The sequence below is a fragment of the Abramis brama genome (genome assembly GCF_963993115.1).
Source record: "Abramis brama genome assembly, contig: SCAFFOLD_47, whole genome shotgun sequence".
In the NCBI taxonomy this organism is placed as follows: Eukaryota; Metazoa; Chordata; class Actinopteri; order Cypriniformes; family Leuciscidae; genus Abramis; species Abramis brama.
In genome coordinates this window covers 116,859-188,947 of record NW_028155925.1, presented here as the reverse complement: position 1 = coordinate 188,947, position 72,089 = coordinate 116,859, and the positions used below count along the sequence as shown (strand labels likewise).

Sequence of the window (72,089 nt, the reverse complement as noted above, 5' to 3'; positions counted from 1 at the left end):
AACTTTAGTGACATTTGAAAAATAAACTTCATATGGGATTTTAGAAACTGTCAATAGACAGAAAAAATGATCTGTCACCAGTTTCATTACCACATAATGTGAACCCTGATGGAAAAACCCTATGGCCTCTGATATCATATAACGGGGAAACAAAAACTATAAAATTTGCGTTAATAATCAAATCACAATTCAGAAATCATATTTTTGGTTCAAAATGAACTACACTGTAAAACCTAACAGTAATTTGTACTTAATACAGTTGAGTTCACAGCACTCAAATATTACCGAAACTTGAGTGACTGAAACAGAACTCAAACTGAATGAATTATAGAACATTTCTAGATCCCAGAATGATAATTGTATAATTAAGTGATTAATTAAGTGACGATTGAGCATTAGTGATGAGCACCTGCTGTTAACAAGCAGAATAACTGAAGGAAAGAGAAACACAAGAACTACAACTGACCTCCAGCCACAGCAAAATCAACTGGAGATAAAATACGACATTCAAGATCTCAAGAGGATTAAACAACTCCACAAACAGCATTACAAGCTTCACTTATTATTACCACTTTGACTTTATTACTGCCATTCGTCTACAGAAGTTCTTATTAGAATTAACAAAGGTTTAGAAGTTGATGATTTGAGTTTCATTTAAGGTCATCATGATGGAGATCGGCGTTTGCTTTAGTTGGGCTCTTGAGATTCTACAGCATAATAGCTAGCCATGTTGTGACCATCAGACAATATGAAGGATTTTACAAATAGTTGTGCACAAAAAGTTTCACAGAAAAGGTATTGCATTACTAAGACTCACACAGACATCAAGACAATTCTTGATTACTGTGTAAGTCAGCATGATACCATAGAGGTTTTTAAAATCTGATTGTCACAACAATGGGCCTTACAGCAGAATCAGTTCTATTATAATGAATAATACAAGTAATACATCACCTGTCTAATCAGAGATTAGGCTCTGGAAAAGATCAGCGAATCAAGTCACTAAATGATTATTTTTATCATTTAAACACAACCACATGCTCATATTTTCTTTTGGCGTATGTGCATTAACAAATGTGTTTTTTTATAAACACTCAGTTACAGCAGCCAGAGGAAAAACTGGTGTTATAAAGTCAAGGGTCAAGAGCCCAACTAAAGCAAACACTGATCACTATCATGGTGTCTTTAAATGAAACTCAATAAATCATTATCATCTAACCCTCTGTTCACTCTCAATAACAACTTCTGTAGACATGACAAAAGTCAAACTGTTTAGTAATAAGTGAAGCTGGTAATGCTGTTTGTGTAGTGGTTTAATCCTCCTCTGCTGAGATCTTGAGAGATTTAAACGTCTCTTATATTGAAGGCTGTGGCTGGAAGTCAGTTGTAGTTCTTGTGTTTCTCTTTCCTTCATTGATTCTGCTTGTTAACAGCAGGTGTTAATCACTAATGCTCAATCACTTAATTAATCACTTAATTTCTTGACTGCAATGTATATCTACTTTTAGTAAACTCAACTGAAATAATTGCAGAGTACTCATATTGGTTTTTGTAAAATTAAAAGAATTAAGGCAATCGGTGTCCTCAAATGTAATAAGTTAGCTTAACTTATTGAATTTGACTTTGTGTGTGACATTGTGAGCTAACAGTAACTGCAAGTGCTCTGAGTTCATTTAAAGTTTGTCATTTCACTGTTTTTACTCAATAAAGCGAAGTTTCAGCTCTATAAAGTATTTAAAGGAACACTTCAACTTTTTGGGACTTTAGCTTATTCACCGTATCCCCCAGAGTTAGATAAGTCCATACCTTTTTCATCTCTGTGCGTGCTGTAACTCTGTTTGACGCACCCACCGCTAGCCTAGCTTAGCACAAAGCCTGGATGTAAATGGCTACAGCTAGCATACTAATCCCAATAAGTGACAAAATAACGGCAACATTTTCCTATTTACATGTTGTGATTTGTATAGTCACGGTGTGTACAAATAACAAGGTCACATGAGACACAGCCATTTTTTAAACGTTTAAATGCTGGGAACTATTTTCTCAGAAGGCGAAGCACTGCTACTTGGGCGGAGTGATTACCGCAGCACCCGAGAAGCGCCGTTCCGTCAACAAAACCAACGTGACTAACTAGCTAGTAGCGAACGTGATTCGTGATCATGGCTGACTTTGAGGAATTGTCAGAGGATTTTTATTTGGTATCAAACCAAGATCCAGAACCATATCGTTTTGAGCCAGAATACACAGACGAGGAGTTACACACTTTGGAAGCTGATAGACAAGATGCCGAACAGACTGAGGTCGAGGGGAGAATCAGAACGGGAATAGCCTACTATTTCACAAACAAGGTCACTGTTTCTCAAAAATAAAAACTGCCCATCCCCCCTCCACATCATTAGCAAGTTGAAGGCTACAGTGCTGAAATTTACCTTTAGCGCCGCTTATTTGTTACTGGGGCGATAGAGCGTGTTTATGACAACACAATACTAACATTACGGGGGATACATGGAGCCCGGGAACAACTATAATAGTAGTGAGCACCCTATTCATGTATTAGTGTCACTAAGGTTACATTACATATAGCTAATAGCACTGTAACGTTAGGCTAGTCATCTAAAAACATAACGGAACACTTACCGCGGCCGCAGGTGATCCACTTTGTCCTGTCTTTACTATCGATGGGATGGCCGTATCCTTCAGCACACGTTTCATAGTCCGTGTGGCAAATTCCATTTTTTCAAAATAGTCGTCCTCAGTGAAATGTTCTGAGCAAACGCGATAATCCTTGATGATGTTTACAGGTGTGTTTGGATCTATATCCAGAGCAAGTAGCCATTGATTCATCAGGTCAGCGTTTTTGGTTGGAATTTTATGAAACATCATGGTATCTCCCCTTTTTATTGTCGCAGCTCTTTACAATATAACGAACACCCATGATTGTAAACTTTGCATTTACTATCTAGTAATTGCTGACACTATTACTCCAACTCTGAGCGAACTCTCTGCTCCTCACCACAGCGCTTCTCGGGTGCTGCGCTAATCACTCCGCCCAAGTAGCAGTGCTTCGCCTTCTGAGAAAATAGTTCCCAGCATTTAAACGTTTAAAAAATGGCTGTGTCTCATATGACCTTGTTATTTGTACACACTGTGACTATACAAATCACAACATGTAAATAGAAAAATGTTGGCATTATTTTGTCACTTACTGGGATTAGTATGCTAGCTGAAGCCATTTAGATTCAGTCTTTGTGCTAAGCTAGGCTAGAGGTGGGTGCGTCAAACAGACTTACAGCACGCACAGAGATGAAAAAGGTATGGACTTATCTAACTCTGGGGGATACGGTGAATAAGCTAAAGTCCCAAAAAGTCGACGTGTTCCTTTAAATGCAGTGTAAAGTTTAATTATGTATTAAGAAATATTATTGTTTTAGAGGACTTGATTAAAATAAGTTCAGAGTACTCATAACTATTGTTTTTATAAACTTAATTGAATTGAGGCAATCGGTTTCCTCAAATGAAATGAGTTAGCTTAACTTGTTGGGTTTTACAGTGTATTTAAATAATGAGTCAATACATCATCAATCCTTCTTCCGAAACATGTTTTATCTTACCCTGATTCACTGTGGTAAGCACATTATACATGTAAGTGTTGATATGTGTGACCTGACGGGATGGTTTTCACTGGGGAATTGTGTATAGCCTTCGTCACTCGCCCGTGTGTGTCTCGTCATATTCATAAATAAAGATGCTCCAGATGATGTGTCTGATAACCAGACTCCGTATAGGACTCAAACCATTCCCTGCACATTATAAATGTGAGTCTTATAAGTCTTCTTAATGTGAGAATAACAGAAACAGTTGAACACGTGCTCTTACACTGAGGCATTAAAAAGAGAAATCAGCTTATGAAAAAATAAGAGATATGGAAATTAATGCCATTACAGTTAAGACTATATTTCAGAATATACAGAGTTACAGTTAAGCGTGTCTGATATTCTTCTAAAATATTGGAGGGATACAGATTTGATCAGGAGGATTTAGTTTTTTTCTCATTTAATTTAATTTACTTATCATATGCATACATGCGGAAATTCCGGATCCGATTTGAGCTTCTATAGTTCATATATAGTATACATAGATCAATATCTGAACTTCTGCGGCTAGACCGTATTCGACCGGATGTGATGTATTCTAATCCAAACTATATGCATTGAGGGTCAGTTGTTTTGTGTGGATATATTCATGCATGCATTACATTCATTAAAATCATTCAAAATACACTCATAAAAAACATCAGTCCATTATCCAGTATAAAACATTTAAAATATGCTGATAAAAAGATAACAACTCCGTTATGGATTATCACACCACTGTCATGAACTTCAGTGGTGTGAGGATAACCGCCTGATCTTAATATTAGCAAGACAAAAGAGCTGATAGTTAGCCCCCTTCCCCCCAGCATCTATTGTTATTCATAATCAAACAGATGAAATAGTGGACAGTTTCAAATATCTTGGAGTAACATTGGAAAACACACTTACCTTTGATCAGCACATTATGGACATTCCGAACAGAAGTCACCAAAGATTGTCAGTCATTCGAAAACTCCTCGATTATTATTTTTGCTACTTTATCTAAGCATCATTCAGCCAATTTTATTGTATTGTTCTGTTTCCCTTTCAAGGGAACTCGCGTTGTGTCGAGATTGACGCTATGGGAACGCATTGTGTGATTGCATCATGAAGCACTTGTAAAATCAGTCCAATGGTGTATAGTCGGGTGACATCATGGCAGGAAGCTATAAAGCGCACCCAGACCAAACATTGTCAACTTCTGTGTCTTCAGCAAGTGCTCTCTGTGAAATCTGTCTCTGTCTATTTATTTTTGTTTGTCCACTAGGATATTATATATCTCAGAAATATAATGGCGAGCAAACAGCATTTTGGATTGTGTGTTCCTCCCCGCTCTCGCTTCATTACGAGTGGGGATACACGCGATTTATGTGTTGTTTGTTTGTGAGCCTTTATCTCACTGTCCGCCCGGAAGCATAGTGGTCGTGGGATGCTTGCCCCCTCCAAGGAGAGTCCTAGAGCAGTCAGTTCAGTTGTTCTAAATCCAGAAGCCAGTCTCGAGAGGCTGGTACCTCTACTAGAATTTTTGACAGTGTGGAAGATGCTGCCAAATATTTCTTGTTGGGTCCTGCAGACCATAGAAAAGGGTTATCATCGGGTCTCGCCTGCAGGTTTATGGGGGTCCTATCCACCGTGGTGAGCCCCAAGCAGGTTCTGGTATTGTAACAAGTGAAAACCCTGTTGGAGAAAGGGGCCATAGAACATGTACCTCCCTCCAGTAGAGACACCGGGTTTTACAGTCGGTATTTCATCGTTCCAAAGAAGGATGGGGGGTTGAGTCCCATTTTGGATCTGACGGGTCACCATCTCACCTGGCACTTAATCACCTGGTGATGATGGCTCAGGCTCTACATCTCTGGGCACCAGATTCAGGGAGCAGACATCCTGTCGAGGCAGGGGCTGAGGCCCAGGGAAGGGCATGGCAGTACTGCATCTGTACATGGTTTCCCTGATTGTTCTACTTCCGGGAGTTCTGGAGAATAGAGTTATGGAAGTGTGGGTTTGGCCTCTGAGGGGGCCCAACTCATAGACTCTGGTCTCTCAACTGAGGTTGTTGAGGCCACAATCTCTCTAGAGCTCCCTGCACAGGAAACAAACCGTTTTCCTCCATGGTGCGTTGGAGCAGGAGCAGAATGGCGGCTTTGTAGCCTTGTATTAGGGGTATCCCTACAAGAGGTGCGTGATGCGGCGGGCGGTTCCTTTCCGCACACACTCATCAGGTTTACAACCTACTTTTGGGCTTCACTCCTGTGTCCCAGGTTATTCTGTCTTTTGTTGTGCTCGCCTGATTTCACACAAGACAGGCACTGCCTGGTCACTATGGTGGCGTTGGTATAGACGTTCCCATAGCGCCAATCTCTACGCAAAGTGAGTTCCCTTGAAAGGGAACGCCTCAGTTACAACTGTAACCTCGGTTCCCTGAAGAGGGAAGGAGCGCTGCGTCACCTTGCCATACTTCCGGCTCGCCTGTGATCGACTTGCTTCGACCAATCAGAAGTTGACAATGTTTGGTCTGGGTGCGCTTTATAGCTTCCTGCTATGACGTCACCCGCCTATACGCCGTTGGACTGATTTTACAAGTCTCGACGCAACGCTCGTTCCCTCTTCAGGGAACCGAGGTTACAGTCATAACCGAGGCATTTTTCAACATGCTTTCTGTTAAAAACCGGACCAAACTTACAAATGTGTCTAATATTGCTGCTAAAGTTATAAGTCTTCCAACACTCAACCTCATAGGACTTAATAACAGAGCTATCAAACGCATTGCTCTTTCAATAGAACAGGACTCCACACACACACTTATAGGGGCTTTCGCACCGGAGGAACCTTCCTAGAACTATTGCCGGAAGTTCCCGGATTTTGGCGCATTCGCACAGCAGGAACTACGAACGATTTTAGCCACTTCACCCTCTGATAATGGCAGAGCAAATTTAGATCTCAAATCATCAAACAAATGGAAAAAAACGGACACCAACAATTTTCAGAGTACATTTTGTTAGAGTGTTTAGATGTTAGAACTATGATTAGTTTAAAATACAGTTTACTATCTTATTTATTATAAAAAATCCATCACAGTTATTTTTTTCATCTTTGTTTTTTGTGTTATATAAAATTAGACAAATCTAATATTATTGTAATCTTATATCTGCTACTTAACAGTTGAGAAAGTTCTTTAAAGCTGATCTGGGGCAGTTATTGCTGAGGTGGGGCATGTTGTCACACTGTGTTACGATGAGCTCCTATTAGAACTAGGATATTCTATTCTACTTTTATGAATGCCATTGAGAAACCATGAGAAAAAGGTGAATGAACACTGAGAGTCAATGTTCAGAAATGTTAATCATTGTATTGATAAAATATTTTAGTTTATCTGGTATGTTTTTTTATTAGATCAGATATCATTTTAAAGGGGTGGTATAATGCCCTTTTCACAAGATAAGAAAATTCTCAAAATAAGTATCTGATGCCGAGAGAGCTCAACGCACTGCAACTGAAGAAAGCACATGCAAATAGAAAAAAACACATGCAAATTAAGAAAACATCTTCACCAGTTTCACAACAATGAGCTGAAAACTAAAATAAATAAAAAATATATTAATCTATACATCAGTTACACTGTACAAATTTTTTCATGTTATGTTTAAATTTTCATAAAGAAAAGTTTCATATGAAATGTTGGGTATTAGGGTCCAAAGTTTTAAAGTTGAGACACTCACACACAGATATATAATGCAGTTACAGCTTTTAAAAGCTTTTTTGTAAAAAATAATATATTTATTTGCAACCGTTATGTTAACAGCATTATATTTCTGTCGTAAGAACAGATATTCACGTTGTCATGGGAACATCCCAGGTGAAAATAATGAGGAAATTACGTTGTCTTTCGTTGCTCCCTTCATCAAGTGCGTTCCAAACGGCTACATAATGGCAATTCTTAATTTGAGGGTGTTTTTTTCTCTTTGCATGTGTTTTTTTCTATTTGCATGTGTTTTCTTCAGTTGCTGCACGTTGAGCTCTCTCGGTCACTGTACAAAATACCCCACAGATATTTTTATAGAGCATGAACACACCGTTTTTGTGTCTGTCCATTTAAATGCAAATAAGCTGCTGCTCCTGGCACAGGGGGCGGAGCTTCAAGAGCTTGTGTGTGTGTTTGTTTGTTAGCAGGTCTGATTACCTCACACACAAAAATTTCAAAAACTTTCAGCCTTTTATGTTCAAACCGGAGTCAGACAATGATGGAGAGACTCAAGAAGAAGAGACAACATGTAGAAGCAACAGGACATTTCTGAATGCTAGTTGATGAATTTATGAAGCTGATGTAGAGTTAACTGTCTTCTAGTCATTGATTAGCATATTCTGCCATGATAATCTATAAATCGTGTTCCAGGGGGCGGGGTTTATGTAAATTTTAGGGTTGGTGATGTCACTAACCCTGGGAGGAATGTTGTGTAGTCTCTACCAGCCGTTTGTTGTAGTCCTTAAAAAACTATTTCTGTAAAAGCAAATATCTCCCTTTGCTTTGAACTTTGAGCATCATAACTTTGCTTGTTTATGCTCAAACAGCAACATTACACACTAACTAAAGTTAGAAAAGTCAAATCATAATCAACCACCCCTTTAATGGACAGAAAAACTAAACCCTCTGATCAACTAAATGAAATGTTCTCATTAATTTATGTAGAACGACAGAAATAGACTTGTTCAGTGTAGACATAATCACTCATTTAATCATTTCGCACGCATCAGATGTAGAAAAAATTTAAAAAGCAACATGGCAGAGCTTTCAGCTTATAGCCAGATTCCCTTATCCTAGAGAGTGGAGTGCTACTAGTGCTAATGTGGATTTCTGTCTAGATATGTAATAAACATTTTGCAAAAGTAAACCTCCAAAAGGTTAATTATAGATACAGTAAGACAAAAACTCATCTGTTCACAGCTCATTTTCTGCTCATTTTCAGCTCAGCTGTGGAAAAAGGCAAGTGCGTTTCACACCAGCTTCTCCCGTTATGGAGATATTCTTGTGCCAATAAAAATGAACGTAGCTTTTCAAGAAACTAATGAAAATATAAATTGAAACTAAATAAATTATCTCTAAAACTGAAAAAGAATAAATCGCAGGCAAATTTTTTGACTTCGTTTTTAATACACTGCATGTTTTGCTAACTATTTCTCATATTTCAATCGCTGATCTGAACTTACAAATACGCTTCCAGAGTTTTCATTTACGCTTCTGAAGTTTTCGTTTTCACTCCCAGAGTTTTCGTTCGCCGTTCTGACACATTTCTCTCGTGGGGGCGGGGCTAGTAGCAGTGTGTTCTCATTGGTTACTGAGCTTTTGATTGATAGCTTCGTGACCTGGAAGTGAAGACGTCAGTGGTGTGTTTATGTGTGGATGTGAGCTCTGTAATCGCAGCTTTCTATTTCATTTTAGCGATATTAAGTTTATATCTGTATTTATTTGCTGCTACACTATATTGTTGAGATGATCTCTTATAGAAGGAATAGTACAGACGAATGATATTCATCATTAGTCATCGTCGCTATATCAGGAGGATAACGTTACTGGATAAGCCTACTCGTGGTAAGTCTGATTTTTTTTTTTTTGTTATACTATACTAATACTATTTATAATACAGTACTGGCTTTTTTCAGGTGGAGAGGCATTAGAGCTCAGTGAGAGCCCATAACATTATACAGCTGAGCTGTGTTGTCTTGATTTAACTGTTAGCCCAATCATTACATGACTTGTTTATCTACATTCGGTTACAGTCTTCGATTAGATCATATTTGCTTCGATTAGATCATATTTCCCCCCAGCCACCCCAAACAGCATTGGGCTAGAGTACTGTACAGTAGCCTATCTGTACTGTATCAGTCAATGACCGATGCCATAGGACCAGAGCGCTGTCAATCACTGCCTGATTCAACTTTGGCAATGTAAAGCCTTTTTTACCATGCCAATAAAGCTATTTAAACCTGAATTCCTAAATTTCTGATTAATTTGCGATGCAGAGTTTTTGAAAGAGGAGAGACACGACTTGACCACAGACCACGTCTCTGTTCGTAATATGTAAACACTCAATTATTTTGAAGTATCGCCCTGGTTGCAATATTTATTCTGATTACTTTTGTGTGATAAAGATGACTAATAAAGCTATTATATGTAGCTAGTATGAGTAACAAAATGCTTTTTCTGTGTCCATATTTGACTAATAATAATGAAAAAAAGTGCACTTCAAATGAACATTTATTTGACAAATGTTAAATCTTTAATAGTCTTTAAAAATAAATATATGTCCACATTAAAAACTTAATACATGCAAGTAATTATGACTGAAAACATCCAGCTACTAGGGAATACACATCCATATGTTTATATATAGGGCAATACAGCCATCTACTGGTTACACAACAGTATTACAGATGATAAATGCTGCTTGACTCCTAGGTAAATATCTAGTACTGTAAAATCCCTTAAATATACTGTATATATAATAAATATTTTAAGTCTGCAAATTGTTACTGTATGGGGAGTTCAAAGCAGTTTGTATTGTTAGATTATAATACATTTCTTCTCTCATTTTCCAGGGAGTGGAGCAACTTTTCCATAAAACTGATGCTGACACAGAGTGATGCTGATGGAGTGATAGTACCAGAGATCCACTGTCCCTGTCAGACAATAATCTTACTTTGTTCAGACACATCACCTTTGAATAACTGGGATCTTGATCTTCAGTCACCTGATTTATTTTAATATAGCAAATATTTCAATTTCCTCTAGATTAAAACAAACATAGTTCGCAAGTACACAAGAGGTTTCACTTTATTCTTATTAAACTATGCTAATCTTGGATTAGCATACCAATAGCATATGAATGTTGAGGGGATAGTTCACCCAAAAATACAATTCTCTCTTATTTTACTCACCCTCACGCTGTCCCAGATGCATTTTACTTTCTTTCTACAGATAAACACGAATTAAGATTGTAAGGAAAGTAATCCATCTCTGCGAGTCCTAAAGACGCTTTAAAAATCACACACAGTGAGCGTGACGGTAATCCATGCGACCTCAGTGGATGAATCAATGCCTTCTGAAGTCAAACAATACGCTAGATAAAATAATAATAATAATGTAAACTGTTTTAACTATTAAAAATCATACGTACATTGGTTACAATCCACTTGTATTATGGACTCACAGAGATGGATTATTTCCTTAAATATCTTTGTCTATGTTTATGTGAAGAAGAAAGTCATATACATCTGGGATGGCATGAAGGAGAGTAAATGATGAGAGAATGCTCATGTTTTGGGTGGACTATCCTTGTTCTGCTTGTGTCCAGTCACTGCTTTGTTACTTGTACTGCAACAGGAACTGTTTAAAGAATCATTGCAACATTTAAAATGTATATTAATTTTTAAAATGTGTATTTGTAATTGTGCATTTTGTATAGTAATGTATATCATGAGAATACTGTGCATTGCATGTATATTATGCAGTTAATGTTTTGTGGATTCTGGTCTTTCCGGTCACAACATAATTGCATCTAAGACCTTCACTCTGATACTTGTGTATATGCTTTAGTGACAATAAAGAATGTACATTTATTTGAATTCATATTTTCAATTACATTCATTTAACTGGTTGTATAAGTCACGATTGAAACGGTTGATGATTGTTAAAATATATTTAAATTAAATGAAAATGTTAATTAAATGAAATAACTAAATATAATTATCAATTAAAAAAAATGGCAATAAGAACATTCTTTGTGTGACAATGCCCTTTGAGGTCTGTATCTGACAGCAGGCCACGACTGTAATTTTCATTTTGTTTAAATTCCTCTTATTTAAGTGATCATTAATTTTGATGGTGTAAACGTATATCATGCTAACAGTGAGTAGTGTGCTGGCCATGGCTGCCAAATGCCAACCTTGATTACCTGGTTGAAGTTTGACTTTCTTGACGGCTGAATATATCACACACGTTTGCTAATATTCTCTTTAAATTGTAACAGCTCAACCTAATCAGAGCCTAACATGCAAAATAATCATCAGGAATAAACAAATATTCTCCGAAAACATTGGACACTACAATATTTTAAGTATTATATACAGACAGTACTTTAAAGCAACAACATGGAACTTTTCCTCTGCGGTCGCCCTACAGGTTGGAAGCGGAATTGTCCATTACCGCTGTCGTAAAACGATTTACAGTTACTGTATATGAAGCATGCAGGTTTTTTTCATATGGGCAATGATAATATTATTAATCTTCCCCCTTTCATAATTTATACATGTTTAGTAGACTAAACATTTTAACTCAAACATTTGCGATTTGCATGTCGATTGCAATGCTCAAATCTGAACGAGAATGATAGCGATAGCATCCTAACCATCTAAAACTACCATGTTAGTGTTTACTAGCTACCAGATTGATAATTCGCTCATCTACTAGCTGATTCATGAAGATAAATAAATGGAGGACCAGATAGTTTCCATAACGTAGCCAGGCAGACAACAGATTAGAAAAACTAAAGATAGTATGCAAGCAATTTACAGTTACTTACTAGTTCAACAGCATGACGGCCAAGTCAGCATCGGTCTGGTAACTCTCCTCCTCCATAAGCTAACGCCAGCGTGCAAACGCTCGACCAATATTGATCCTCTTCCTGCCTTTCAGTTTATCACTCTCCCTTTTCCTCTTCCGACTCTACTCCGACAAAACCTTGGACTTCTTACGTTTCGCTGCTGCTTCAGCCATGACGAAAACAGACGTACGAAAACAAACGCGCTGGTTGGCCACATTTGAGGAAGTGGTGGGCAAAGTGACGTATGCCGTAAAGCAGTCGAATTTTGTAGTTCTTTTTGAGCGCTGGTTACTACCCGCACCCCGAAGTTACATAGTGCCAGTAAAAGCGATACAGACCCCGTCAGGCTCTGGCAGACGTCTCATTCAACCTATTGTAAGTCGATGTACCATCACAAGGGTCTTGGAAATATATTATGAAGGTTGAAAAGTTACATGTTGTTACTTTAATGTGCAATTACACCTGAATAGACTGAATAGATCTCTTGTGAGTAGTAGTAACTAAGTAGTAGCAGCAGGTAAATACAGATAAAATAAAAAAACAAACATAACTTATCTAGGGTGACCATATTCCAGGTCATGTCCGGCCGGGATTTCGAGATCGCCCAAAATATCCGCGATTCGGCTTTTGCTTTCTCGTCGCCATTCATTTTGTTTACATGTACACCTTTTGATTCAGTAGTACTGAATTAATTCCGATTGGTTAATCTGAATGTAGTGTTTACATGAACGCTAAACAAGTGATCGGTTGATGTGCGTGTAAGCATTGCTAAGAAAATTCCTGTGTTTTCGTCTCGATCGGGATCCGTGTGAATCAGAATGCATGACCTGCAAAGCTGGCACGTACGTGTCAGTGTCAAATAACGTAATAATGTAAACATAATGAATGGTGACTGTAGAAAGCAAAAGACGAATCCCGAGCATTTTGGGCGATCTCGAAATCCTGGCCAGATATGTCCGGGTAAAACAGGACGTATGGTCACCCTAACTTATCACTAAAATGAAATAGAAAGCTGCGATTACAGAAGCTCACATCCACACATAAACACACCACTGACGTCTTCACTTCCAGGTCACGAAGCTATCAATCAAAAGCTCAGTAACCAATGAGAACACACTGCTACTAGCCCCGCCCCCACGAGAGAAATGTGTCAGAACGGCGAACGAAAACTCTGGGAGTGAAAACGAAAACTTCAGAAGCGTAAATGAAAACTCTGGAAGCGCATTTGTAAGTTCAGATCAGCGATTGAAATATGAGAAATAGTTAGCAAAACATGCAGTGTATTAAAAACGAAGTCAAAAAATTTGCCTGCGATTTATTCTTTTTCAGTTTTAGAGATAATTTATTTAGTTTCAATTTATATTTTCATTAGTTTATTGAAAAGCTACGTTCATTTTTATTGGCACAAGAATAGCTCCATACTCCCGGGAGATTAGAGTTAAACTGATCCCTCATCTTAGCGCCATCTACTGTACATTAGAGAGAAAATCGAGCCGAGAGATTTCATAAAAAGCCAAGTCCCCTGTAGCTGACGCTAAGTCCAGTGTGAACTCGTTTCCATGACTACACAGGAAGTTGTCCATGCGCGACCCATATGACGATAAAGTTGTTTGGTAATGCAATTATAATGTGTTTTGTTTACTGTAATCCTGAGTAATAGTGTGATTAAATCTGTTTGTTACGTTGCTCTTGTTAAATTTATGAAGAAGAGAAAAGTTGGTTATTGCTAGTCACATGTTTAACCCCGGAAGTATTGAGAGTAGCGCGAGAGAGGAGAGAGAGTGGCGGGTGAGAACAGCGAACTTTTAAGCTCCCGCCTATTATTCTACAGCTGGTCTTCTAGGCGAACACAGTAATAATTATTGAGCTATCTTAATAACTTATTAAACACTGTTAAATTTTGTCTACAAAAATGTGAGACATTGTTGTATTGTTCTGCATAAGAAATAAGAGTATATGAATGTTGCTCTGGGTGCTTTGTGCTTGAAACTGTTTTGTTTATCTTCTAGTTTTCACGGTGTTTCATGATACTTCAGAGAAGAATAAATGTGAATGTGAACATCAGTAAGAAGCGTGGACTCATTTATGACCAGTGTAGCTACAGTGAAAACGTGGCCTAACTCATTCATCCAGAGGTCTTCAGTGTGCGGCTCTGCTTCATATCCTGTGGCGAACTTCAGGTCTTCAGTGTACGGCTCTGCTTCATATCCTGTGGCGAACTTCAGGTCTTCAGTGTACGGCTCTGCTTCATATCCTGTGGCGAACTTCAGGTCTTCAGTGTGCGGCTCTGCTTCATATCCTGTGGCGAACTTCAGGTCTTCAGTGTACGGCTCTGCTTCATATCCTGTGGCGAACTTCAGGTCTTCAGTGTACGGCTCTGCTTCATATCCTGTGGCGAACTTCAGGTCTTCAGTGTGCGGCTCTGCTTCATATCCTGTGGCGAACTTCAGGTCTTCAGTGTACGGCTCTGCTTCATATCCTGTGGCGAACTTCAGGTCTTCAGTGTGCGGCTCTGCTTCATATCCTGTGGCGAACTTCAGGTCTTCAGTGTACGGCTCTGCTTCATATCCTGTGGCGAACTTCAGGTCTTCAGTGTGCGGCTCTGCTTCATATCCTGTGGCGAACTTCAGGTCTTCAGTGTGCGGCTCTGCTTCATATCCTGTGGCGAACTTCAGGTCTTCAGTGTGCGGCTCTGCTTCATATCCTGTGGCGAACTTCAGGTCTTCAGTGTACGGCTCTGCTTCATATCCTGTGGCGAACTTCAGGTCTTCATTGTGCGGCTCTGCTTCATATCCTGTGGCGAACTTCAGGTCTTCAGTGTACGGCTCTGCTTCATATCCTGTGGCGAACTTCAGGTCTTCAGTGTGCGGCTCTGCTTCATATCCTGTGGCGAACTTCAGGTCTTCAGTGTGCGGCTCTGCTTCATATCCTGTGGCGAACTTCAGGTCTTCAGTGTGCGGCTCTGCTTCATATCCTGTGGCGAACTTCAGGTCTTCAGTGTACGGCTCTGCTTCATATCCTGTGGCGAACTTCAGGTCTTCAGTGTGCGGCTCTGCTTCATATCCTGTGGCGAACTTCAGGTCTTCAGTGTGCGGCTCTGCTTCATATCCTGTGGCGAACTTCAGGTCTTCAGTGTGCGGCTCTGCTTCATATCCTGTGGCGAACTTCAGGTCTTCAGTGTGCGGCTCTGCTTCATCTCCTGTGGCGAACTTCAGGTCTTCAGTGTGCGGCTCTGCTTCATATCCTGTGGCGAACTTCAGGTCTTCAGTGTACGGCTCTGCTTCATATCCTGTGGCGAACTTCAGGTCTTCATTGTGCGGCTCTGCTTCATATCCTGTGGCGAACTTCAGGTCTTCAGTGTGCGGCTCTGCTTCATATCCTGTGGCGAACTTCAGGTCTTCAGTGTGCGGCTCTGCTTCATATCCTGTGGCGAACTTCAGGTCTTCAGTGTACGGCTCTGCTTCATATCCTGTGGCGAACTTCAGGTCTTCATTGTGCGGCTCTGCTTCATATCCTGTGGCGAACTTCAGGTCTTCAGTGTGCGGCTCTGCTTCATATCCTGTGGCGAACTTCAGGTCTTCAGTGTACGGCTCTGCTTCATATCCTGTGGCGAACTTCAGGTCTTCAGTGTACGGCTCTGCTTCATATCCTGTGGCGAACTTCAGGTCTTCAGTGTACGGCTCTGCTTCATATCCTGTGGCGAACTTCAGGTCTTCAGTGTACGGCTCTGCTTCATATCCTGTGGCGAACTTCAGGTCTTCAGTGTGCGGCTCTGCTTCATATCCTGTGGCAAACTTCAGGTCTTCAGTGTACGGCTCTGCTTCATATCCTGTGGCGAACTTCAGGTCTTCAGTGTACGGCTCTGCTTCATATCCTGTGGCGAACTTCAGGTCTTCAGTGTGCGGCTCTGCTTCATATCCTGTGGCGAACTTCAGGTCTTCAGTGTGCGGCTCTGCTTCATATCCTGTGGCGAACTTCAGGTCTTCAGTGTGCGGCTCTGCTTCATATCCTGTGGCGAACTTCAGGTCTTCAGTGTACGGCTCTGCTTCATATCCTGTGGCGAACTTCAGGTCTTCAGTGTGCGGCTCTGCTTCATATCCTGTGGCGAACTTCAGGTCTTCATTGTGCGGCTCTGCTTCATATCCTGTGGCGAACTTCAGGTCTTCAGTGTGCGGCTCTGCTTCATATCCTGTGGCGAACTTCAGGTCTTCAGTGTGCGGCTCTGCTTCATATCCTGTGGCGAACTTCAGGTCTTCAGTGTGCGGCTCTGCTTCATATCCTGTGGCGAACTTCAGGTCTTCAGTGTGCGGCTCTGCTTCATATCCTGTGGCGAACTTCAGGTCTTCAGTGTACGGCTCTGCTTCATATCCTGTGGCGAACTTCAGGTCTTCAGTGTGCGGCTCTGCTTCATATCCTGTGGCGAACTTCAGGTCTTCAGTGTGCGGCTCTGCTTCATATCCTGTGGCGAACTTCAGGTCTTCAGTGTACGGCTCTGCTTCATATCCTGTGGCGAACTTCAGGTCTTCAGTGTGCGGCTCTGCTTCATATCCTGTGGCGAACTTCAGGTCTTCAGTGTACGGCTCTGCTTCATATCCTGTGGCGAACTTCAGGTCTTCAGTGTACGGCTCTGCTTCATATCCTGTGGCGAACTTCAGGTCTTCAGTGTGCGGCTCTGCTTCATATCCTGTGGCGAACTTCAGGTCTTCAGTGTGCGGCTCTGCTTCATATCCTGTGGCGAACTTCAGGTCTTCAGTGTGCGGCTCTGCTTCATATCCTGTGGCGAACTTCAGGTCTTCAGTGTGCGGCTCTGCTTCATATCCTGTGGCGAACTTCAGGTCTTCAGTGTACGGCTCTGCTTCATATCCTGTGGCGAACTTCAGGTCTTCAGTGTACGGCTCTGCTTCATATCCTGTGGCGAACTTCAGGTCTTCAGTGTGCGGCTCTGCTTCATATCCTGTGGCGAACTTCAGGTCTTCAGTGTGCGGCTCTGCTTCATCTCCTGTGGCGAACTTCAGGTCTTCAGTGTGCGGCTCTGCTTCATATCCTGTGGCGAACTTCAGGTCTTCAGTGTACGGCTCTGCTTCATATCCTGTGGCGAACTTCAGGTCTTCATTGTGCGGCTCTGCTTCATATCCTGTGGCGAACTTCAGGTCTTCAGTGTGCGGCTCTGCTTCATATCCTGTGGCGAACTTCAGGTCTTCAGTGTGCGGCTCTGCTTCATATCCTGTGGCGAACTTCAGGTCTTCAGTGTACGGCTCTGCTTCATATCCTGTGGCGAACTTCAGGTCTTCATTGTGCGGCTCTGCTTCATATCCTGTGGCGAACTTCAGGTCTTCAGTGTGCGGCTCTGCTTCATATCCTGTGGCGAACTTCAGGTCTTCAGTGTACGGCTCTGCTTCATATCCTGTGGCGAACTTCAGGTCTTCAGTGTACGGCTCTGCTTCATATCCTGTGGCGAACTTCAGGTCTTCAGTGTACGGCTCTGCTTCATATCCTGTGGCGAACTTCAGGTCTTCAGTGTACGGCTCTGCTTCATATCCTGTGGCGAACTTCAGGTCTTCAGTGTGCGGCTCTGCTTCATATCCTGTGGCGAACTTCAGGTCTTCAGTGTACGGCTCTGCTTCATATCCTGTGGCGAACTTCAGGTCTTCAGTGTACGGCTCTGCTTCATATCCTGTGGCGAACTTCAGGTCTTCAGTGTGCGGCTCTGCTTCATATCCTGTGGCGAACTTCAGGTCTTCAGTGTGCGGCTCTGCTTCATATCCTGTGGCGAACTTCAGGTCTTCAGTGTGCGGCTCTGCTTCATATCCTGTGGCGAACTTCAGGTCTTCAGTGTACGGCTCTGCTTCATATCCTGTGGCGAACTTCAGGTCTTCAGTGTGCGGCTCTGCTTCATATCCTGTGGCGAACTTCAGGTCTTCAGTGTGCGGCTCTGCTTCATATTCTGCGGTGGACTACAGGTTTCTGCGTGTAGTCTTGCCTCATTTCCTGCAGTCTACCTCAGCCGACAACAAAAATGTGAGACATTGTTGTATTGTTCTGCATAAGAAATAAGAGTATATGAATGTTGCTCTGGGTGCTTTGTGCTTGAAACTGTTTTGTTTATCTTCTAGTTTTCACGGTGTTTCATGATACTTCAGAGAAGAATAAATGTGAATGTGAACATCAGTAAGAAGCGTGGACTCATTTATGACCAGTGTAGCTACAGTGAAAACGTGGCCTAACTCCATCATCCAGAGGTCTTCAGTGTGCGGCTCTGCTTCATATCCTGTGGCGAACTTCAGGTCTTCAGTGTGCGGCTCTGCTTCATATCCTGTGGCGAACTTCAGGTCTTCAGTGTACGGCTCTGCTTCATATCCTGTGGCGAACTTCAGGTCTTCAGTGTGCGGCTCTGCTTCATCTCCTGTGGCGAACTTCAGGTCTTCAGTGTGCGGCTCTGCTTTATATCCTGTGGCGAACTTCAGGTCTTCAGTGTACGGCTCTGCTTCATATCCTGTGGCGAACTTCAGGTCTTCAGTGTGCGGCTCTGCTTCATATCCTGTGGCGAACTTCAGGTCTTCAGTGTGCGGCTCTGCTTCATATCCTGTGGCGAAAGATGGAAAGGTCCATAACAATGACATAAAAAGACTGATTGCTACGAAATAAAAGCCTACAGTTGCTTAGGACCACGAGAAAGACATTGAGTAAGGATAAAAGTTAACTGATTGTAACGTTTTGGTTTGCACTCAGGTCTTACTATAAAGTCAATGATATTTATAAATCACAAGTGCTGGTACATTTTGAGTTTATCTGTCATTCAAGGGTCTAATTCCAAATGGGCAACAGTAATATCCTTATGTTAAAGGTGTAACAAATTTAGCCTAATCAAAGTGCTTCATTGTCTATTTCAGTATTTCATGTGCTTGTAACTTACCTTGTCTCTTCCTCCGAGTCTCAGCTAATAATCAAAAATGTCAGTTCTCAGTGAATCTTTGTCTCAGGATGGTGAGGTATCTAGGCAGATTGATTCCCTGTCTAAAGTGCAGGGCGTTTTAGACTCTAATTCTATAGCAACACAAAAAGAGAAAATAATAGACCATACTAAAAACAAGAAGTCTAAAGCGACGCTTAAGGAGCCTTCTTCAGCGGCAACACAGTTAGATGATGAACCAAGAAAATCCTCCCGTGACAGACGTCCAACACAACAAATGATAGAGCTGATAGAGCAAGAATCAATCCAAAAAGAAAGGAAATTCAATTCGGTGAATGAGAAATGGAAAACACAAGTCAAGAATGCTCGTACAAATCTGAAGCAGGCATGCTCTGAGAGTGACTTGTATGACATGATGGATGTGGTTGAGAAGCTTGAGTCTGAATTAAAAGAGTTATACGACAACATACGGCTCAAAAATGCACCAAGCCAAGAAATTCGGATAAAAATTGATGCAAGTGTAGCGGTGACGGCTGATTTGTTGGGATTAATGAGAGTTCGCCTTATTGACGGAGAAGAAGATTTTGATGGTGAGGCGGAAAGAGCAAGGTTACGCATGCTGCTAGACAGTGAATATGCTAAGTCCATATATGGATCCACAGTTTCCAAAGTCACCGCACTCAGCCACCGCTCCAACCGTCCTTCAGAGTCACCAAGTATTTCAGTTGAGAGCTGAGACAGCAGCACAGCTGGCTGCAAAGAAAGCTGAGGTTGAAAGGGAAGCTGCCATTGAAGCACAACGTCTGCAACTGAAAAAGCTAGAAAATCAAAGAGACATTGAGGTCATTGAAGCAAGGCTCAGAGGAAGAGTCAAAAGAAAAGAGTGAGAAATACAGTGCTCCATGCAGTGAAGGAAATGTTCCTTGTCAACTCACTCCCTCTGCAGGATGCCTGAAAGAACAAGTTACACAGAATGAAGCATCTTTAGTCCAGACATTACAGGAGTCAATGGCCCTTACTCGACTTCCATTACCAGAACCTTCCGTATTCTCTGGCGACCCACTGAAATTTACAGAATGGAGCACAAGCTTCAAAGCCCTTATAGAGAGACGATGTTCAAATCCGGCAGATAGGTTGTTTTACCTACAAAGGTACGTAAGTGGAGAGGCGAGGTCTGCTCTAGAAGGAAGCTTCTACAGAAAAGATGAGGAGGCATATCAGCAAGCATGGCAGAAGCTGAATGCAAGGTATGGTCACTCCTTTGTGGTGCAGCGTGCTTTCCGAGAGAAGCTTAATAAGTGGCCGAAGATTGGTGCTAAGGAGTATGTTAAACTAAGAGAGTTTAGTGATTTTCTGCAAACATGTAGTGATGCTATGCCTCACATCAAGGGTCTTCAGGTTCTGAACGACTGCGAAGAGAATCAGAAAATGCTAGCCAAACTCCCTGATTGGATAACGTCCAGGTGGAATCGCTTTGTCACAAAGCAGCTGGATCAAGACAGAGACTATCCAAGTTTCAAAGAATTTGTTTTATTCATCTCAAAGGAAGCACGCATAGCATGCAATCCAGTGTCATCATTACATGCGCTAAGGCCTGAGGAAAAGTCATTCAGAGAAATAAAACGTCCAAAGGCAAACACCTTCACCACTAATGTAAAAGCCTCAAACGCATCAAGCACCACAGCCAAATCCTACAATGTTGAGGAGACCAAGTTGAGGGATGCCAATAAATCAAACAAAGGAAGCATGCCAGCTTATAACTCAAACACAGCCATGTGTATTTGTTGTGGAGAGAATCACTCCATACATAAGTGTAAAAACTTAATGGAAAGGTCTGTGGAGGATAAGAGAAAGTTCGTCCAGGATAATAAGCTATGTTATGCATGCCTGAGGAAGGGACACAATTCAAAGGACTGTAGGAATAAAGCCATGTGTAGCATATGCAAAAGACAACATCCCACTCCATTGCACGAAGACGGCCCCTCAGCAAATCAGTCTTCCCTGCAAGGTGTCCAGCAAGCTGAAGAAAACACATCCTCACTATCTTGTTGTGTGAATGGAGGTGAGGGTGGGAGCACATCAATGATTGTTCCTGTATGGATCTCTTCACATGAAAACCCAGATTCTGAAACCCTAGCTTATGCTCTGTTGGACACTCAGAGTAGTCACACATTTGTGGATCAGGAACTTTGTGGAAGGTTGCATGCATCAATGGAGCCAGTAAAATTAAAGCTTTCCACTATGATGGGAAGGGATTCCATCGTGAAAAGCCAGAGAGTCAGTGGACTCAGAGTCAGAGGATTTTCTTCAGATTGCCTCATTAACCTGCCTCCCGCCTACGCAAGGGAATTTATTCCACTTGAACGTGCGCATATTCCCACATGTGAGACAGCTAATAAGTGGAAACACCTAGCAGTCATAGCCCCCGAGATGCCTCCACTAATGGTTTGTGGAGTGGGACTTTTGATTGGTTATGACTGCTCCAGAGCCCTAGCTCCACGAGAGGTTTTCACTGGAGGTGACTACGAGCCTTACGCTATAAAGACGGACTTAGGGTGGAGCATCGTAGGGAGCTCACCACAGCGCGTGAGTTCCAGGGATGTGACTGGGCTGTGCCATCGGATATCAGTCAGGGAGGTTCCACCTGTGACACCAGCTGCTGCTATTAAAGTCCTTGAATCTGATTTTGCCGACACCAGATCAGGAGAGAAAAGCATATCTCAAGAAGATATTCAATTTCTGCAGGTCTTAAAGGAAAGAATCCATCAGAACGAGTGCGGCCATCTTGAGATGCCCCTTCCATTTAAAGCACGTCCTCACCTCCCTGATAATAAGAAGCTTGCCTTAATCCGCCTGAAGCACCTTAAAAAGAAACTAGACAGAGATCCTACATTTAAGGATGATTACGTGAGATTCATGGAAGGTGTCTTCAAGGATGGGGAAGCAGAGGAAGCGGACAAGCAACCAGAGTCAGGAAGTGTGTGGTACATCCCACACCAAGGCGTCTATCACCCGAGGAAGCCAGATAAGATCAGGGTAGTTTTTGACTGCTCCGCAAAGTATGCAGGCACTGCCTTAAATGATCATCTGCTAACAGGGCCTGATCTTACAAACGGGCTGATTGGAGTGCTCTGCCGTTTCCGCAAACATCCCATTGCTGTTATGTGTGACGTGGAAAAAATGTTCCACAGGTTCCACGTCAACAAAGAAGACAGAGATTATCTACGCTTCCTGTGGTGGGAAAATGGGGATACAGAGTCAGAGCCTAGGGAATACCATATGAAGGTCCATCTTTTCGGAGCATCTTCATCTCCAGGCTGTGCCAATTACGGCATGAAGCATATGGCCAGCCAAAATGAGAAAAGATACCCTGAAGCAGCTAGCTTCATCAGAAAGCACTTTTATGTGGATGACGGCCTCATAAGCCTAGAGTCAGTCGATGGGGCAATCAAGCTGGTGAAAGAAACCCAAGCACTATGTGCTGAAGGAAAGTTGCACCTTCATAAATTCATCTCCAACAGTCGAGAGGTACTGGAGTCCATTTGTGTTACTGAGCGCGCTGCTGAAGTGAAGAATGTGGATCTCAACTGTGATGATCTTCCAGTCCACAGAGTGCTAGGAGTCCGATGGAATGTGGAAGGTGACGTCTTCTCCTTCAAGGTCTCACTTGATGAGAAACCAGCCACTCGACGTGGAGTTCTCTCAGTCGTGGCTTCGGTGTATGATCCATTAGGATTCTTGGCCCCATTCATCTTGCAAGGAAAGCGGGTGCTACAAGAAATGTGTCAGAAAGGCATCAGTTGGGACGAGCCACTCCCCAGCGAATTGAAGCCAAAGTGGGAGAGCTGGATCAATGATCTAAGAAATCTTGACAAGATTCAGATCCCAAGATCCTTCACACCAGAGAACTTTGGAAAGGTCCTGAGAGTGGAACTGCATCACTTTTCAGATGCCAGCAGTCAAGGCTATGGGCAGTGCTCCTACATCAGATTGGTGGGCGAAGAGAAGGTGCATTGCCCTACTGATTATGGGCAAGGCAAGAGTCGCTCCTACCAAAATAGTCACTATACCAAGGCTAGAGTTGACTGCAGCAGTAATCTCTGCTGCTATGAGCAGTATGCTAAAGGAGGAGCTAGAGATTAAGATCGACAGAGAATATTTCTGGACAGATTCTCAAGTAGTTCTTGGCTATATCAACAACGAAGCCAGAAGATTTCATGTCTTCGTGGCAAACCGTGTCCAGAGAATCCGGGAAACCACTGACCCAGGGCAGTGGTTCTATGTTGACACAGAGCACAACCCTGCTGATCACGCCTCGAGGGGCCTCAAAGTAGCAGAGCTGCTCAAGTCTAACTGGCTCACTGGACCCAAGTTCCTGTGGGAGAGAGAGGTAGTTACAGCCCAAGGAACCTCAGAGCTACTGGTAGGAGACCCCGAGGTCAGAGCAACCCTAGTCTTGAAAACTGATGCTTCAAGGCAAGTCGATTTTCAAGAGAGACTCGCAAGGTTCTCAAAATGGTCTACAGCTGTGAAAGTCGTCGCTCGGATACAGCGGTTGGCCAAGAGGATCAAGGACACAAAGCCCCTTGATGTTGAGGAAAGGAGGAGAGCCACTCGCACCCTCATCAAGCTTGCACAGAAAGATGCCTTTGAAAAGGAGTTACACATTCTCCAGACATCGGGAAAGCTGCCTTGTAACCACCAACTGTATCAGCTAGGCCCATTCCTCCAAGATGGTATAATGAGGGTGGGAGGACGTCTGAGGAAAGCATCCGCACCTCTGGATCTGAGACACCCTATAATCCTCCCAAAGGATGGTGTTGTCACGCGCCTTGTCCTTGCGCACCACCATGAGAAAACACAACATCAGGGCAGAGGACAAACGTTGAATGAACTCAGGGCAAATGGTTACTGGATTATTGGTGGCAGTAAGGCAGCAGCCCAGCACATAAAGCAGTGTGTCCTGTGTAAAAGAGCCCGCGCACCTCCAGAAGAACAACGGATGGCAGACTTACCCAGAGACCGTATTGAACCCTCCCCACCGTTTACGTACTGCGGTATGGACTGTTTTGGTCCCTTCTGTACCAAGCAAGGTCGTAAGGAAAACAAGCGATACGGTCTCCTTTTCACATGTCTGAGCTCCAGAGCAGTCCACATAGAGATGTTGGATGACATGACAACCGATGCATTCATCAATGCTTTACGGTGTTTCCTAGCCATCCGTGGGGCCGTCAGGCAGATCAGATCAGATCAAGGATCAAACTTTGTTGGAGCACGAAATGAAATGGAAAGAGCTCTCAAAGAATTAGATAAGGAAAGAATGGCTACATACCTGGCAGATAAACAGTGCGACTTCTGTATGAATGCACCAGCCTCGAGTCATGCCGGAGGTGCATGGGAGCGGCAGATCAGAACGATAAGGAGTGTGCTTGGCTCAGTCCTTGCTCACAGTGCTGGAAGATTGGACGACACTTCCTTAAGAACCTTCTTTTACGAAGCCATGTTCATTGTAAACAACCGCCCTCTTACGATTGACAGTATCAGTGATCCCACCAGTATGGAGCCATTAACACCAAATCATTTGCTCACTATGAAATCCTCTGTTCCTCTGCCCCCACCTGGTAACTTTGCTAAGGAAGACTTGTATGCCAAAAAACGTTGGAGACGGGTGCAATATCTGTCCGAGCAATTTTGGAACAGGTGGAGGAAGGAATATCTGGTCAACATCACTCTTAGACAACGATGGCATGCACCAAGACGCAATGTACAAGTTGGAGATATTGTCATTGTAAAGGAAGAAGAGCTCCCTCGTAATGAATGGAAACTTGCCAGGGTTCTTAAAGTACATGAAAATGATGATGGATTGGTGCGAAGAGTTACAATACAGATTGGAGAGCGCAAGTTAGGAAAAAGGGGTGAACGCCTCAACAAGCCATCCATCGTTGAGCGACCCATTCAGAAGTTAGTTATTCTCATAGAAAACAGCTAAAATTCTGCTTCATAACTCTGGTGCAGTTAGTCTCTGACCAATTCAAATTCAAACAATTCACAAATCCTTTCTGTTGTTATGAAAAGATTGTTTTCTTGAACCTTTATGTAGTGAGAAAAGTGTTCTCAATTGATTTGTAACATTTAAATTTCATGTGGTGTATTCTGCATATCAACCTTATCTGGAGAGTTTATAACTGTGGATCTACCATATCACTCAGTTTACAGATGTTTTATGAGTGACCTTAACTTATGCTTTGAAATAACCATTGATTTGTCGGATTAATATGCATACAAAACACCAAGGTTGTATGATTTGTTATTAATTAATCAAAGGTCATTTGGTGGGAGTGTAGCTGACGCTAAGTCCAGTGTGAACTCGTTTCCATGACTACACAGGAAGTTGTCCATGCGCGACCCATATGACGATAAAGTTGTTTGGTAATGCAATTATAATGTGTTTTGTTTACTGTAATCCTGAGTAATAGTGTGATTAAATCTGTTTGTTACGTTGCTCTTGTTAAATTTATGAAGAAGAGAAAAGTTGGTTATTGCTAGTCACATGTTTAACCCCGGAAGTATTGAGAGTAGCGCGAGAGAGGAGAGAGAGTGGCGGGTGAGAACAGCGAACTTTTAAGCTCCCGCCTATTATTCTACAGCTGGTCTTCTAGGCGAACACGGTAATAATTATTGAGCTATCTTAATAACTTATTAAACACTGTTAAATTTTGTCTACAAAAATGTGAGACATTGTTGTATTGTTCTGCATAAGAAATAAGAGTATATGAATGTTGCTCTGGGTGCTTTGTGCTTGAAACTGTTTTGTTTATCTTCTAGTTTTCACGGTGTTTCATGATACTTCAGAGAAGAATAAATGTGAATGTGAACATCAGTAAGAAGCGTGGACTCATTTATGACCAGTGTAGCTACATCCCCCAATCGTAACAGACAGATATGCATTTGTATGCACTAGGTTTGGTATTTGTTCAAAGGTTACATGGATGGTTTGTATTTGTGAAATATTAGTCTCATTTATTTATATTTGTAAAACACAATACATATTTGTTACTCTGCGTTTTTGCTCAAAATGTCCGTTGTACTTGCACATTGCTTTCTGTTTGTTTGCAGGTAAAGTTTTCCTTTGCAAAGCTGGATTTGTTTGTTTAATTATGGCACAAAATTCACTCCGTAGAACTCCACTATGGGGCATGTTGTCACATTTCACTTTCATTCGTTCAGGGTAAATCAAGAAAAAAGTATACACTTTATTAATAAAACAAAACCACATTATTGTAATAGACGTGTGTGAAATTAATACAGGAAAAAATAAATACTCTGAACCCTAAGTGTTTTACACAAACTGAGAAAGTCAAAAAGCGTTAGATTGTGCCCCGCTCTCTTCTACTTAGGGTAAAGTGTGTGTGTGTGTGTGTGTGTGTGTGTGTGTGTGTGTGTGTGTGTGTGTGTAGATGTACAGTAGGTGGTGCTAATACACCAACAGGAGGAATAGACGGAGACAGTGTTTCTGTTCTCCATCTTCAGTCAGTCCTGCACACAAACACACTATAGAAGAAGTATCTGTAGTTTGTCTAATGGAGTTTGTCTGATTCTTCACACACTCTTGTATTCCAGAACGCAGGTTATGAGACTAACCTGTAAGCGGATAAACTCAGCTTTTGGTTCACGAACCTGAGGCACATTTCAGGATAAGCAGCCATAGCAACTGCAGGTCATATTAAACAAATGTTAAACAAATGAGTGATGAATCGAAAAGATGCAAATGAAGCATTATCATCAGGTTCATGTGTTAGTGAATGTGCACACGATACAGCACTGGCTTTTACCACTAATATTTGTTCTGCTGGTTCATCAGTTGTCAGGATGATTTGACGTCAATCTTCACTAAATGTGGCTCGCAAGACAGAAGTTATCAAACTGCGTTTCTAATTTTATAACATTACAATACTACAAACTTACAGTACACAGTCAGCAGTGTCATGACTCATGAGGAAGGGTAATAATGCCAGTCATTTACATTAGAGCAAAGGCTGTTTTAAGATATGCATTGTGCTTTGCTGCTCTCTTTTATTATCTTAATGTTTTATGCAAACACGCATGTATGTACAAATGATTATTTTAAAAGTACTTTATTAAAGAGGAACTTTACTTCTTCTTGTTATATAATGTATGAATACAGAAGGTTATAACAAAGGGTTTTAACAGCAGTCTTGTTGCAATTCCAGAGGATCACAAGAAATAAAGTAAAGAGATGGGAGTAATCTGTAAATAACTTTATTCAAGAAATGTACTTTAAGCTTTTGAGGAGCTCAACTCAAGTCACTCTTTATTATATTGTGCTTTATACAATAGAGATAGTTTCAAAGCAGCTTTACAGTGATAACAGGAAAATAATGCAACTAAGTTTGTTTCTTCTGTACAGCAGATCTAGAAGAAAGTCATTGTCTAAGTTTTCGATTGATTCATTTCTGTTGTCAAAATCATCAGGAGAAAACAGTGATGTCATCGTCCAGCAATGCTGTCAAAGCAGACAGATGAAAAATATGAAGAATAATAAGCTCATGTTTGATTTAGTCAAGAAACGTCAGTCATAACTGATTCCTGCAGAGGTGAAGGAGTGTGTGATCATATGTGCCTCAAGTTATTAAAATACAACACAAAAATAAACACAAACTGTTCAGTAAACAAATACTATTTATTTTTTATAAAAAGTGTGAACCAATGTTATTTTTTCCTGTGGTAGAGCAGATGTAGATGCATGAAAAGTATCATACAGTAAGGTAACATTCTTCAAAGAATCCCCAAAACTATGCCATTCGTCTGTGCTGATTTGTGCCACACAAAAAAATTCAAATAAAATAAACGAATGTATCAGAAAATAAAGCTATAGTTTTGGTGATTGTTTAGTTTTTTGGGTGCCATCTTCTTCACCGAGGAACAAACCTTTCTAAAGAGAAAGCACACTCTCTGATGATATTACGTGTCTGCGTCAGTTCTATGAATATAAGTGTGTATATGAAGTGTGTGTGTCTCACCTCTTCTGGGTCTTCATCTGAAACATTAGAATGAAAGTCTTCAGGTCCGTCAGTGTCAGGAGAAACTAGAACACAAACATCTGATCATCTTCATGTACAGTTTATGAAATAACCAACATGTGACATTCAGACACCAGAGAAGAAGAAAGACAACAACAGTGTTTCATCTTAAACATCATAAAGACTCACAGTTTGGTGTTCCACTGTTAATGCTGTCTCGTCTGACTCGTCTCCGGATCGGTGTATCTCTCCATTCATTAGTTTGAATCTCGTCCTCTTTCTTTGACATTTTTCTCTTTTCCTGATGTTTAATTCTCCTGCAGTTCGTGATGCTCCAGATCTTCTGCCATTAAACATTTTATTTTATATTCAGAAAAAATAATACAAAGCATTTCAAAATTACAACACCACAGCCTATTATAAAAAATGCATATACATACAATATATAGGCCTATACTTTCAGTGGCTCAGTGAAAAATCACATCCAAAGCGTGATGACGTAATGCACAGACCAGCACAAGACAAACAATTCCGGTTAAAAAGTTTATTTTATTTTTAGAAAATGACCGATCGTTTGGCTAGATAAGGCCCTATTCCTTGGAAATTATCAGGAAATTTTCATTTTGAGTTGAACTAATCCTTTAAAAAATAAGTTATTTTAAGTTCCACAGAAAATGAAAACCTCATGCAGATGCAGGTTCAGAACAATATCAGGGTGAGTAAATGATGGCGCAATTTTGAATTAAGGGTGAACTAACCCTTTAACACTTGCCATTTGTTTATATATTTAATACAACTAAAATATAAGTAATATAAAATATACACTACTTGATCATTGACTGAACATGTTGATGAATTGTCTGCTGGTTTAGACGATAGGACACACACACACACACACACACACACATACACACACACACACACACACACACACATTATAACTTGCACCATACTGAGCTTTCTTCATCATCTTCATGTGATCGGTGAGGGAGTGTCTCTGATTCATCATGAGTCAATCTGCATGTCTGTCTGGTTCTCGAGAAACTATAGACAATGAATTCACAAACTTAGTAAGAGTAAGTTACTATCAAGATGAACAATGTTGATGAAATATGTGTAACAGTGTTTAATCTTAAAGATCATAAAGACTCACAGTTTGGTTTTCCACTGTTAATGCTGTTGTGTCTGACTAGGCTCGTCTGTTTCTCTCCTGGATCAGTGGTTTGTATCTCGTCTTCTTTCTTTGCCATTTTTGGATATTTTAGTTCGTATGCAGTTTGTGATGCTCCACAGATCTTCTGCTATGCATTTATTTCTCTTACATTATGTTGTCCTTGATATCTGTAGCAAAAATATGGAGAAACAGGTTATTGTTATAGAATGATGTTTCTGAACGATTGTATTGCTTCCGCTGAAGAAAATAGTCTGTTCCGTCTCTACGGTTAGAAGAATCCTGCGTCCATAGCAACACTTTGTTTTTCATGGCAACGGTATGTTACACTTAGCAGTCTTGAGTTTGCTGATATCAAGAAATAACACACCACATTCTACATTGGAATTCAACCCAGCCATGTAATAACATCAGCCTGTCGGGGGCTGTATTCACTATAACAACCGCCTCGCTCTACATTATCCCTTACTTAACATCATTCTATAACTATACTATAATTTAATAATAAATATAATTATACAATACAGTTTTACATTTCAGTTTCCTTATAATAAAAAGCATCAGATTGACAACACAATTAAAGATAAAGTGTTATAATCACCTTGTGATGAGCTGAAAGGCTCAATATCCACTGCAGCTCTGAGATCTGCTGATGTTTTGTTGGAGGTTGAGCATAAGCTTTATCAGCAGCAAAACCCATGACTGTGTCTCATGTTAACATCTGATCTGTACAAGCCCCTCTCCACCCTGTTTTTGTCTACACATGTTTTCTGAAAAGAAAAAGATCCTGAAAAGCTTTTTACAGCAAGAGGGTGCTCATATATATATATATATATATATATATATATATATATATATATATATATATATATATATATATTTTTTTTTTTTTTATATTTAAAATAATGCTGATATAATTAAATGGTGGCTAAAGACACAAATTAAAATGACGGAAATTAAATTCACACTTATTTCACAATATTTATAGCCTGGTTAAAACCAGACCATTCTCAGTTGTAACTGAGTTATAGTCTGGCAAAGCTCCATAGACAAATCATTTCCAAAGGGGCGTCACCAACGGACGTTGCTCAAATAGAGACAGAGCGCAACGCGTCATAATCTGAAGACCACGCCCACCAAGGGGGAAAACAAACCAAACGTCTCCATTGACTTTGCATTGCGAGAGGCTGCCTCCTTGTCATTTCTTGCTTCTAAGAAAAGACAGAATAATGCCTAAAAGCTGCTATGTGACAAGGTGTACAGCAAACAAGCTAAGATACCCAGAAATAAATTTTCATAAGCTGTCGACCCCAAAAAACGAGCGTTTGAGGACATCAAAGTGGATACAGGCTGGAACGAATGGGTAAATTGTGGGATCCTGACACTCAGTATGCACTAAAAGTACACCACGTGCGCAGTAAGTTAAACATTTGGTCACTGGTGAGTCAAATATCCAAATGTCAGTTGTATATATTATATTTCTGTAAGATAAACTATCCTGTGTCGCCGATTACGCTCTCCTCCAGCGTGCGTACGTTAGTTCTCAGAGTAATGAGACACGTGATGCTCTGTCTCAACTGCCTGTATCCACTTTTATGTCCTAAACGCTCGTTTTTTGGGGTCGAGAGCTAATAAAGACTTACTTCTGGGTTTTTTAGCTTGTTTGCTGTACACCTTGTCACACAGCAGCTTTTAGGCATTTTTCTGTCTTTTGTTAGAAGCAAGAAATGACAAGGAGGCAGCCTCTCGCAATGCAAAGTCAAAGTTGTTTCATGTAGTAAGCATTTACACTATAGGCTATAGGCCTACTCACTTTGTGCTTGATTTTATATTGTCTATTTTTCTAGTTTATTTTGTTTTACAGTATTTGTACCTCATTGTTCATATTTTTATTTTACGGAGCCCCTAAAGGAAGTGGTGGTGGAAATTATTATTTTATATATATATAGGCTATATATACAGTATATAATTGTTTTAACTGTTGTGAGAACACTTTCTGTTTAATGTCCCGCTGATTCAGCAGGACAGTGTATTTCTATGTATTTTTTTTATTTTTTATTTTTTTGAAAGTAGAAGCAAAGTTAATCAGGCTTTCAGCAGATGTGCTGTAAACATCTGGTCTGCATGTCTGATCTTGCCCAGATAAGAGATCAGTGTAGAGATGTTATCGGTTTTCAAGAAGCTTGCATGATAAACATGTTCAGTCAAAACACATTTCTCATTTTTCTGGAAAGTACAACATGAAATAAAGCAGCGTAATCAGCTGAGTTGGACCAAAGTGCTTTACAGTACAAATTCAACCGCTGGCAGTGTTTCAGAGCTCCGTACATTAACAATTGAACGGTTCAGTGTTTGAACTTGGACTCGATTTTCTTTTCTGTATTATACATTTTTAAGGCCTAACATGTAGTTTGTTGAGGGTTGATTTGTGAAGAAGGTCTACACGCCTGTGCATATTCAAACGCGCATACCTATCGACCAAACACGTGATGCGCATGCGCACGGCATCTGCGTTTTCGCAACTTCACTGTTACGCTAATTTCTATTATCACTGTAAAGCTGCTTTGAAACAATCCAATCGCTATATAAATGAAGGTGACTTGACTTGACTCAAGTATTAAGAAATGCAGTCAGTATTTGTCTCAAGGAGTTCAGTAAAGTTGGCATTATATTCAGATTCGAACTTTCCGGATCAATATTCGTGAGCTAAATGACTACTTACATTGAATTGTAAACTACTTATTTTTTATGTGCATAGTAATGTAGACAGCGAGCTACAACCCAGTTTTCCTCAAAACGAGCTTTATTAATATGAATATATCTCTATGAGAAGGCAGTTGAGAGACAAGTCCGAATAAGGGACCATGAAAAGTGCAAAACCCCAAAAACGTTACTACAAAAATAGTCATAAACTTCAATGTTAACACACTGTGGTGTAACCAAATTCAGTTTACACTTCAATGGTCTCCCACTGGTCAAACTTAAACACTTAGTTTGATAAAATGTGCTTTTCCACATTTTATATTATGAAAAATATTCAATAACTTCACTAACACACTAAATTCAGTTCACACATCACTGCTCTCCTGCTGGTTATACTACACTTAGTTTTTCAAGTAATAGCACATTAAAAAGTAGACCTATTCTTTACACAAATGATATTGGTATGCAGATAACATAATAGTTACAACTATGGCTTTTGCACGATAAATGCTTACTGAATTTGATGGCATTACACTGTGAAGTTATTGAATATTTTTCTAATAACGGTGAAGTTATTGGTTTCGTTTCATAAATAATTATATTATGAACATGTTTGTCATGATTCCTGTCTTGTGTGGACTTTTATGTCATTTCCTGTTCTGTGTCCTGGTTTGTAGTCCTTTGTAGTTTTTCTTGTTGATTAGTTCCTGATTGTTCCCAAGTGTGTGTTGTTTGCCAATCTTCCCACTCGTGTATATACAGTGTTTCTCATGCTCTTTATCCGGTTCCACCCCCCTTCAATTTAATTTTTTTTTTTTTTTTTTTTTTTTTTAAGGAAGGAAAGGTGAAAGAAAGAAAAGAAAATAAAACAATACAGATTCATCACCCAGGTGGATAAAATATTCAGTAGGTGGCGGTAATGCTCCTATGGAGTAAACGGCCAGATAACTAAAAGAAGAAGAAGAAGAAGTTCTTTATCCGGTGTTGTCCTTTGTTGGATGTTTCGTGTCAGGTCAGTTTCTGGATTTTCCTGTGTTTGGATTATGTTGTTCTGTGCCTGGTTTCTTGTTATGCTCTGTCTGGATTTGCTTTCTCACTGTTTTGTTAGTTAGTGATGGGAAACCGTAGCCTGGTAATACCAAATTCTGCTACTTCTCTTTGCTTCGTAGACAGAGTCTGGCATTGTCTGAAGTTTAAAATCATTGGTTACCCGTAAGCCAATCACATAACGTTTAGTTCTGGCGTGTGTTATGCGCCGGCTCAGCCGCATCTAACCTCCACTATAAATGCATGTATGATGCGAAAACAAAACCATTGAGCGAAATACCGGAGTGAACATGGCTATGCACGACTTTTGCAGATTATGTGAAGTAAATCTACGCATCCACGGTACAATCAGTGTCTACGTCACGGCTCTCAGCCCGCCCTCTGTTCGTTGATTGGCCCGGCTGTTTTCAGGCCGGAGAAAAACGGAAAGCTATGACGCGGTCTCAGACTGACTACAGAAGCGGAAGTACGAAGTCTGACGTAGTCAGGCTAGGGAAACCGACTGAAGCATTTCAAGCTTTCATCAAATTGTGCCAAAAAAAGGTTAATTACTCGAAGCTTTTGACACAATGCGCATTAGTGACATCTGGTGGTCACTATAGTTGTTTTCTCCACCATATCTAAATCACCACACGTGACCAAACAGAGCTTCGGAAGAAGTGTGGGATCAGTACAGTTCTCTCTAATCCATAACAACATTCTGGAGCAGTTGCTCATTATAATTTAAAGAGACAGGCACTGTCTTTATAGTGCAGCCATTATAAGGTAAATACTTGGACTCATACTGGTCCTCAATTAACACAAGCTTGCAAAAAACACACATTCAAATACTTCTTTACACTTATTTTATGCAGCACATACATAATAGCTTATTTGGCAAGTCTTTCCATTAAGTTGTTGAGACCCCACCCCGTGCCTCTCACATTTTTCTCTGTCATAAGCAAAATACGTTCACAGTTTCTTTAAAAAATGCATGGCCTCAGCAACCGAAGCACTGTGAAAACACACACAACTCACACATATATCACAACAACAATGTTTGAACAGTGACACTTAAGTTGGCAGTTCAAGCCTGAATTATGCTTTAAGCAATTCAAGCTTGCTTTCAAATCGAACATTTCACCATCCGGGCAGTCTATTTCATATTCAGCCATAAAACCTTTCACAGTGGTCTTTAATTTTCTACACAATTCTTCAACTTGTCTGATTCTCTTTATTAACTGCTGGCCACGACAGATCAGTCCATTTTGGGGAAGTTGAGTCTTAGCAGGAGATCTTCTCAAGCGCCTTCTCTTCCTTCTCGGCTTTGCAGACTTTCCTGGCGTGGTCTCTTTGCAGATGTTCAACTAAAAGATTGTCCATAAAAATCTCATTCTTGTCTGTCACATATTTTTTTTTATATCTCATTTCATTTGAACTTTCTTACGACTATTTATTACAAGACACCAGAGAAGATTAAACACTGTTGATCCTGAACATCATAAATACTCACAGTTTGGTTTTCCACTATTAATGCTGCTTTTTCTGACTAGAGTCTGCGGCTTTTTCTGTTTCAGCTCATTAGATCGTAACATTTTGTCCTTTTTCATCATTTTTCTCTTTCTCTATTGTCTGCACAGTAATTATTCTGCAGTTTGTGAAGCTCCATATATGTTCTCCCATTTGCTGATTTCTCGTAAATTCTGCATTGCATTATCTGTTTTAAAAATAAATGTATGTAGGTTCAATTTAGAATTAAAGTGAATTTTAAATTTTGTTAATGTTTGGTGTGCAACACAGGTTTACAATTCAGTTTCACTAATATAAATCAAAATGTTCAGATTTAAATAAATAAATACAAATATTTTCACAGAACAATTAAAGAAAGTGTTTATTCACCTTGTGATGAACTGAAAAGATGAAATCCAGCGCAGCTCTGAGAGTTCAGACACTCAGGAAGGCCTTTATATGTGTAGGGAAACATGACATCTTTAGTTGTAAACTCCTCCTCCTGACTTGTATAAGGTTTTAATAGTGGATTGTGTTGTATTTTCCACCTGTTTGGTTGAATTGGTGCGACAATTCACCTCTATAATCATCATACTGATCTGTAAAAGCAAGGTTTTTGTTTCTAGGGCTCCATCAATGTGTTTTTCAATACTTGATCGATCTTAATATCTAGAGAGACAGTGGCTGATTTAATGCTGATATGATCATTTAATCATAGCAAATGATAGAAATAAGTTCAACACCTATTTTTCACAATATTTACTCAATTCACAAATATAAAATCCTGTGATGGCCAAGCGTTCATTTGTCAGATTTTCACATACGAAATGCATATATTTAAAAGTACAATTTCTTTGCCATGCTGGGTCAGAGACGACAGTCTAGCGCATGTTGATATAGAAAACAATTTAAAAATAAAACGCAAAAACGTTATATCCTGTTGTTGATCAGTATCAGAAGGTTTCTGTCAGTCTGCAGGTTTCAACAAAGTGTTATAATCATAGCAACCATAATCGTAGTAAAATATTTCAATCACAATAAACAGGTAATGTAAACATTATTAACAGGCATATTTCACTCTGACTAAAGTGTGCACATCTATGGACTGCACAGTTTATGCACACAACATTGTGCAGCATGAATTTACTGTAATGCATTCGAAAATATCAAAATAGAGACATTTTTGTGCACGTCCCTGAAAATTTTTTTGCGGTGTTCATCCACAATTTTTAGGGAATAATGGAAATAACATGTAAATGGGAATGAAGAAGTTTGCTTGTGTCATACTATGTTTAATCTTGCCATCATATGTTATGGGAAATGTCCTACTTCTCTCTTCTGAAGTTATCATTTTGAGTTTGTCATGTCCCAGTGCTTTGTTGTTGGCAAGAACAGGAATCATGGAGAACACCAGGTTTATTCTTGCCTTTTTATTGGGAAAATCTCAATAAAGCAATATAAACATTCACAGCTCTATCTAGAAAGTCAGCTTGTTGGCGAATCTGGAATTTCTGTCAAATACATGCTATTTTAGCTTGGTGTAAAACATACAATAAGCTTTAAATAGTTATTCATAAATGTTAATATGCTCTACTATAACGACAGGATAAGGTGATGCAGCGGTTGTGGAAAAACTAATAAAGAACCGCAAAGCATCAATCGTTCTCCCCTCCGTCCAACTCGGAAACTCGGGTATCTAAAGGTTTCCCAGTGGTAAATAAGACTGGGAGTTCATGTACAATTTTAACTAGGAAACCCTTATTTATGATAATTCCAATAGTATCTGAAGCATTAGTCCTGATTATTGAATATAATCGCATTATTGGTGCACATGTAAACTTACTCAGTGATTCAACGATTTGATGAGGTAATAATAAAACTGTTCAGCAAAATTGACAATGCATGTCTAACTTGTATGTATGTATGTATGTATGTACAGTATGCATGTATGCATGTACCAAGAGCTCCTGAAAAAAACACAACAAATTTCTCGTCTGTTTGCACACACTTGGCGAAGAAAGCTCATTATGATTCTGAACTGTATAACTTTGCCCAGTTTACAGTGGGTCAAAGCTTCACACAATATGGCTGTTCTTGTTTTTTGCTTGTGTTTTTTTGCCTTTTATTTGTGTGCATGCATGAGAGTCCCGTGGGCCGGTCATTACAGACTCGAGGAATCTTGTGAGCAGTTATTCAAGACTTGCAACACTGTAACTCATGTCACACTCCCACCTCCTTATATTTACATTTTTGGCAGACACTTTTATCCAAAGCGACTTACATTGCATTTCAAGCTACACATTTACATTCTTATCAGTCCTTGCTTTCCCTGGGAATTGAACCCATGACCTTGGTTTTGCAAGCGCCAATTTTGCAATTTTGTGTCTTTCACTATAAACCGCTGTAATTTGGAGCGAGAGGTACAGGCGGAGGGGCTTTATGGCATCGGATAGTAAATGTCACTTTCCTCACAGCTGATTGGCCCAGTTTTGGTCTGCGATGGCTAACCCAGAATAAAACCTGGTCCAGAGCAAGTTAGCCGTGTAGCGTAAGATACCATGATGATGAAACCCGCTAAACACCAATCCACCTTCTTGAGCCCAGAAAACATTTGCTCAAACTAATGTCAACTTACAAACTGTTTCATGCAAAAGGTCACAAAAAGATTTCGGAACCTGAAAGGGACTTGCACAATGAAACTAAACCTAAATAGAACAATGTATGTTCTGCTTTTAGTTTCATTGTGTTTTGTTTGCTTATTTTCCATAGTTTATAATTCTGTTTTTTTTTTCTTTTTTTTTTTGCAATGATACAAAGCCTGTGTATTTAAGCTTTCAGTAAATTCAGTTGTTTGTTCATTCTCGTTCATGTTGTTGTTTTAGTGTGGATTTCTTGAACCAACTAAAATTTCAAAACCATAATGCCATTTATCAAGAAGCACACCCATTTCCCTAAACTATAAACACTATTCCTGTTTTGACACATATGAGTCAGATTTGTTGAACATGTTGTCATTTAGAAAGCATAGCATTCAATATTGTTCACTCAAGTTAGCACAGCTTCAGCTCAGTTAGCACACAATTACCCAGGTGGAAACACTAAGAGTCGAAACTGATCACACACCAGTCAGATCCTTCAATAGAGAGTGTTAAAGGGCCCAAATCGGAGGAGGAGGAGGAGGAGGAGGAGGAGGAGGAGGAGGAGGAGGAGATGATCTACTCTAGTTGCCCATGTCTTTATCAGTGGTGTGACTATGAGGGAGGCTCGGCTACGAGTAAGGCCAAATTTGAGTTGCTTCACCATCGCCTCGAGAACCTTCATGGAGGAGTGATGGCAAACACAATTCTATCACTGAATAAAAGACAAGCATTTCCAATAGTCTTTGATGAGGTTTATTTTCTTGCAAGAAAAGGCCAGCAGTCGTACAGTCACACAGAGTGACACAGAGTGTGACAGTGAAGGAAGGGCATCCTTCCTCCTTTATAGTCTTGACTCCCAGAATGTTATCTCTCTAGGCCAATGATGGTATTTCAACCATATGTGGAACATTCTTAGACTTGTTCATCATATTGTCTCCTTGAGTGGATGCCCTCCTGTCACGTACCAACACTCTTTACCATTCCAGTACAATTCTGTCACAGTGTCTGGTTTGAGTTCCCTGGGTCACCACTAGATGTCCTCCTTCCCCACGGTGTCTGTCACATTCTGAACTACATTCCCCACGATCCTTGTTCTTCATTGCACTCAGCTGTCCCTTGTAACTAATCATTGCACTCAGCCAATTCCCCATTAGCATTGTAATTTCCCTGTGTATATAACCCTGTCTGTTTTAGTATGTGTCACGGAGTCCTTGTTATTTGTCACACCACTTTTGAGGTCTGTTTCTGCTCTGTCTTTTGCCTGTTTATTGTTTTGTGTTTTCGGATTGTTTTTGGATTTTGACCCCTGCCTGAACTGTTATGAGTTACGGATTTCCCAAATAAACATACTGCGATTGGATCCCCTGTTTCCTGTGTGTGGTTTCGTGACACAATTCCATATTAGAATAAGGTTTGTGTGTGCTCTTTTACTGTCATATGATGGTCACACGCATCTTAAGTAAATATATATAAAATAAAATAAATTAGAGGAGAGAGTAAAAAAAAAAGAAGAAGAGTAAAACAGGGATTTTTAGTACATACAACTAAACCGATTGGAAAACTGGATAGGCCTTTCCGGCCCAGTACTAAAGTGGTTTGAATCCTACTTAAAGAATAGAAACTACTATGTGTCCATAGGTACTTTTGCATCTGAGCACATAAGTATGACGTGTGGAGTTCCCCAAGGTTCCATCCTGGGACCTCTACTCATCAATATCTACATGCTTCCGCTAGCTAAAGTTATGGAAAACAACAACATCAGCTATCACAGCTATGCGGACGACACGCAAGTCTACATAACTTTGTCACCTGGAGACTACAGGCCAATACAAGAACTGTCCATCTTCAAACTCCCGCTGTAATGACGTATAGTTTCTCTAACTGTCCAATGACAGTGCGTGTTACATTTACAAGTGGGAGAGATGGTTTAGCACTTCAAATTGAGGCGAAAGTTGATTGGTTGCTCCCACGTGTGTACTGTTTTTGTCAAAGATTCAGAATGATGATCAAAACACAGATGGAGTAGATCGAGTTCATCAACACCTCAAAGCTTCACAGTCAACCTTTCATTCAGTAACATTAGGCAGATTTGATTTATATGCTGATGAATGTTGATGATCGCATTACAGAGAAAACATGACTTGAAGGAAAATCCCATCCATGCTGGAGAAGTGTTGTGTCATACGCAATGGTGGGGGAAAGTAAAGTACATTTGAAGTAAATTCCTGTGTACACTACCAGTGGACTACACAAAAATTCACATACTCAGAATTAGGAATATATGTTTTCTTTATAAACCAATATTTTAAAACGATGTTAGTTTATAAGGCAGTATGTAAAACTGTATTAAAAAAAGTATTTTAAAGCCACAATATGTAAGATTCTTGATTTAAAATTCCAAAAACCACTAGAACTATGTTGAATATTTTGTTGACTTGTGTATCCCACAATTTATCAACAAAAAACAAATCATTGTTATACTATAGCTCAACGCGGTTAGTCTTCTTTGTTTTCTTGATTTACCGTGAGCCACGTGTTTGTATCTCAGAGACAACCCTGTTTTGTCAAGTGACTAACAGCATAATCAGAAAGAGCTTTATTTGTAGGAGCAGTAATACAACATTTTCTCCACCACACAGTGGGACATCTTCTGCTTGGAGACAGCCTTTCCCTTCTGCTGGCCTCCGTAACAGACGAAGAGCTGGTCTGAGATCCTGAAGTTCTGCGTAACAGACGAAGAGCTGGTCTGAGGTCCTGAAGTTCTGCGTAACAGACGAAGAGCTGGTCTGAGATCCTGAAGTTCTGCGTAACAGACGAAGAGCTAGTCTGAGATCCTGAAGTTCTGCGTTCGGTCCACGTACAGTCGCAGAGCGCGAACAGGACAGAGTTGGGTCAGCCTCCTCCACAGGCAGCACTTGCAGGTTCACCACCTGGTCCCTTAAAACCCCTTAAAGGGGTGATATAATGCCCCTTTCACAATATATAAAATAAGTCTCTGATGTCCCCAGAGTGTGTATGTGAAGTTTTAGCTCAAAATACCCCACAGATATTTTTATATAGCATGTTAAAGTTGTCACTTTTTGAGGGTGAGCAAAAACGCACCGTTTTTTGTGTCTGTCCCTTTAAATGTAAATGAGCTGCTGCTCCCGGCACAGGGGGCGGAGCTTCAACAGCTTGTGTCCTTTTACCTCTCACACACATGCACTGAAAATTTCAAAAACTTTTAGCCTTTTATATTCAAACCGGAGTCAGACAAAGATGGAGAGACTCAAGTCTCTCTGTGACAACATGGTTATGTTAGTTGATGAATTTATATTGCTGATGTAGAGTTAACTGTCTTCTAGTCATTGATTAGCATATTCTGTCATGATAATCTATCAATCGTGTTCCGGGGGCGGGGTTTATGTAAATTCTAGGTTTGGTGATGTCACTAACCCGTGAGGAAGCTCGTGTAGTCTCTACCAGCCGTTTGTTGTAGTCCTTACATTTCCAATTTCTTTAAAAGCAAATATCTCCCTTTGCTTTGAACTTTGAGCGTTGTAACTTTGCAGATGTTGTTTATGCTCAAACAGCAACATTACACACTAACTAAAGTTAGAAAAGTCAAATCATATTCAACCATCCCTTTAAGTGCCCCCCCCCCCCCCCCCTTTATTGTTTTAAAGAAGACATTTGGCAGATTTTTGTTTAAGACAAAAAAACAAAAACAAAAAAACAGAGATGACAAATGAACATAAGTAAAACATTTATTTTTGCATATATGGTTAAAGCTCCAATATGTAACAATTTTGTAATAAGATTTCCGAAAATAACTTGCACAGTGTGATATATTTCCTCCAGTTGTGTACTTACAATATCTCAAAAGTCTCCAAAGATTTTTTATTTCAGAGAAATTCCGATTTTAAATAACTGTCCGTCCCGGAAAAGAAATGTCGCCTCTCAGTGACGCAATGTCCGCTCTATCCTTTTTTTCCAGTGTGGACCATGTGATATTACACCACACCGGAATATCACATGGTCAAATGCGGAAGTGGTGGTTATAGGGTTATAGCCATAGACTGTATGGTTATAGCTGTTATGGATCACGATTACTCTTTGGCGAGTATTGAAGTGCCAACAAAACGAAAGCGTCCATATTCGGAGACACGCAGACTGTGTGACAAACGGAGGAATAAAACCCGGATAAATATCGGCCAGGCGTTTTCGAGATGGAGAGAGCTGCGCGACAATCTTGGACTTGACAGAGACTCTGCTCTCGCGAGTGTATTGATAGACAGGTAAGCAAATCATTTTTTTTATTGTACAAGTAACGTAATAGTTACAGTAAAGATGATTTTAATAGATATGAATTAATGACAAATAGCTGTAAGTTGTAACGGGATAATATAGCATAACATTTCACGTTCCTTGCAGTTCATTAATTATGATGACATAAAATAATACGATCAGACATACAGGTAATACAAAAACGAATAAATTACCTCATCCGTGATCATGATTCATTAATTCCATTTAGATACATCGCTAGATGGTGAAAACGCATTAAAAACGACATCTCCCATCGTCACCTCCTTCATAGCGTCATCAAGCTTCGCCTTTGTTATTGTTGGAAACTGCGCCCTCTTGTGGTCAATTTTTTTTACATATTGGAGCTTTAAGTAAATGTTCAGTATCTACCAAAGATTTCTGAATTTTGGCGCAATTTTTTCTCTATATAGTGTTGATATGGCAACTAGTAAGTTTCGTCATGTTGGCATGGAAGTATTTAAACCATGTGTATTACAACTAGCCCTGTGTTAGTGTATGTCCCGCTCTCCTCTATTGTATATAGTGCTCAGTTCACAGATGTATGAAGCATAAATGCTGTAGAGAACAGGTCATAACATGCTGCATATTTCAATGAAAACACTTGCTTTTATGACTTAATTGTTCCATGATTTTTACCTATTTTCTTAGGAGATCGTGGTTTGTTTTCTGGGCCTCTGGTAAGAACACTTCACTTTACACTGTTTCGTTTCTAACTGTATCAAACACACACAACTGAAAGAAAAGCAGGGTTTACAAAGTTAAATTGACTTACACTAAAAGCTAAACCCATGAGTAGCCTACAGAAAAAAACTAAACTCTGTGTAAATTAGGGTGTTCAAACCTTAAAAAAATATTCTAATCTTCAATAAATATGAAAGCAGCAGCAGAGCGTTACTTTCATAATGCTTTCTAAAAAATAATAGCAAAATATTTTTGGATGATTTCTATGAAACACTCAAACATGTTATGGGTCATGCGCTCACATATTGTTTTCAAAATATAGAATTATGATCATATTAAGATCTTACGGATGGACAGACAACAATATGAGATTTGTTAAAAAAGTTATGATTAATGTAATATGCACATTGCCGTTGTCTGCACTGATTCAGACAATTGATTATATATAGTCTCAGCCAAACAATGCAATCTTAAAGGGATAGTTCGCTCAAAAATGATATTTAAGCCATGATTTACTCACCCTAAAGCCGTTCGAGATGCATATGTCAATCTTTTTTCAGACGAACACATTTTCAGTTATTTTAGAAAATGTCTTCGATCTTTCAGTGGTTATAATGTAAAGCAATGGGGTCCAGCTGATTCAAGTCGCAAAATGTGCATGCATCCTTCACAAAAATAATCCATCCGGCTCCAGGGGGATAAACGAAGGCCTTCTGAGGGTAATCCGTGCAGTTTTGTCGTAAAAATATACATATTTAAAACTTTATAAACGAAAATAACTGGCTTCCGGTGGCGGTCGGTGCGCGTTCATGGAGATGAATGACGTCGTGACGTAGAGCGAACGTAGAGTTTTGTTTTGCTCTGCTCTCTGGCTGCGCTGTCACGCTCGGTCTACGTCACGACGCTTCCTGCGGTACGTCCTACGTCATATGCCAGCAACCATCTTCATGAACGCGCACCGACCGCCACCGGAAGCCAGTTATTTTCTTTTATAAAGTTTTAAATATGTATATTTTTACGACAAAACTGCACGGATTACCCTCAGAAGGCCTTCGTTTATCCCCCTGGAGCCGGATGGATTATTTTTGTGAAGGATGCAGGCACATTTTGCGACTTGAATCAGCTGGACCCCATTGCTTCACATTATAACCACTGAAAGATCTAAGACATTTTCTAAAATAACTGAAAATGTGTTTGTCTGAAAAAAGATTGAAATATGCATCTCGAACGGCTTGAGGGTGAGTAAATCATGGCTTAAATATCATTTTTTGGCGAACTATCCCTTTAACAGGTCAGAAAGGTTTTTTAGTTTTCTGTTGTGTGTTTTTCATGCTTAAAGACACGCCTACTTGTATAAGAAATAACTGAGTTTAACATGCAGAACAGTTTTGTGTGAATTCTAAACAAATTAAAATTCCATTTTCATCATGTTTTTGTATATCTGTTGAGTAACAAATGAACACAAACCACACTAAAACCATAATGAAATACATAAACTACAGTCTCTGATGAACATTTTTGCTAATTTGTGTTTCGTAATTGTTTTGCTTTAGAAACTTCACTGAGAAGCTGTTAAAACTCTAAAACAAATGAAATACACACATTATGAGAAGGATGTTTTTTATTCTTTGGACAGTATTTCATAAATCAGTGTCAATGAACAGGCGGTTTCGTCATGTAGACAACATGTTAAATTATCTTTTCTTCCCATGACAATAATTGAAAAATCTCAGAGTAAAAAAAAAAAAAAGAAAAAGGTATATATATATATTTATTTATACTGTATATATACATCAATTACAAATGTTAACATTGCATTTTCAGTTATATTTTTAGATATTTTTCAGTAATAGGCAATGTCAGAATAAAAATCATAAAAGTGCATCTATCCATCATAAAAGTGCATCTATCCATGCACTTTTATGATGGACAGACGAACTTTTATGATGGACAGACGCACTTTTATGATGGATTCACTCATCATAAATTCACTCAGTCCATTCACTGCCATTATAAAGCTTGGAAGAGCCAGACATTAATATATAGTAGCATAGAGCAAAAACATCAATTACATCACTGATTACTGATTACTGTAAATGTCAGATTCAGATCAGATTAATTAAAAAACATGTACTGTATGAAATGTACTTATAAATATAATATCCATATAAATATAATATCCATTTATACACATTCATCTTATATTCTGATAGAATATATGATGAATTTTTATGAATGGATTTTACATTTATATAGTATATTCTGTAACAGTGCATTTCTTAACCATAGGCTTGATATTTTTTTATATTACATGAATCTGTATTATAATAAATAATAATGCAAAAATATAACATAAACATTGTTTAATCAACGACGATGATGGAGAATATTTTGCTGCTTCGATTATTAGAACTGCTGCTTCCTAAGAGAAAAGAGAAAAAACATTCTCAGATGTAGTATAACACAAACAAAGATCAATATGACATATTTGTGCATAATTTCTTCTCAGTTATAACTCTATTTGGTTGCCTTTCGAGGGAACTCAATACTGCGTCAGTCGCTGATGCTATGGGGATGCATCCCATGGAAACCGGTGTCTGAAGCACATGTGAAATCGCGCCATAAATTTAATCGCACAATAATCTTATAAAGATAAGAGCTGTGTTCTTGTTTGATTCTCTCTCGAGGGATGAGATTCAAGTATTTGCACTGAGGGAAATCTGCTTTTGAGGGAGCTGAAAGCATTTTATTGTGATTCATTGCATTCGCTAGCCGGGATGCTAGCCGAACTTAGCCCCGCCAACAACATTTGAGGTCGGGAAGTTCAGTCTGGACTTGATCTGTTGTGGAGCTATTATGATTGGTTGGCTATTATGGATAGCTGTGATTGGTTGTAGGTCTATCCAATTGAGTGCAGAGGCATTTTCCTTCCTGGTTCAGTTGAAACACGCCTCATAATCACAGCCCAATGGAGCAGATCAGACTCATTCTGACTAGAATCTGAGTATGACGACGTCAGGCTAGTCATTCGCTGTGTGTAGCTCCGCCCTGGTTTGACTCTCTCTTGACGAATGAGAGTGGAGCATCTGCACTTGGCGGTTTGGGTATCAACAGTGGAGATTGTATGCAGAGCATGGGGAGGAGTTCCTCTGCTGTTAGCTCCATTGCTCTCAAGTCCCATTTTTAGATTTGGAAGTTTGCCCTACGAATTCTTCCAATTAAATATCAATATTAATTAAACATCAATGCTCAGGAAGTCTGTGGCTCTGCGGCCAATTCCAACCTGGCTTAGATTATATTATGTGCAGAGAAAGTTGAGGCGGATGCTTTTAATAATCCACATGGGTGGGTAAGGTGGGTAAGAATGTGTTTTAGAAAAAGCTGATGTTTTTATATCACTTCCATCAGGTGTTTGTGTAAACATAGTCACTATATTTGCACACTTTCTAAAGTTTGCAAGGAATGGGCAGATGGATAGAATGAAGTGGACTACACTTATCACTGTTATTGAAAAAAATTATATTGCAATATATATATTGACATTGAATTATTGCCCAGCCCTAAGTGGACTACACCCACTGTTGCCCCTCCATGATGGGATGTGATAGTGCAGTATAGCACACTTCCTCAGTGAACTTGTGGCTGTAATATCGTCCTGACAGATATCCTTATGAGTGTAGAACTGGACAGGGGAGGTTGAATGTGGTTTATGTCCACTCTTCACTTGTTGTCCTCCCCAATTAAAGCTTTTACTCTACTAAAGCATAAAATACCATAATATGTTTGCAGATATTTAGGAAACATGCTGAGTTCACATACACGTTTCTCTGAAAAATATGTTAGGATGTAGGTTTTTGTTTTGGTGTGTGTGTGTGTGTGTGTGTGTGTGTGAGATCTCGCCCACTGCCAGTTCACCCAGTAGTGTTTCGACACACAGAGATGCCAGTTGGCAGGAAACACATTGCACATGTTGTCAGTTGGTGGGAAACACAGCTGGGTCAGAGATCGCAGAGTCCACTCAACCTAAAAAGCCTCAGTATCCATCTAAAAATCTCTATGAACGAGAGCATATTAAACGAGGATAAATCATCTTGCAGTGTAATTCTCCTCGGCTTCACTGTTAATTGCACTCGTTCCTCTTGCGTGTCCTCAAACTGGCAACTGGTGTGAGCGAGCTCGACCTGAACTCACCCCCTCTCTTCTGTACACACACACACACACACACACACACACACACACACACACACTCACTCTCTCTCTCTCTCTCTCTCTCTCTCTCTCTCTCTCTCTCTCTCTCTTTCTCTCTCTCTCTCTCTCACTCACACACACACACACACACACACTCACAAACACACACTCACTCTCTCTCTCATACACACACACTCTTACTCTCTCTCTCTCTCTCTCTCTCTCTCTCTCTCTCTCTCTCTCTCTCTCACTCACACACACACACACACACACTCTCTCTCTCTCATACACACACACTCTTACTCTCTCTCTCTCTCTCTCTCTCTCTCTCTCTCTCTCTCTCTCACTCACTCACACACACACACACACACACTCTGGGTTCCACAGGACGCGTCCACATAGCATCAAACGCAGTGTTGAGTTAAAAAGGACCCAGGGGTTCATGCGTAACCCTGAGATGTTTCTGTGTGTGTAAATCTCTCACCTTGTTTGTGACTCTTCTGAAACTCTCCACTGTCAGAAACTGGGAATGAAAAACACAACAATTGGATTATTGTACTCATGTGTAGCTCAAACAGCAGAGCATGTGACGGATTACATTCCTACTGAATGAAAGAACTCATTCATGAATCAGAGCTGAAAGCATCTGCCAAATGCAGCTGTGGAAATAATTTTACATACAGCTTACAGATTCAACAAAATGTGCAGAAATGAACAAATTTAAAAAAAGAGGGATATATAAATATATATTGTATGAATATCATAAATATTGTATGATGTTGTCTTATCATGAAAAAGCATAACACATTATAGAGGTTTACATCCTAAAGACAATTTTAATTTCACACACATCTTATGTGGTTTTGTGTTATTAATGATATAATGATTAATGATAAAAATGCATATATATAGTGTATACTTTTTTCTTGATTTACCCTGAAAAAATGGAAGTGAAATGTGACAACATGTCCCATTGGTGGGGTTCATGACCATATTAAATATAGTAAATATACACTAAGTTTCGTCATGTGTGGAAATTTTATAGTAAGTAGAATAATATAATGTGTTACTCTTTTGTTTCAGTGTAGTTATTCATTAATGACAGAATAGTAGGCTATACTTTTCCTATAAAGTTCATGTATCGTGAATGAAAAGGCACAGTTTAGAATTGATTTGACTCCAGAGAAATTGCATTGATGATGAAATATAAAATAAATCATAAAAATCATAAATACTCACAGTTTGGTTTTCCACTATTAATGCTGTTTTTTCTGACTAGTCTCAGCGTCTTTTTCGGCTCATTAGATAGTAACTTTTTGTCCTTTTTGTTCACCATTGTTCTCTTTCTCTCTTGTGCATATGTTTAATTATCCTGCAGTCTGTGAAGCTCCATAAATGTTCTCTAGTGCATCCGATTACACTCTACCTATAATCTGTTTAAAAAGTTTAAAATGTAATTATTTTATTTTAGTTGTTGTGCTGCAGGTCTAAAGTACATTTCAGTTTCACTATAATACAAAAAACATAAATGTCCATATTTAAATGTAATAATTAATAAACATATCTTTACTAAATAATTAAAGACAAAGTGTTATATTCACCTTGTGATGATCTGAAAAGAGGGAATCTCGACCACAGTTCTGAACTGACTGAAGTTCCTCCGTAGCCTATCCCACGCTGACAGTGTTGCCAGATTGGGACGGTGATTTCCAGCCCAAAAGCTCACGAAACCCGCCCACTACAAGAAAAAAACGCCCAAAATGTTATGGCCAAAATAATATGAGATAATTTTGGACCATGTCAATGACGTCATTCAAGGTTTATTAGCACAATTTGTATTTCCTTAAAACAAAATAACGATGATAAAACAATAAATAAATAACTTTTCCAGGAAAACAGATCAAAACAGGAATGAACCGATGACTTTAACCCTCGGAAGTACACACTATAGAACATAACGCAGAATTTAGCCGTCAAACTCATTTATCGTTGATTCAAACCTTTTTCAGCAGCTGTCAGGGATGAGTAGGCTAGAGTGCAGTCCAGACGGTGTAAAAGTGGCAGATATGGTTAGGCTAGTGTGCACATGAGCATGGACAGGAGTCGTTCCATATTTCAATTCAAGTCATTCAACTGTGCTCTCCTCTCAGAGTCACCATCGATATCTCCCACATGTTGAGTTGCTCACTATCTCAATCTTCACTCTCACACTATCTCACTATCTACTGTAGATACAACCAGTAGCACGGGAAGGAGGGAAGGAGGAAAGGAGGAAAGGAGGGAAGGAGAGGGGGGAGGGGGGGCACCCTCGTCATAGCATCTGTGGACATAATATTGTACTTAAAAACGTGAAATAAAAATAAAATAAATGGACAGCGTTAACTAACGCTCTTATGCCTAATGTAGTGAGTATTCAAGCTACGGAGAAAATTAAATCAAGTTTAAATTTGTCATGCTTTGTTCCCATAGAGGGTCGCTCGCTCAACCCAGGTACTGCTGGTACCAAAACATGTGGAATAAGGGCTGCCTCCGAATAAAGTTTTTTCTAGTCGACTAGTAGTTGTTCATTTAAGCCATTAGTGGACAAATCGCCCCTTTATATTAATTCAGTTAAATAGGCTATAGGATAATGAGCGTTTACATAGCCGCACTCAGGCGCACGACCGCACGCATAAAGCTTGCAACGAACCGGCAAAAGTTTGAATGCGTCAGAAATAGCAAGGAAACATTTAATTGTTTATTAATAAACTGGTGTTTTCTGTGTCGCTGCAAAGATGAAGTTGACGATGCGGACTTGACATGAACGTCATATGCACATGCCTAAGACTTTTGCACAGTAGGTACTGTATATATTATTAAAAGAAGAATGTAGTCACAATTCACTTAATAACCAAGGAGGATCATGCCACAAACAGCTGATGAGGAATTTGTATTTAATTATTTATTGGGGTATCATGAAAAAGAAAACACTCTAATAAGGGGCGTGGCTTTGAGTAAGATGGCTGCAACTGTTTCTCTCTGCTCAAAGGCCTGATGAAATCCATTAAAATCATCAAATTGCACTGACATCCAACAAAAGTCAAGACTGTTTGGAGTACAATGGCTAATACTGCAAAAATAGCAACTGAAATGGCGGAAATTAAAAATTCCCTGAATTTTATGTCAAAGGAAATAAGTGAAGTGGTGGAACAACAAAGAAAACTGACAGGCCTCATGGAGGAGATCAGGCAACTAAAAACTATTATCCAACAGAAGGATGAACGTATTGAGCTCCTGGAACAAAGGGTGGATGACTTGGAACAGTATTCCAGAGCTGATGACCTTGTAATCACCGGCCTAGAGACTAGGCATCAAAGTTATGCCCGGGCTACAGGCCCATCTGGTGACCAACAAGGTGAGGATGCACCATCTGAGGAGCTTGAAACCCTGGAGCAACAAGTGGTGCGCTTCATGAAGAGTAAAACCATTCCTCTGGACAGTCAGCAAATTTCAGCATGTCATATTCTTCCAAGTAAGGACAAAAAAAATAAACCTAAAATCATTGTCAAGTTTGCAAGTAGAAAGTATAAGGTGGAAATCCTGAAGGAAGCTAAGAAACTTAAAGGCACCGGAGTGTATTTAAATGAGCACTTGACAAAGAAAAATGCAGAAATTGCTTGGACCAGTCGTACCATGAAAAAGGAAAATAAAATTCAATCAACTTGGACCAGGAATGGAAAAGTTTTCATCCGGACGAATGGACCTCCGGAACAAGCCAAGGTGATTATGGTGAGAAAAATGAAGGACCTGGATCTGTACAAATGACAATAGTGAGTGCATCATTCCTTTTTTCTGCTTGATTATTGGATCTCTTATAAGGAACTCATGACTCTCTCATTTAAGACTGAAGCCTTTGCAAGTGTTGATTATATAGAACGTGATACATATGATTTTGAAAATAATGTGGATCCAGAAATTAATTTATTTAATCATATTAGGGACTCATGTCAGTATTTCACTGAGGAACAACTTGATGAGGTACAAATTGAACAGGCATTTTCTTTTATTCATTTCAATTGTAGAAGTCTATCAAAACATTTTTCTGAAATCAAACATTTTTTGGAGACATTTAAAGGAAGATTTAAGTTAATTGCTTTATCTGAAACATGGATAAAGAAAGGCAAGGAGGTTGATCTGAAATTAAAGGACTATGATTTATATGTCACCAACAGAGTCAATAGGACTAGAGGGGGAGTGGCCCTCTATATCTATAATGAATTGAAATGTAGACCAGTTAAATGCATGACAACAGCCATTAATGATTTAATGGAAAGTGTAGCTGTAGAAATAGAATTAGAACAAAATAGGAATATTGTTGTTGCATGTGTATATAGAAAACCAGGATCAAAAGTGGAAACCTTCATGGATAAATTAGAAGCAATGATTCATGGTCTAAATAACAAACGAAATCTCGTAATTTGTGGAGATTATAATATTGATCTTCTAAAGGTAGATTCACATATACAAAACTCAGATTTTTTAGAGATATTATATAAAAATGGGCTGTATCCATTAATAACGAAGCCTAGCAGAATAACCACAACTAGTGCAACTTTAATAGACAATATCTTTACAAATGTTTTGGAGAATTACATTACTAGTGGGTTGGTAATAAACGATATAAGCGACCATCTGCCTATATTTGCAATATTTGACTATAAATTGTCTAAAAAAACAGTATACCATCAAATATACAAAAGAAAAAGGAGTGCTGATCATATTAATAAGTTTAGGAATGATTTATTCAAACAAGAGTGGAAAGAGGTGTACACAGATGATGTAAACAATGCTTATAATTCTTTTCTTAAATGTTATCTTACTCTGTATAATAAGCACTGTCCTGAGATCCTATGCAGATCCAAACAAAGGCAAAATAGTAAACCTCGGATAACAAACGGATTAAAAAATGCCTCTAAAAAGAAAAACAGACTTTATAAGGAGTTTATTAAATCAAGAACAGAGAATGCAGAAAAACGCTATAAGAAATACAAAAATAAGTTGACTAATATATTGAGACAAGCAAAAAAGGACTATTATAATAGAATGTTGCATGAAGATGGAAATCACAGACGGCCGTATGATTTTAAACATCAAATAGTAAGAACAAATTTGAAACAAATGTGTTTGTCTGTTGCTGGAGTAAAAGCATGGAATTCTTTAAGGAAAGATTTAAAAAGCTGCAAAAATATTATGGAATTTAAAAGGAGTTATAAAAAGAAACAACTTGAATTATATCAAACTGAATTTTGATTTTGTTTGTAAGTGATCATTGTAAAATGTTTAAATAAATATCAGATATGTTGGAGTTTGGGTGATGGTGGAGGGAATAATGCTAATGCCATCTACTATTTATGTTAATATATGTTGGGTGATGCTAATGTCATCTATTATTTATGTTAATAAATTTTGGGTGGTGGTGGAGGGAACAATGCTAATGCCATCATTCTACTATTTATGTTTAGAAAGGGGGCAGATAAATATAAGAATATTATTCTTCCATCTGCTCCTTTCTGATCATGGATCAAATGAATTGTATGTGCCTTGGACAAATAATGCATTTTCATGAAAGGAATAAAAATAGAAATGAAATGAAAATGAAAATAATCTATACAGTAATAGCCTAATAATATAACCATTCACTGAAAACCATTGAACCACATAAACATTCACCATGCTATCAGTCTTTTAGATGCAATATGTATCCCCAAATATGGCGTCAATGCTTTTGACATTTTGTCAACATCCGACGCACAAGGCACCCTTTAGCGTCAATATGAGACGCGGAAAAAAATGGGCCAGAAGGCGCCTCCTAGCGGTCTAACCCTAAACCTACCCCAGACCTAAATCCTACCCTAAATCTACCCAAAATCCACGTCTCATATTGACGCTAAAGGGTGCCTTGTGCGTCGGATGTTGACAAAATGTCAAAAGCGTCAGTTATATGACGCCCTAGGATGAGACTGCGTTGCCTTAATATCATCCTCATGTGAGGGACACCATCCTAAAACGTAAAAGGCATCTTATAAACACGCAGTTTTATGTCATGAAAATAATTGTCACCATCCAACACTACATTTCCCTGCAGGAAATCCCCAGGCTATACACAGATGCAATCACCTGAAAATTAATCACCACCTGCTGTCACCATCACCACTTGTAAGCGCTTATCCTCGTTCCTTGTTCCTCTCTGTGCGATTGATCTACAATGAGAAAATGTTCTGCCCAACTTAAAAACTCAGGTATCAAAATTTTCTCAGTTTTTAGTAGTTAATATGACTTAAGTTCATGTCCAATTTTGAGCTAGGAAACTTGTATTTGCGATAATTCTAATAGCACATGTAGGTATAAAGCATAATTCACCACAAATCCAAAAGAAAAATAAGAATTTTTATTCTCCATGAATATTAATTCCACGACCCTACTTAGGAATGGATGAAAATAAGCATATTTTCAGTAGCCTATAAACAATCGATAAACTGTTTGATGAATCACTTTAGTATTGTTGAAAAATATTGAGGCTGACCAAAATTTACTCCTGAACATCAAGTAATTTAGTTTTCACAAACTTCTTAAACTCTGATATTTCAACCTCAAATCCTTTTTTTTTTCTTTTTTTTTGCTTTGTTAGAATTTGTTTGGTGTGTTAATATTTCCTGGCAAGAAGAGATCTATTTTAACCTTAATAGGACCTTCCTGGAAAAATTAATATAGATTATCATGTGATCTTCTGTTCTTCTGACACTGATACACTGAACTGTGTGTCTGATCTCATTCTCTTCTAATGTAGAACATTTGATTTAGTGAAGTCATCGCATACATGCCATAGTTAAGACTGGAGAGAGACCAGCATTTTTAAACTGATAAATCCAAAAGATGTTTTGTTTTCACATTTTTTTGACCATGTTCACTAAATTCATCTCACATTTTCAGACAATCTAGACAGAAGTTATTGAATGTTATCTTGTTTTGTTTTTATAACCATTGGCATTTACTTTACATTAATTTAGCAGATGCAAAATGAAAATACTTGTATATGAAAATAAGTCAATCCATCTTTATTTAGTGTTTGACACAATATAGATTTATTTACAGTAAATAACAAGAAAACAACAGTCAGTGAAGCAAACAATTCAATTCAAGAGGAATGAAGAGGAAATACAAGTGATTGATCATAAAGAGGAAATAAACACAAGAAGTGCAGGTAATATAAAGTTTCCTGCATCGTTCAGAATAGTAAAGCTATCAGCTGTTTCTGTGGAAGAGTTCATGTCTGATCTTGTCCACCAGCTCTAATATCAGTCACTGAACCCTGCAGGAGTGAAACACAGTTTACTCTCTGACCTTCACTCATAGACATACAGTACAATGTGCAAATAAACACAAACAGCTTAAGTAAACAGAAATATTATTTATATTTATTTTAACAAGTGTAAAAATAATTTCATTCCAGTTAATATTTCCACTATATATTTTCTGAAACCTTTATGACATGTGTTCTAATTGTAGCAGAGCGGGCGTGGGTTGACTCAAATTGATATTATTTCCGACTACGCCACCTGGGGAATTTCACCCCAAGAATTTAACACAACCTCTTAACACTGGCACACACAGGTTCTAATCACTGTTGGAATCAGAGACATAGGTACTGAAAAAGATTTTATTAATTATTAAAAGTCATAATGGTTATAAAAAGCATTGACCAGCAATCACTCTCATCTATTTGTTTACTTCTATCGTTGGCAGCAGAGGAACCTGGGCTTACCCACAGGGGCAGTCTCAAGATATCACCCTTATGAAAATTACTCTATTCACAGTGCACACACTCAACGACTCATGTCAGAGAAGACCACGACACACAGTGAGGACGTCACCACCTAAATGGTCACTCGTCTGCCCCCGGGTGCCCAGGCCCTGCCAACAAACAAAAGAAAAAAATACATTATCAAGCAGTGATATGCAAAAAGAATAAAATTATATAACCATAAGTCACTAATACAATAATCAAACCAAAATAAACATACAAATTCAAAAAGATAAATCAATTAAAGAAATAAACAGGAACAAGCAAACAAAAGAAACTCAAAGCATATCACTGAGAACAAAATTCACAGAAAACAGTGCACTGGAACAGTTCGCTCGAGACGGTTCACTCGAAACACTCGGGTCAGTTCACTTGAGTCAGTTCCCTCGAGATGGTTCCCTAGAGTCGGCTCACTCGAAACGGAACACTCGGAACAGAACACTCAAGACAGTTCACTCGAAACAGTTCACTCAGGGTCAGTTCACTCGAAACAGTTCACTCGAAACAGTTCACTCAGGGTCAGTTCACTCAAAAGAGTTCACTCAAGACAGTTCACTCGAAACAGTTCACTCAGGGTCAGTTCACTCAAAAGAGTTCACTCAAGACAGTTCACTCGAAACAGTTCACTCAGGGTCAGTTCACTCAAAAGAGTTCACTCAAGACAGTTCACTTGAAAGAGTTCACTTAAAACAGAACAGTTGAAAGAGTTCAAACAGAACAGCAGCCGATGAGGAGCAGAGCAAACAGCAGTTATTGATAAAGCAACGGGCAGATAATTCTCATGCAGGATGCCGCTATTGTCCTTATCGCGTGCAAAACATGCTGTCCCGGGATTACTATCCCCGAACTATGCGGTGGATGGAGCCAAATGTCTCCGACAAAACTCATTGGCAGAAAGCGCAGATAGATCTTACACTGTCTCAAATGTCCATACTGAACTCTCCAGAAAGCACACAGACCGGCAAACAGCACCGACAGTGAATAAGCAGCTTCAGCGATCTTTTACGAGCAACACCTGACACTGCACTCCAGCAAAAAGCAGCAGGGCACGTGGGTGACATCACGGCCCCGGATAGTGACGCACACTAAGGAACCGGTAACCCATGCTCTTATACGCACCGGATGCCAGGCCATTGGCCAAACCATGACAAGTAGGAGGGGTCATAACCCTTCCTGCTACATAATCATAAATAATTATTGTCAGTGTAAATGGATAAAGAGTATATTCTGTAAAGGTTCATCATTTACTGTATAAAAAAGCATGCACTATATGAAAAACATACAGTATAACACATGAATCTTTCATGTTTTAACTAACTATTAATAGATCTTAATTCATGCATTGCTTATGTGACTAAATTTGATAAATTTCCTGCTGGTTTTCTAAAGAGAAAACACTTTCAGAACTACAACACAGCTGTCAGTATCACAAGTGTCTTCATCAGTTCTATAGTTTAATTCTCTATTTATTCCCTGTATATGAAGTGTGTGTGTCTCACCTCTTCTGTGACTCTGAAACATCAGAATGAAAGTCTCCAGGTCTGTCTGAATAATGAGAAACTGGAACACAAGCATCTGATCATCTTCATGTACAGTTTATATAGCAGATGACATAACAGTCCAGGACTGTGTTTCCAGAAACCTTCTTAACGCTACGTCGTTCTTAAGTTACACCTTAAGCTGTACCTTATCGTTAATACGTGTTTCCCGAAATGTTCTTAGTTAAGTACACCTTCTGTAAGTCACACTTTCGTAAGGTTGGTCTGGACTTCTCTTAGCTTTACCTTATCACTGTTGCAGGTCTATATGAATATAATTCTGAAGTTTTAATACACCCAGACAGTGTTCAATTAGGCTAATTCAAGTGCTTTCATGCAAAGAATAAAATTGTCATTACACTGATTGTTGTTAGATTTTTAATTATATTATTATACAATATTATTAATTTAATTAAAGAGCGCTTTTAAAGGCCAGTGAAAGCATAGGCTACTGTCAGTTAAGTCCTATTCGGACGCTAATATTGTTTCTCATGGGCATTTACAGGGGTAAGTCGGTGATTTTAGTGCCGTCCGAATCCATAATATCAGTGTTTTTTCTCACCCAACCCGCGTAAAAATCCATGGCCAAATTAGCACCTACTGTTTTTTGACGAACAGGTCGTGTGGGAATTTAATTGCCGTCTGAATCCACATCTCTGAGTTTACAAGAGATTCAAAATCCACTGTTTAAATCCTTTTTGGTCACTGCCGAGCACCGTACGTAAGATGTAAACTTTTATTACTGAAATGCTGGAAAGTATTTACAAGAACAATATTTCATCGCAGCTCCACCTCAGCGAACAAAAATGGGAAAGAGAAGAAAGCAGGTAAAAATTTGAAATGGTTATTATGGCAGCAATATATATGATACAATTAAAAATATGTAGGCTAGGCTATTATATACTGTGGATTATATTTTATAATATCTCATGAGTCCTAGTAAATGCAATTTCCACTATTTCTGAAGTGCTTCTTTTATAAAGAACACCGCTTTCTCACATAAACAGCCCCTGCACGAGAGAATAACTGATTCTCGAGTCGTTGATATCAGCAGATTCAGCACCATCGCCACGGACAGCGCCGGGTAACGTCACAGGTAAGAAGGAATATCTTAAGCGGCTTTATAAGGGATAGTTCGGGGAACAAACACGCTAGCAGTGGTACCTTCAGTTTAGTTATACCTTAAGAGTCTTCGTAGCGCGCTAAGAGACAACATTATCGGGAAACTCAGCCCAGGACTGATGTGACATTCAGACACCAGAGAAGAAGAAGGACAGTAACATCTTAAACATCATAAAGACTCACAGTTTGGTGTTCCACCGTTAATGCTGCTCTGTGTTATTTCTCTCAGCATCTTTTTCTCTCTTGGTTTGTTAGTTTGTGTCTTGTCCTCTTTCTTTGGCATTTTTATCTTTCTTTTATCTCACGAACTGAAACCTGTAGTGAATGTTTTCTTTTTCTTCTTCTTTGGTGTTTATTGGCGGTTGGCAACCCAGCATATTGGTGCATTACCGCCACCAACTGGAATGGAATATGGATCAGGTTATTTGCTTTTATACAAAATATAAATAAACATAAAAACCAAGCAAACAAATAAACAAACTGGAAAATAAAACAGAATAATAATAATAATAATAAATGCTATATTCTTTTATATAATTTACTTTTTTTCACAAATTTAATAATTTCATTATAAAACTCCTATCTGTTTCCCTTAATAGACCTGATAAAGTAAAGTCATGATGTTTTACTGTCTTCAATGATTGAACAAGGTGACATCTCTCATTGTTATATTTCCTACAGTGGATTAATACATGCTCAACTGTATAACTGTTTCTTGTATGCATTCCCCATGGGTGTTTTCCTATTTTATATAGTGTACACTGTTAAGTCCAGTATGACCTATTCTCATCCAAGTTATGATGCTTCCTTCTCTTCAATTCCTGCTCTCCCTCCTCCCAGCACCAACTTGTGTTTGTATATTGTATAAATGTATAAATGTCTGCCTGTTTCATTATCATCCCAATATACCTGCCATACTGATTGTGCATATGTTCTTATGAGTACTTTAGCTTCTGCTTTACTTACCTGAAAATCTACTTGCTTTATTCTTAGAGTTTGTTTAGCCAGAATATCCACCTTCTCATTTCCTTCCACACCAACATGAACCCAAATGAAACATGTAGAAATACCCATAACTTTCATACATCTTACAGAATATCTCATTGATAATATCCATCCTAAAATGACCTGCCAGATCGTATACTTTCTAGTGATGAGTAGCTCTAATGACAGTGTGTTTTATCTTCTTCTCCTCTATCCACTGCAGGACCAGTAATATTGCCAACAGTTCTGTTGCATTTACTGACAAATGATTGGTTACTCTTTTCTTAATAAAACAATCTCTCATTGGAATCTTTGGATCCATCTGTAAATAAAACAACTGATTCTGGATAATGTTCCTTTAAATAATTCTGGACTATAAACCATGTTGGAAGTTGTACCGAATTATCTTTCAATTCCTGCTGTATATTGAGGTCAACATTTGGCAAAGGGAAAAACCAAGGAGGAATGGAAGAAATTGAAACTATATTACTGTACTGTAATTGCTGTAATCCTACATTTCTTGCCTTTGCATTACCTATCCATCCAAAACTAGTATAATTTGTTTCATTATGTTCCCAACATTCTGACATACACTTTCGACCGGATGCAACTCATTATCCCTGGAGATTTCCCCAGTATGCCATCATTCATTTCAATCTTCTGATTCTTAAAAGCATTTCTCCCATTTCCACCTGCATCGATGATACCGGAGATGTTTTAATTTAAATGATCCACTGCAGATTCTCAGAGCCTGAGCTTGCAAAACATCTAATCTCTTGAGGTTTGATTCTGCTGCTGACATGTAAGCTATACTTCCATAATCAAAAACAGATCTCATGTATTTTGCAGAGACTTGCTCCCCATTCCCGTCGTGATAAACAACGAAGTATGCTGATGACCTTTTTACTTTTGTTGTTAACTTTATCCAGATGAACTTTCCATGGTAGTTTTCCATCAAACCAAACCCCAAGAAACCTAACAGCTTTGACCTGCTCCAGAGGTTGCCCATAAAGCTTTAAAGGTCCCCTATTATGCAAAATTCACTTTTGCATGCTGTTTGGACATAAATGTGTGTTGTCAGTGTGTGTACACAACCACCCAATAGTGATAAAAATCCACTCACTCCTTTTTTATTAATCCCCATAAATCATCAGCAGTGTCTCCCAACGACCTGTGTTCAGAATGCGGCTTTAGTGACATCACTACAGCACAGGCCCCGCCCACGAGTGTTGACAGACACTGCCGTTTCAACTTAGACCCGCCCTGATCGCGTTCACAGCGAGTTGTATACATCCACCATTGCTGCACTGATGAGAATGTCTCCCAAGCGCTGTAGGTGTTGTGTGGCTGGATGTATTAATCCACATAGCTCTCTCTATTTACTCCCGAAATCTGAGCCAGCCGCTGAAGACGAGGTGGAATTATTTTGTTTTTAAAGAAAATGCTCCCTCAACTCTACCGAAATTCGTTTACTTGCACACTTCTTATAACTTACTGTGTTTAATCAGCTCTTACGGTGATTTTCTGAAGTAAAACTGACACTTCATCTTTTGTGTGACGTAAAATAAACTTTTTATAAACTCGTTTGATCATCATTCGGACCTGGTCCGAAACAGCAGACTTGTAGGCTATTAATAGTGGATACATACAAGCATGACAAATACGTTATAACCGTAATTAAACTACTAAACTATACCTGTTCCATCTCCATACAGCATATTCTCTGACTCTGTAGGCATTATTGTCCGACTCCGGGTCGAAATGAACACCGTTACTGAGAGTTTCTGATATTATCATCATTCCGTGAGATGAGATTGCCCTGAGAGACACTGAGCGCGAGCTCATGAAGCTCCGCCCCCTGTGCTGTGCAGCAGCAGCTCATTTGCATTTAAAGGGCACACACTAAAACAGCGCGTTTTTCTGAGCACCAAAAAATGTCAATTTAAACATGCTGTAAAAAATGATTGAGCTAAAACTTAACATACACACTCGGGGGACATCAGAGACTTATTTTACATCTTGTGAAAAGGGGCATAATAGGTGCCCTTTAATCTACTAGTAATAATGATTTCTGAAACTTCAGAATAAATCCAGATGTAACATTTATTTGTCAGGTAAAAATGCATCATGCCAATTACACAAGTAAATGATTAAAAGCCAATTCAGAAATAATAAATACATGACATCATTTACTCTAAGATGACTTTAAAATTAAGCAATTAATTCCTGACGGAGACACACAGTGGTGTGTGAGTGTGTTTACAACAGGAAAACACTGAAACAGCACTGAATGGGGGATGATCCTGGTTACAGGGTCCCAAAGACTGCTCTGTCCCCTCGCCTTAAATACCCAGACCCAGGGGCGTAGTTTGTGGGGGGGTTGGGGGGGAGATAACCCCCCTAATATTTAAATCTATGCATTACAACCCCCCCAATATTTATACCATGATCACAATATCAGGAGGCATACCCAAACTTCAACCCCCCCAATGTTCAAACCAAATCTACGGGGTTATACAAATATTGTTTAGAGTTGTTTTGGGTTAATTCATGTACCCCAGGGGGTAGCACCTGGTTTCGGGAGAGAGGGGAGATATCTTGAAGAGACATCACCCAGAGAGGAGAACAGGTCTCCTAAGTTCTCAATCTTTCTCATAATACAATCAAATTAAAGTCCGCGTGAACCGGAAAATGCAAACGACTTTTCTCCAGTGTTGTGACGTATTTCCCAGTGAAACGGAATATTGAACAGAGGGCAGGGTTTGATTGTAGCGCTCCTCCTCTCCATCTCTCGCTCATTACAGACTAACGGTTTGAGGGGAGTGGTTAAGCGTTTCCCAACCCAAGCCGTCAAACCTACATCATCAGAGAAGGAACGCCATTCCAGACCGGAAGTAACTTTTCAGACTTTGATTAAAGATTACGACGGCAAACAATTTTTTTTCTGTGTATTAACTTGCACAGATTAATTTTTCACCACAAGACTAGTAATATGCGCCAACAAAGTAAATAGGGTCAATTTTGATTTCAGTTGGACTTTAAGACCATTTTACCAATCGCACTGAGACATTTAAAATGATACCAAACATGAAAAGAAAAACAATAGATTCACAAGATACATCATATGTGATATATAGACATTCTTAGTGAACTTTTGGTGACTTGACTCAGAGGGAGAGGAAGGGAGGAGGGAGAGGGGGATGCAGAGATAAGTAAGGAGAAAAGTGTGGACAGGACAATGTCCCGTGCTCTGTCTTTGAGATCTTCTCTCCAGTGTGCGTTTTATTTCTTTATTGCAGGGTGAGTTTTGTCTTAGCAGGGAAATCAGTTCTTACACTTTGTTTTACATGACCTTTCAGTCATCTGGTATTAATCCCGGTTTGCATGAAAAAAGATAACCTGGTCTGCACAGTAAATCTAATTCTCTACATCTAGTTCCTCGTGATTGTACAGACAAAGCAACACTGATCCTTTAGAACAGCAGATTCATTCACATCAGATCAGTTTATGCTTCATGATAAAGTCATCCTCATTCAGCTTCAGATCCAGGGGCCTGTACCATGAAGGTAGCTGAACAAACTCGGGGTTACAGGATTAGTTTTGAGTTGACAAAACCAAACCGATGCAATCAGGCTTTATTGGTACCATGATGCAGCTCATCAACTTTCTCTGTCAACTCAGGCTTTGATCCTCAAGCTATGATTACTCCACGCGCGCGTGCACATAAAAGAGTGACGTCGACACTGAACAACCAATCGCGGGTAGAGCGAGAGCGATATATTTTTCTGCGGAGGAGCAAGAGATAATCATTCATAATTACGATGAATTTAAATATGTATTTCAAGCTCGAAACAATACGTTCTCTGCTGCCAAAGCAAGAGAAGACTGTTGGAGAAAGATTGCTGATTGTTAATGTGTAAGTTAAACAAATACGTTCTATATTTATGTAAAATTATGTATGTATATATGTATGTGTAGCCTATATGTGTAATATAGCCTATAGCTTATTTTTATAATATATAAAAAATGTGCATGTATGTACTAAGAAAGATTAATATTCATTGATTTTTAGATGCAACCCCAACTCCAAATGTTCTTGGCAGCAGATAAAGACAAAATATAAAAATATAATTCAAAGGTTATTTCAAGGAGTTAATTCAAAGAGTATTTACCACAACCTTTTATTACTTTTGTGAACATTTTATCACACTTGTTTGCAGCAAACAGAAATAAAGAATTAAATTCAGAAAACCAGAATACACTGGCGGAGGAGTTGGCTCTGAGTAGGCAATAAGGGACGGCCGATTATGGATGGGATTACAGGTGCTGTACAATCTGACCCTGGTGCTGGCTCCTCTAAGCAAGTAACACTGGGTACGTGTGCAATCCATTACTACTTTTTTAAGTTTTAAATATGGCTGACTATGTTCTGCAGGGAAATACAGTGTCCCTGTTGAAGCTAGCACACATTCACACACACACACTATTAGGGTGAAGCAAATGATGAAGACACTCTGCCTGTGTGTTCTCAGACAGTTGCTGATGTGAATGCACTGGGCTTTTTATTATGGCAAACATTTGAATGTGTGGCATAAAAAAGGGACTGGCCCTTACACATCTCTTTTGTAGGATTTTTCACAACCTGCCCCAGAAACTGAGGCCTCTACCTCAATGGGCTTCAGAAGAAATGTGAACAAGGTAAGGATTTAAAACCCTTGACATAAATTACAGTCAGTCCTGTGTTTGTAGGAAGTCAAGGAACTTTTTGTGATTTGATGAGCCTCCAGAAAACTTGTAATGATCATGTTTGTGGTGGAATTATGTTTCAGGTGGAAACCGACTCAGTCAGGGCCCTGTACAAAAGGAGTCTTGAACTAGACTGCACACTAAAGGAGACTTGAACTAGACTGTTCACTAAAGGAGTCTTGAACTAGACTACACACTAAAGGAGACTTGAACTAGACTGTTCACTAAAGGAGTCTTGAACTAGACTGTTCACTAAAGGAGCTGACTGTGAGCTGAGGAGGCTCCAAACAAAATCAAACAGCTGGATAAAACTGATCTCAGTATGTATATAGTTATATAGTATATATAGTATAACTTATTTAACCAAGTAACACTTTAGTATGAATATTTATTAATGCAACTTTCTCTTGCTCTCTTTCTCCCTCCCATCCCACAAAACCAATAAAACAGTTTGAGACATATCTGCAGTTTCAATGTGCTTTTATTAAGTGTAATATTGTATGGTGATTGCATCTACATCTGCACCAGCTGGGTGGTCAAGTGTGATCGGGTCAGTTTCATCGGGGAGAAGCTGGTTTTGTGTTGTTTCTCGCTCCTTTCTACTGGTGGCTATATTGTGCAGAATGGCACATGCAGCCACTATCTGTGATGCCCGCTCTGGTGACTCTGAAGCGCCGAACACAGTTGAAATGTGCCTTTAGGAGGCCAAAGGTCATCTCTATCTTCACTCTGGTTTTACTGAGGGCCACATTGAAGCAGTGCTGTGGCCCTGTCTGAGGGTCATGATAGGGGGTTATTGTGTAGGTTTTTCTATCTCAGTTTAAATGAACAGTGTTTTGTACTGTACTAAATTTAACTTGCTTTCCTCAAAGTGCTGACACAACACAGACTCATGGGAAATTTGTGAGACAAGCACTGGAGCCAGGCCATTTGACATCCAAACTTGATCATATGTTCATGACCACAAGTCGTCTGCAGATTAAATGTTTCATATATCATTGTTATATCTGTTAATAATTTAAAGATTCATCTCACAGAAAATAATCATCTCACATATGCACATCATCTCTACCTGAACATTAAGGCTGTGATAGGACTTCCTATTAACATAATCTGCCTCATGTTCCCCTAGAGCAGTGGAGATTGGAGCAATAGACTGCATACATGTTGCAATGACTCTAGGGAATCCTATCATAAGATTATCAGAAGAATAATAAAAAAGATTCAAAATAATTCTTAACATGTATTGTATTGTATAGTACATTTGTGAAATTTGCTTTTTGAGAAAAAAAAAAAGTGTTCGTGTGATGTCACCCTATCAATATATCTTACTGGCAATTTTATAAAAGCCCTCTTTTATGGACATGGTCGATAAATGTCCGGGGAACATTATTAATGAAACTATTCATGTACTCCTGCAGAGCGAGGACCACCTTGCGAATGGTTCGACAAACATATGTTTTCCCCTAGCTTCTGTGCGTCACCCACCGTGCAAGAATGTACCACTTGCAAAAAAAAAAAAAAAATGCAACGCAATATTTGCGGTACAGTAAGTGCATGAATTCGACGTGTTAAATTCTTTATGTGCGGCTCAAGAAGTTCGCAAAGATAAGACATTCCTTCCGCGGAAAATCTGTATCTTTCATACAAGTAACTATCAGTTAAGGCAAGGGGATTTTGTCTGGCTAAAAACTCTTTCTCTACGAAGTGCTCGTCAAACAATTTGCGCTGAGATGTCCACCGGATTTGGAAGAAAAGGTGAAGTCATTGCAACAGACACTTGGAATAAGTTACGTCACCTATATGTTTCTTTGCTCTCAGCTGATTGGTCAAACTTCAGTCTAAGATCTCGAATCCAGAACATAACCTGCCCCGGAGCAGGTTAGCCGTGCAGCGTAAGATACCATGGCAACGAACACCGATTAAAGCCGAGCTACTTTCATAGTACCTAAAACCCAGGGTTGGCGGAAACTAAGCTGAAAAATAGCTGGCTAGCCACCTAATCCGGCTTCATGGTACAGGCCCCTGATCAGTCTCTAACCTGAAACTGAAGCCCTTTGAGTTTAATAACTCTAATAACTGCTAATCTTGTTAATCTGTATTCAAATTAATAAATATACAATACAAGAATGGATTTATTTTATTTATAATGCCCTAATCCTATAATCCTATGTGCAATTGATATTCTTCTAAGACATATAGACCTAAGTCTACTGAATGTAGTCTTAATACAATGTTTTTATTTATAGAATCATTTTATATATTAATTAAAAATATTTTGTGTGAGTGAGTCCTTAGCAGATGATCATGTGATCTTCTCTTGTTGATCTGCTGTAATACTGATGATCATCAGAGCAACAGTTAATGTATCATGTCAGTGTTTCTCGATCTTATATGCATGAGTGTGCAGTCTGTGCTCTTCAGAGTTCCATTTCCTCACAATCTAGAGCATTTGTACGATTGCACATGCCACCGGTTTAATATTGTGTCAGAGAAACATTCTGGAGTTTGACTGTGAACACTTTCAGTTAAAAAAGAAGTCAGTCAATAACAGAAATTCAAAATACAGTTTGACAAATGAATCCAATGGATCATCCCATCAACAGCTTTTCAGAGCAACTGAGTCTTCCAGAAGTCTAGGCATGATAAATAAACCTGTGGTTATGAGTGATGACTCAAAAGGGACTTTTCAATGCAAGCAAAGACATGACACATTAGTGACTGAGTCAGGGTTGTTTTTAAACATAGCCTAACCAGTGTCTGGGTTTTTTTTTCTTCTTTTTTTTCCCTTGCAATGAAAACGGCACAGAATAGAAAGGTTGTGGCACGGTAGACAAAGCGCTGTGATAATCCATCATAGATATTGTTTTAATAATTCTCTCTCTCGAGTGTAGAAGTCATCATCTTCATCAGGGTTATAACATCAGAGGTGTCACAAGCTGCTCATGTCTGAACTTGTCAATGGCAGAAAGCTCATGTCAGTTTGTAAGAACCCTATCGGTGTAAGAGATTGTGCTATAGTCGGCACAGCTCATTTAAGCTTTAGTGATGAACTAATCCATAAAAAAAACACATTTCTCTCTTTCACTCATCTTTGCCCACTGAAAGAAAAAAAATACAATAGGAAAAAAAAGAAGTGGTTTATTAAAAAAGAAGAAATGCAGTTTATTTTTATATGAAAAGTGAACCAGGTTTATTCTCTCTTGTGTAGATTAGATTTATTATAGTAAAAGTCATTTTAATCAAAAATACCAATAATTGGCAATCTCCTTTTAAAAATAGTTAATTCTATTAAATTCTTTCTGAGGATTTTTTTAGTATTTCACAAGTTACTTGCTTTGAATGACTACACAGTTTAATTACATACAGATAAATGGAATAAATAATGTACCAATCTAGAATACAGTTGTTGCAATACAAAATACACATTTGATCAAAAGTAAACTTTTACATATTGGAAGTTAACATTAATACTTGAACATACTGTCACTAAATGTTATGATTATATCCACTCCTTTTGAATCTGCACATATGTCATGAAATTCTGGTCAGAAGTCTTGAGTAAATTAACGATCCTAGACCACAATATTTCCTCATTCCCTTCTGACAGAGATCTGAATGCAATAATCAATACACTTCGTTCAGTAAACTGGACAGACAGAACTGAAATATCTAACACAGTATACACTGGCTCAGTTTACTATAGAAACCTCAACACTTAGGAAATGATCTGCCACACTTAGAAATAAAACAATTCTGTCTTGTACAACATTAAATACAAAAAACAATCAATGCAAACACACTTGGTTTTCAGTGACTTGGATCTTCATTTGTGTCCCGAAGATGGATGAAAGTCTTATGGTTTGGAACGACATGAGGGAAACGGTGAGTAATTAATGACAGAATTTAAATTTTTACCCTTTAAACCCATTCATACACATTTTATTCTGTAACAGTGTCTGTCTTATTATGAACATGATATCGGTTGATTATATAGATATATAATATTTGTACAATGTCTATAATAATGCTAAAAAATAAACAATATAAAACAATCACTTTTGCAGTGACTGAAACACAAAATTAAAACACATCACATTAAATACATATTATAAAAAAAATAAAAAATAAATAAAAAGATTCTATCCTTTCAGAAGACAGTCATACCAGTGTCTCCAAAGTTTAGATGTGTAGCGTATGGCGCTATATTCAGTGTTAGTCAGTATCATAATGACACTATTTCCAGACTCATTAAGTCGACAAATGAAATTATACATTGTGTTTCTCAAAACAGCCTTCAATGTGTTAACTCGAGCAGACACAAACAAGTCACTGGCACTAGTCCATCTCGGCTTTTTTAACAAAAGTCTTAGTGCATCATTATAAGCCACTTGTAGTTTCTGAAGGCTGGCTTTTTTGTAGTTCCACCAGAGATTTGCTGTGTACAGTGAAGTACAATATGCTTTGAATAAAGTTAATTTAACTTCATCAGAACAATAACCAAATTTCCGAAGGAGTACATTAGCTTGTGCATATAACATACGACACTGACGATAAATGTCCTCATCATCAGACAGACGGTCAGTGATCACATGACCAAGATATTTGACTTCATCACAAACCTTAAGGACATTACCAGACAACTTAAAGTCAGGGAATGTCATACATTTGTCCTCTTTCGTTCGGCAGATCATGATTACACTTTTAGAAGGATTATATTTGACATCATGTTGTTCTCCAAACTCAGAACACAGTTTGAGAAGATGCTGGAAACCAGCTGTACTGGGACTAAACACTACCAAGTCATCAGCATACATTAGATGGTTTACTACTGAACTTCCAACCATATAATTTACTCTGTTTAGTTTGTGTATGTGATTAGTGTGTGTCACCTCATCTGTAAATGTCTCTGAAACATCAGAATGAAACTCTGGATCTTGAGAAACTGGACAGTAAAAACAGAAACGTCTGATTATCTTTATAGTTTTATATAAGTGGATGAATAGTAAAGTTCAGGATTGATTTGACACATTCAGACACCAGAGAAGATATAACTTCACATTGACTTGAAATGACCGTGGTATTCCTGCAATGCCAGCCGGCTGCAGTTTCAGGACTGATCCTATAGTTGTTTATATGTATTAGCAGTTTAAACTATTTTATAGCACTTACTATTAAAGTCTGTATTTCATTTTTCATCAGGAATGATTTAGTTGTTTGTTTGTATTTAATTGATATATTGTCCTAACCCTTAAACATATCCATTTGTAACACTCTCAAAGTATTTAACATAATTTGTTTCAATAGATGAGCAACTATTCTGGTTTTAAATTCAGATTTCTTGGAAAGAGAATATTTCCAGTTTCGTCTGATGAGTGACGCACTTAAAGTGCAGGAATATGAAATATGTGTAACCGTGTTTTATCTGAAATACTCACAGTTTGGTTTTCCACTGTTAATGCTGTTCCGTCTGACTCGTCTCGTACTCCTATTTTGTCCCGGATCAGCAGTTTGTGTCTTATCATCTTTCTTTGTCATTTTCCTCTTTCTCTCTGGTCCTGATATTCAGTTCTTCTGCAGTTTGTGATTCTCCACAGATCTTCTGCCATGCATTAATTCCTCTTAAATTCTGTGTTTGCATTATCTGTTGCAGACAATAGAGGTGTAATGTAAGAGTTAAAGTTTTAATTTTATTTATTTATTGCAATACAAATTTACATTTCAGTTTCATTTTGAGATTTCAATGCATTTTTTAAAAGAATAAAGTAATTTTAACCTTGTAAAAAGAATCTCCTCTGCAGCTCTGAGATCTCTGTTTGTGCAGTCTGAGCTTGAGAGGTTTTTAGCTTTGGAGAGCAGCTTTAGACACGCACACACACACACACACACCCTCTGTCAACTAAAAACCCTGATATGTATACAGAATGTGACATTAGATCATAAGATTTTACTGATCCTTCGGATGAGACGTTAAACCGAGGTCCTGACTCTCTGTGGTCATTAAAAATCCCATGGCATTTCTCGTAAAGAGTAGGGGTGTAACCCCGGTGTCATGGCCAGATTCCACCCATTGGCCCTTACCAATCATGGCCTCCTAATAATCCCCTTACATTGAATTGGCTCTATCACTCTCTCTCCTCTCTCCACCTATATCCGGTGTGTGGTGAGCGCACTGGCGCCGTTGTACTGTGGCTGCCGTCGCATCATCCAAGTGGATGCTGCACACTGGTGGTGGTTGAGGAGAGATCCCCTGACATGATTGTAAAGCGCTTTGGGTGTACAGTAGTACATATGAAAGCGCTATATAAATGCCCGATTCTATTCTATTCGATTCTATCAGTTTCAGGATGTATAATTAAACTGAATACACAAGGTTTTGGTCAAACAGTTTGTGTTTTTTACTGACTGTTACAAGAAGATATAGATCTCTAGACAGCCAGTGGCAGATGGCTGTTATAGTCATTTAATGATGGCAAATGCACAAATTCCTGAAATAAAATGAACACCATTTTCTTTCTTTTTTTATTGAATTGAATTGACACGAAAGAGACGATGCCTCTTTTAGTCAGGCAAGCAGATGCAGTTATTGGCTCTTGATATTCTAAAAATGACCAAATATTGGTCTGACATGTATTCATTCAGTCATTATATCAGGGCTCAACGCCAAGGATGTTTTTCTGCTGGCCCAGTGGTTAACAGTTTTACTTGTCCTATACCAACATTTTCACACATTTTAGATACAAGTGAAATTTCACAATTCTAGATTCCAGTTTTGAAACCACAGCAAACCCTACTAGCCTAACTAAGATTATTAAAAACAAGTAAAGAACAAATAATCAAATTACAAGCAATAGCACAAATAAATACAATATAGAACAAAGATACAAATTAAATGAACAGTGCTTTTCAGGTCTAAGAGTAGTTTTCAGGTACAGAAATTGAATAAAGTAATCTAATATAAAACAACACTGCATATAATCTAAACTGAACATTAAATAAAGATTGGTTGAACTTTAATTTACAGTACGTGTACTTGCGTGTAATTAGTGTACTTACCTAAGAAAGTACTGGGCATTATATGTATTATATATTATACAAGTACATGAGTTAAGGTATACTGTATGTATGAGGAACAGGACTGTAAAATAAAGTGCTTCCTGAAGATTAATCCTTATTTAAGTTACAAAGGTTATTCAGTCAAGAGCAGTGAGTGATTTTTCTTTGTCTGTTGTTGTTTGATTAACATTAAAAACACAGACAGCAGCAGGAAGGCTCCTGTCACTGTCACAAGAATAATGCACAGATCCAATAAACTGATATTATGTACACATGTTGTCATTCAGTTTAGACATAACTGACTATACTAGAATCCTCCATTCCTTGCCAAGGAGAGAATTTTGACATAATTTGTGTGAATTTGTGTGTTCAAATGCAAGAAGATGAGAAGGAAAACTCAATCCAGTGTTAACGCTGTCTGAGACATGGCTTTCTGGGGGTGCGCTTCGGATATATGTCGAGTTTAGTTCTCTTTTGCATCTTGCGCTTTAATATTTAAATTGGCAATGTTAAAAACACGTGCCACTGATAAACTTCTGTGACGGTGCAGAACTGGTCGGGACAGTAATAGCTCCGTCAACCCTCGCAATCAACTTAATCTTCATAATCTTCTGGTTTATCCACTGTGTATTACTGTGTATTTTATATGCGTCAACACGGCAAAGTCATTATTGATTTAATTTTTCTGGTTGGACATGTTTTTAAATGCATCGTGCATATATTGACTCAAACATCCCAGTCATCCAATATTTACTTTATATTCTTGTGTCTGTGAGGGTGTTTGTGTGTGTGTATATGAGTGTGTGTGCGTGTGTGATATGAGGAAATTATAGTTTTTAATGCACTATTTCCACTAAGTACAGAGAGAAGTAAATTGTGTAGTCATGTGGCTTACCTTAGTGCATGAGTAATATTTAGGCTATTTTACTGAGGCTATATTTTACATGAGCATTAAAGGAATATTCCAAGGGAACTCGAGCGGTGTCAAGACACTGTGGAACGCCCCTGCGTGATTGCATTGTGTAATAAAACAGCAGGAGAATAATTACAGCACAGAATGTTATATTTACCTCAGCAAATCCATTTAATGACCAGCACGTTAGTTAGCTAGAAAAAATAGCTATAGAGTATTTTGCTAAATATGTGCACTATTCACTATTGTTCACTATATTTTTACTTGTGCCATTAAATAATTGTTGTTATAATGAAAACCGCATTATATTTTATTTAGATGGCGGCGCGCACAGACGCAGCGGCTGAGGTCTCTCTGAAACGGAACTGTATTCTGTTGTTATTTTTTATTATTATACTCTGGAAGTTTGATCTGGGTACTTCAGAGTTTATTCGTTTCACCCGGGAATCATTGATCTATATTGGGACGACACAACAACAGTCAGTATCGGCCACCTTTCAGTACATGTATGAAATCCCAGTGGAGATCACTAGATCACCGGGGTCTCCATATCATACCCAGCAGCGGACGTCGGAGACGTCGAAGAGAGCGCAAACAAAAACGAGGATGCAGGGCTGGTGTGCTAGCGCGGCTAAAAAGGAACCCCCACAGACCACCGCTCCCCAGTCTCTTCGTCTCTAACGTAAGGTCTGTAAACAACAAAATGGATGAGTTGAGACTTTGTTTATCATCACGGTCGACCATTCAAAGAAGTTGCGTGATGATCATTACTGAGACCTGGCTACACCCGGGAGTCCCCGACGCAGCTATCGAGCTAGCAGGCCTCTCTGTACACCGCAGCGACAGGACCGTGGACTCTGGTAAGAGCCGGGGGGGTGGATTGTGTGTCTATACAAACAACAACTGGTGCACAAACACTGCCATTATTGACAGACATTGTTCTCCGGATCTGGAGTTGTTGGCAGTTAAATGTAGGCCCTTTTATCTGCCACGGGAGATGTCTGTTGTTGTTGTTACAGCTGTGTATATTCCACCAGACGCGAACGCAAATGCAGCACTCGGTTACATGTTAACAGCTATAAATAAGCAACAGATCACTTATCCTGATGGGGTATTTATTGTGGCTGGTGATTTTAATCATGTTAACTTGAAGACTGTACTTCCAAGGTTTGAACAACATGTTAAATGTTCCACCAGAGGGGAGAACACATTGGACTGCGTCTATTCTAACATCCCTAAAGCTTTCCGAGCATCACCCATTCCTAATGTTGGACAGTCTGATCACCTGTCACTTTTTTTAACTCCAACATACTGCCCCATCATGAAAAGACAGCAAACTGTTATCAAAACGGTTAATATTTGGCCGGAGGAAGCATCCTCACAGCTGCAGGACTGCTTTCAAAGCACTGACTGGAGTCTGTTTTCAACTCAGGACCTAGATGAATATACATCTACTGTGCTTTTTTATATCAGATGCTGTGTGGAAAG

General features: G+C 39.0%; 3 long non-coding RNA genes across 5 annotated transcripts; all 3 read right to left on the bottom strand.

Annotated features, from left to right (window-relative positions):
• Nucleotides 1–27,400: 27,400 nt before the first annotated feature.
• On the bottom strand, nt 27,401–30,087 carry LOC311077285. 3 transcript variants are annotated; one of them, XR_014604855.1, is made up of 6 exons: nt 29,950–30,087; nt 29,331–29,518; nt 29,112–29,221; nt 28,367–28,520; nt 28,178–28,242; nt 27,401–27,660 (listed from the first exon to the last, which is right to left on the bottom strand). It is a non-coding gene; the product is annotated as an uncharacterized lncRNA (long non-coding RNA). The 3 variants fall into 3 exon arrangements; XR_014604856.1 differs by having other exon boundaries at nt 28,367–28,517; XR_014604857.1 differs by having other exon boundaries at nt 29,131–29,221.
• Nucleotides 30,088–33,927: 3,840 nt separating this feature from the next.
• On the bottom strand, nt 33,928–35,027 carry LOC311077282. The gene is made up of 3 exons (XR_014604851.1): nt 34,977–35,027; nt 34,591–34,794; nt 33,928–34,444 (listed from the first exon to the last, which is right to left on the bottom strand). It is a non-coding gene; the product is annotated as an uncharacterized lncRNA (long non-coding RNA).
• Nucleotides 35,028–43,814: 8,787 nt separating this feature from the next.
• Nucleotides 43,815–48,136, bottom strand: LOC311077278. The gene is made up of 4 exons (XR_014604847.1): nt 48,004–48,136; nt 47,642–47,835; nt 46,887–46,925; nt 43,815–44,636 (listed from the first exon to the last, which is right to left on the bottom strand). It is a non-coding gene; the product is annotated as an uncharacterized lncRNA (long non-coding RNA).
• Between the last annotated feature and the right edge of the window lie 23,953 nt (nt 48,137–72,089).